We start from the raw sequence: 71,514 nt of genomic DNA, 5'->3' as shown, positions 1-71,514 counted from the left end.
TCTTGGGGAGAGACAAGCAACTCGAAAAATAAAGAAGTAAAAATGTGATATGGTATACCAGAAGGTGATAAGTGCCATAGATAAAAATATGTCAGAAAGAGCAGGGTGTTCCTCACAGAGAAGGTGACATTTGAGTGAAGACCAGAAGGGAATGACAGAGGGAGCCATGAATATATCTGGGGGAAGAGCATTCCAATAAAAGACAGAGCACATGCAAAGGTCCTGAGGCAGGAATGTGGCTGACACATTTGGGGAACAGCAGGAGGGTAGTGTGGTTAGAGAGAAGTGAGATGGGGAAGAATAGCAGAGACAGTGACAGGTGGGGAGGTTGATCATGTGGGACCTTGGCTTCCACTCCAGATGAGATGGAAACCACTGGAGGTTTTGAGCAGACACATGATATGATATGACTTGAATGTTAACAGGATCGCTGTGGTACAGTATAGAGAATAGGCCCTAGGGGAGAGAGGGGAAGGTGACGGTGCTCGGCCCGCTGCCGTGGCAGTGGAAGTGGAGGGAAGAGGTTGGGTTCTGGGTGTACTCTGAAGCTGCACTGATACACGCCAGGCATTGCCCCCGGCCCTGTGCACCATTTTCTCATAACCGTCCTATGGAGTAGGTCCTTTATCCCCATTATACAGAAAAGGAAACTGAAGTTCAGAAAGGTCACACAGCCAGTGAGTGAGATATTCAACCCAGGCTTATCCAAGCTTCTTCACATTTCACCTCAGTGCCTGCCTGGTGAGGATTCCAACAAGGAGGCCATCCAGCCACAGACTCCAAGAGAGGGGAACAAAGTTAGGACAGTGACCAGCTGAAAACTTCATGCTAATTTGGAATTGTTCATAAAATGTCATCTTAACATGCTTTCTCTTCACATTAAAGCTCAAATGATACTTATTGGTGTTAAGCGGTTTTATTTTCATTTACATAGTTTCCAACTTTGAATTAATCTTTTTGTTTTAAATTTCATCCAAAATCATCAGTGAAGGGAGAAAACTGTATGGAGAGAGGAGGCATTTGATAATTGCAAAATATGAGCTAGGGCACTTTGTTCTTACAAGAATCATCCATCGGCACTCATGTTCCAACACAGCTGTGGACCAGGCCCTGGGTTGGGAACCTGGGGCAGGCAGAGATGACTTTGACCTGGTCCCTGCCAGGTGGAATGGAAGCGACATGTACAACCAGAACATGAGAAGAACCGTATGCAGGGTGAGGCTGCCTGGGAGTGACCCAGGTAACTGAGCAGGGAGGTCCAGCCAGCGGGTCTTTGTCCAGAAGCACCAAGCGACAGCACCCGGGGACATGGGAGTCCCGGACAGTACAGCCACACAGGAAAGACCACAGGGAAGACCAGAAGCTGCTGCAGCCACGTGAAAGATTCCATCCTGCTCAGCTTGATACAGCCATGCCTGCATCCTGAAGTAACACCAACATAGGGTTTCGGGGCGGGAATTCCTGCCAGTTCTCAGGAAATTTTTTCACTTTCCCGTTCCCAAATCCTGAGATACAAACTGTTTTCTGTTCTCCACGATGAATCGTTTCCACAAAGTGACGGCCAATACTACCAACCACCTGGGTTCAAGGAGCCGAGTTTCCCGATTTCCCAACCAACTTTTCTCAGGATTCCAGAACGGAAAAGCGAAAAAAATTCCCGAGAATGGGCGGGAATGCCTGCCCGGAAACCCTACCAACACCCTCACAGGAAGACTTGCACACCCAGAAATGCACCAACATGTGAGCACAGCCCCAGAGAACTCACTGGCACACGCCCTTGGACAGACTTATAGATGTGCCTGACACACAGAGAGGCACAGAGACACTGGAAAGAACACAATGCCGTATAGTGATGTTTGTATGGATGCCAACAGACAGGTGTGGCCCCACCTCCACAAATACTGACAGAGGTGGTCAGACATGAACCGATATGAACTCGCCTGTGCAGATACTGAGAGACGTGAACCCATGGAAATCCACAGATACAGGCAGAAATGTGCAGACACATGGGTCCTGACAGATATATACATGCAAGACTTCACTTATACAAAGACGAGCAGGTACACATACATAGGTACACACTGACACACAGACACACCTTGACACACAGACGTGCACAACTACGTGGATACACCTCTTCTTGTGCTGATATGTGATGCATAGACACATATTTATAAAGACACATGTTGCCAGATGTATCCTCACATACACACACACACACAGGCACTCTCAGGGACACCGGCTGACATGTTGAGGCATGGCCTGCAGCCAGGCACATGCACAAGGCTAGGCTCTGTTCTGAGCTCAGGCCTAGGTTCTCAGCATCCCCGAGCTGCTGTTCTCAAGCCAGGTCCTCTCCTGACCCACTCCTGCCAGCTGCCTCACTTTGGCTAGCTCCCTGGTGCTCAGGCCCTCCCACCATCCCTTCATCTGCCCATTGGCCCTGGCCCAGGCCCCAGGCTCCAGGATGGCAATTGCCCCAGATGCCGAGTCAGCCAAATTTTACACCCAGAAGTGGAGCCAGGCCAGCAAGGCTTGTTGCAGCCCGCTTGGGGCATCAGCACGGGGGTGGCAGGAGAAAGCCAGGATCCTGTAGTGGCAGAGAGAAGAGCAGCCCCAGCTGCCGTGCAGGCCTGCCTGGCAAGGCTGCCAGCTTTCTCTTCTCTAAGTCATCCACCCTCTGCAGGCCTCAGGCTCCTCACCTCTGAAATGGGACAATACGCTTGCCCCACTGACATGTCAATTCAGTATACACATCATCTCCCCGATGACAGAAAGATATGGCCTAACCTTCCCTTGTTTTTTCTTTACAATAACTCTAAGACATAGGTTTTCTTTTCACTGTGTTAGACTACGTAGCTGAGCCCTGGAAAAGTAAGTCACTTACTCAAGGGAGCAGACAGGACAGGAACCCAAGCTCCAAATTCCACATCTTTCATGGTCAGTAAATATGTAGCCCATGAGCTGCCAGAATCCAGTCACTTACCCACAGCAGACATCACTAATCAATCACAGTCTCTTTCTTTGGTGAATTTCGACTTGGCTTCAGGATCCTTCTCAACACACTCCAGGCGGACATAAGTCATTGGCCAGAGTTGGCACCCAGGATGAAACTTCCTGCCATCCTGTCACTGCATCCAGTTCATCTAATTCAGAGGGTGGATATGACAATTCAATGAAATCAAGGCCAGAAAGTATTTTGGAAGAACACAAGTGCCATGCCAATCAAAGGAATTTTAGTACAGTTTCCAAAGGCGGTTCACATCTAAATCCTCCCAAGTCCCACTACACTGGGGAGAGGATCAGGGTCAGACAGTCACTATCATTGCTCCATTTCAAAGAGGAAGAGACTGAGGCCGGGCAAGTGAGTCCAGGGCCACATAGCTAAGAGACAGAAGTGAGACTGGGACTCAAGTGTCGACTCCTGTTTCAGTGCTCTTTGAAGGTCCACAGCCCCAGCCAGACAGGGCAGGCCAGAGTGTGTAGACGCAAGGGAGCAGGAGGGCCCAGACTCCTCCCAGCAGAAAGGAATCGACCCTACAACTAATTGGTTCAGAGTGCTTCTTTTGACCCTAATTAGCTATTTGTCATGTCTCCATTTGCATACCAGAAAAGATGTAAATTTGCATATTTGTAAATGAGGCCGAGCCTGGATGTGGGTTCTGGAAGAGCTTGGCAATTGCTGGCAGGCAGGGAGGCAGCTGGCTCTTGCCACTGAAGCATGGGCCGTGGAACGAGGAGATTTGGAAGACAGCTCCTTGGCTCTGGGCTGAAGGGGCTCTCCAAGGGGGTCACACAAGATGGCCTGCCTCCCTCTCCTCCCCTGGGGCTGAGTGGTGGGCATGGAGAATGGGTGAGCCTGATGCTGCTATTTTGATTAGAGGAAACAAGGAGAGGGGAGTATAAAGTAATTTCAGGACGCTCTGTGCTGGGAAGCCTTCTGTTCCCATCCTTGGATAGAATCTGTAACACTCGCCAAGGCGGGGACGTCCCCCTCCACCTCGCGAGAGAGGAAAAGGTTTGGGAGGGAAGGGAGGTCAGGGAGAACCGCACCCTAACATACACACACACACTCTGTCTCTCTCCCAGACTCTGAGGCACACATACACTTGGACACACACCTACAATTTACGTACACATACACACTCACGCACACAAGCCTCCCAGGAGCCCCCCAGAAGCACCCTCACAGCCAGCACCCCCAGGCCCCTAGAGATGCGCATGAAACTCTAACTGGAGAGGCACATTCGTACATGCAGACATTCCCAGACTCCCCGCCACAGACACATTCACGCCCTTACACATACAGACACACACTCAAACACTTGAACATAGATGTAGGCATACAGACTGCCTTAAGCTGTGCGTAAATATTTACATACACACACACACATATACACATGCCATACACAAGCACCTCCTTGCTAAGACCCAGTTCCCTGGCAAATTCTGGAAAACCTGACCTCTCTACCAGAGTTTCCGGTGCCTCTTTGGGAAGAGACAAAGGAAACTAGGTAGGCATCCTTCCTAGAAAAGGAGCAGGTGTGTCCCCAAGGCATTGATCCCAAGTAGGGGATTGGTTCCTTCTCTAGGAAAGCAATGAGTAGGGCATGCCCCGGTGCCTTCTGGGCTTTGACCTAGGGTTTGGAGCAGGGTCTGGGGGGGTCTTGACAAACAGGAGAGCAAGAGCGACAGGGGACGAGGAAGCCATGATACATAGGTGGGGCCTGGGCCATGCACTGAGCTGGAAAGCCTCAGTGCCTCAGAATCTCCACGTTGACCTCAGGGGCCAGTGTGGAATGGGGTGGCACAAGCTGCTGCACCTTCAGGCATGTAGGCAATAAGATGCCAAGCTCAAAGGGAGTCCTAGAGCCATGAGGTTTCCCGGGATGGGGGCCGGTGCTGACACTGAGGCCTGGAGGCCCAGGGTCAGGACCAAATGCTTCAACCACTATTCCTGTTGCCAGCACCTCCTCCCCAATGCCTGCATCTCAAAAGGCAAGCTAAATAGCTCCGTATTTGTAAATTAAATATAGCTGCACTCCAGCTTTCCAAAGAGCTGGGAAGGAGAGAAGAAGAGAGAAAAGGAGAGAGAGAGGAAGAGAAGAAAAGCTGCCGCCCTCAGGAAAGTCTGGCTGGTACAGATTGCCTGAGTCATGAATATTCATCTGGCGAATGAGGAGAGCGGGAGTTTGCATAACAGCTCCACCCACCCAACTGAAAGAAATGTCACCGCCTTTGCCAATAAAGTGCCAAAGGAAGCCGGTGGAGGCTGCCAGCCAGACGGTGCCAAACTGCTGACTTCCACTCCCAGGCGTGGAAAAAGCACATTGTTTCCGGCCCAGGGAGCTGCCACTTGGGGCTGGGAGAATGGAACTGGCTGCTGGGAGAGAACCAGGAGGAAAAGTTTCTCTCGCCACCCACGGGAAACCTGGTGGGCAGAACACCTGGGCCACAACCCTCCCTAAAACCCCTCCAGAGAGAGGCTCAAACCTGACTGATTGAGGGCACCCATTCTAGCCAACCACCAAGGACCCGGGTCCCAACGGCAAGAGCTCCATGCTTGGGACACCCTTAAAGAAATCTCAAGCGCGTCCTCATGAGTCCTGGGTGGTCACTAGAGACCAGGAGAGACGGGGACAAACTAGATGTCACTTTGGGACCTAGACGTCCACAGTAACCTTGACTCCATTTTGCAGAAGGGAATGCCCCCAACTGCAGGTGACTGTTTTCCTCCCTGGGTCACACTCACTTCCAAGACCCAATCCTCCTGTCTCTTATTCCAAGAAGTCCCCGACACCCTTCCCCAAGACAGACTCCATCTCTCCGTCCTCAGTAACTCCAGTCCTGAAAGTTTGCCATGATGCCAGCCCTTTTCCTGCCCCCAGCTTTTTCCTCCCTCTGGGCTGTGAGCGCTGAGGTCAAGAGCTGTGGTTGATTAATCGTTCTCAGTATCCCAGCCCAGCTTGAGAGTCAGAGAAGGCATCGTGAGCAATTTGTTGAACAGAGCCATTTTCTTCCATCCATTCCCATCCCTATGCCTGTACCTGGCCCAGGGTCCTTCCTGCTGCCCTGAATTATGCTTGCCAAGTCCCTGGCAGTTGACACATCCTGACCTGGCAGCCCAATCTGAGCCCATTAGGATTGGAACGGGCACTGAGTGGCTGGCCTCCCATCCTCAGGCCACGCGCCCCAGAGCCAAGTGGTTCCAGGTCCCCCTGGCATCCCATCGTTATGGTGGCACCCACAAACCCTCCTGCCTGCCCTCCAGTCTGCCACAGCTGGATCCTCCAGTAATTACCCAAATGAATGGAAGAAGCAGAGCTGGAGAGAGGATGTTCTCTTAGTACAGAAAAGCAATTAGGGCTGTGGGCGTCTCCAGCTGCTGCTCCTGTTATGTAAAGTTTGGGATGTGTATTTGGGACTTAATGAGGATATTTATGTGTTCGCATCTTACCTTCACAGGCTGTTCATTTCAAGCATCCCAAGTATTCTTGGGACAAGTATTCAGCAATACAAGCCAGGCAACATGCTCCAAAGGAGCGGTATCACCTCTGGGTAGACAAAGAGCTCCTTTCCCAGGACTCATGGCACCCCAGACATCAATGGCAGCCACCTAGATCCAGCCTGGCTCCCTTCTGCAGCATCCCTGTCAAGTCCAACCTCCGCTTGAGGCCTACAGGGGCAGGGATTCCTTTACTGCCTCTGTCGTGGTTAAAAGATCTGCAATTGTTGCAAAGTTCTTCCTTGAACTGTGCCAACATCTGCCGCTTTGCAACATTCCCACATCGGCACAAAAACTGCCCTCGGGACCATATGGGACATATCACTCCCTCTGCTCCATGGCAGCCATTAATCGTGCAGGAGGTAAATTGGTGTTAAATTGAAAAAGTTTCTGTGGCTGAATAAGTTTGGAAAAATTCTGCGTCAAAGTTTCTTTGCCTCAGGACTTCTCAGGGCCTTTACTGTGCTCTCATAATGTATCGCTGTGCAACAACCTCAAGTAACTAGGGTTTCAAGGAGCACATGTTAGGAAACATGGCTTCAGCAGGTTAAAAGCAAATGTCTAATTCCTTGGCTTGAGGTGCTTCAAGCCTTCCTCCTAGATTGGGCATGATGCCTGGACTTCTCCCCATCCAGGTCATTTTCTGTAGGCGAGCTCTGCCCTTGTGGCTGCATTCCCCCACTCACTGTTCCAGGCAACCTCTGGCCATTGAGAGTCCCCCAGTCTTTACCTTCTATATCTAGGACCCCATTCTCCCATTGATGGAATCAAAACACACTGGAGGAGACACAGCAGCTGAATCACACTGTCTTTCCTAAAAGTCCTCCCAACAAGTCACGATGGAACCTCAGCTCCTTATTCTGCTCTCTGGCCCTGCACCGAAACCCACAGCCAGAGCCCACTCTCTGCCAGGTGTTCCAGACAATGGGGTTCCTGCTCTGCCTTCCCTGGACAGCCAGATGGTGGGCCACAGTGAGCCTCCAAATATCTGTGCATCAACTAGTAATTCACACACAGTTGGGCTTTTTTCACAGTCTCCCAAAGCATAAATTTGTTCAAGCATCTCGTCACCTCAGACTCACAGACTCTCTAATCGTCCTGGGCTCCGGGCCCAGAAGTTTTCCCAGACCAAGGCCATCGTCCACACCTGCACTGGGTGGCCCTGGATCCACCAGACCTCCCCTCTCCTGCACCTTTAGTCAACCCCCACCCCGTACCTTCCTTCTCATCACCCTTCAAGTATGTGTTCAAGCCCAGGCATGGAAAATAGGTTCACCTCACTGGCCAAGTCCATTAGATTGCTCGTGGCTCCCTGGCCTGACTGCTGGGAGAAAGATTTTGAGATTTCCTCCGGGCCCGGCAGAATGGTTAGTGATGCCTGCTGGTGTCGGGGAGTGGGCACGGTGGCACATGTGCCAGTTATTGCCATCCCTGATCAAGGCTCAGTCCCTTTCCCTCAAACCTGCTCCCCCAAGCTGGAACCCTCCTTTCTCCCATGACAAACTCCCCCCCACTCCCACACACACCCACTTAAAGCCCCACTCTCCCACCGAAACTGCTCTCTCTGAAGTCACCAACAAACTCCTAATTGTCAAGTCTGTGCCCTCTACTTGGTCTCAGTATCTTTACAGCATTAGATATGGTTGACCTTTCTCTGGAAGTTCACCCCTGCCCCCACAGAATTCTGAGGCATTCTATGCTCCTGGCTGTCCCTCGCCTTCCTGACCACTCATCCTGTTGCTTCTCCCAGCTCCTAAATGTGGCCGTGTACCAGTCCCAAGTTTTTGGCCCTCCACTCCTGTACCTCCTCTCCTTCCCTCTGAGATCTCCTCCATAGCTTCGTCCTTGGGGAAAAGGTCCCTGTGCCTCTGTGATCAGTCTCTAATGCCCACCAGCCGCTGCCACAAGCCAACGCCTTGAAAACCCCACGCCTCTCCCTTCCTCCAGAATCAACTCCTGCTCTGGGCTTTTCACCATGCAGAGGATCAAATTCTTGACTTTCGTCTTGACTCCGTAACAGCTTGACTTCATTAAATCACCATTTGATATTTATCTAATTTCCAAAATGAAGAGAGTGTTATTATTATTCTGATTGAAAAACACGTAGCATCATTATTAAAAAAAAAATCAAACCATTATTTTAAAGTATGTAAAAGAAAGTAAAAATCACCCAAAATCCTAACTCCCAGATATAACCACTCCTAGCATTTTGGTGAACAGCCTTCCAGACATATCTCTATGCATATACACACATAGAAATCTATGTATATGATTTTATAGAGGAGAGATTGTATTATACATACTGTTCTCACTGACACCTGCTTTTCTCTCTCAACAATATGTCATAGACATCTTTCTATGTCAATAAATAGAGCTCTACAAAATTATTTTAATCACTTCATAGTACTTCATTGTATACATGTATTACACTTTAACTGGGTCTCTATTGATCATGTAGAAGGTTGTCAAGATTTCACTCTCCTAAACAATCTTGAGATAAGTAGCCATGTGCATATCTCTTTGCTCATTTTTGCAATTATCTCCTTAGAATAAAATCCTACGAATGAGATTGCTGCAATAAGGGTATGCTATTTCTAATTCTGTCACTCGCCCTTCAGAACACTTGCAACAATGGACTTCCCATCAACAGTTCTCTAGCACCTGTCTGTCCACTCCCTCGCCAGCCCTGGGTTTTCATGTGTGGCCAAATTGACAGAAGGCAAATGACACTCGTTTTTATTAGCATTGCTTAGATTATTGGTGAGAGTAAATGAATATCTTTTCCTGTGTTTCAGTCATTTGTACTTATTTTCTTTGTGAATAGCCTGTTCATGTCCTTTGCCTATTTTTTCTAATGAAATATTCATCTTTTTCTTAATGAGTTGTAACAGTTCTTTGCGATCAGATTAAACAATTGTCAATCATATATTTTTTCCTTTTTTTTTTTTACCTCTTCTTTTAACGGTCTTTCAGATACTGAAATTTTTAATTTTCATATATTCCAATCTGTCAGTCTTTTCTTTTATGATTTCTGGATATCACATCATGCTGACAAGGACCTTTCCCTCCTGAAGATGACCAAAATATTCATTCATATTTATACCTATATGGTCTTCATGGCTTGGTCTTATGGGGGTTAGGTGGGAAACCAGTTTGTTTTCTAACGGCTGGCCCATTGTCCCAACATCGTTTATAAAATAGTCCATATTTTCCCAACTCAATAGAAATGACATTTTACCGTATGTAAAATTCCCTTAAATGTTTGGATGCATCTCTGGACTCTCTATTCTGTCCCAATGATCTGTCTATTCTTACATAAGAATTTTAATTTTCATCCCTTTATAAAACATTTTAATATCTGATAGAGTAAATATTTATCATTTTTCTTTTTCAGAATTTTCCTGACTATTCTTGGTTTTTATTTTTCCAGATTAGCTTTAAAATTATTTTGTCAAATTCAAAAGAAAATAAAAAGAATCCTGTTGGGGTCTTGATTAAATCATCTTAATTTTGTACATAGATTTAAGGAGAATTGGCATCCTGATAGTATTAAATCTTTCCACCCAAGAACTAGGTATGTGTCATATTTATTCAAGTCTTTCATATCCCTCAGCAGAGTTCTCTGGTCTTCTTCATGTAAATTCTACATGTTTCTTATGAAGTTTATTTCCAAGTATTTTGTGTTATCATTCTCTTCTTGACACTGTGGCTGAGGACTTTCACTGTACCTTCCAGATAGTCACTTTACAAATGGAAATGATACTTGTTTTTGCTCGTTGTTTTCTTACTGGTCATTTTACTAAATTCTATTGTTTCCGATTGCTTTTGAGAAATTGTCTTGGGTTTTCCAGGTAAACAGTTATCTTATCTGCAAACCATGATTATTTGCCCTCATCCTCCAATATTTACCCTTTCTATTTTATCTTCCTACCTAATTGCGATATCCAGCACTTTAGGAAAAGTGTTTTCAATTGATAACAACAGCTGCCCTGGTCTAGTTTCTGACTCGAATAAGAATATATCTAGGGTTTCACCAGCTTAATGTCTCTTATCCATCATTCCCAGTCCTGTAACCACTGTTTTAGTCTGGCCCATATTATCCTCTCACCGGTGTTATCACACAGATGAGGAATAAGAGTACAGGGGTTGAAGTCCGATGAGCGATGTTCAAGTCCTGATGGCTGTTTACTAATGATGTGACTGGTCTGGATACTCCAGCTCTTTGAAACACAGTTTTAAAAGTAATAAAAAGAGGAGAGGTTGTAAGAATCAGGCGAGACAACACACACGCTGTGCCCAGTATCAGTAAATGATCATTTTTGTTAACTCTCAGCTCTGCGAGGCTCCTGCCAACCCTACCTACATCCCACAGGGAGGTTGGTCTTCCCAAAATCCCACTGTGTTCACATGGCTCTACCACTTCCCCCTCACCGCTCACAATCTTCAATTATTCCCCATTGACAATGGAATCGAGTCCAAATTCTTAAACTTGTGTCTGAGTTCTTCTATTATTCAACCCAAAACTTCCTTTAGCCTCATTTCCTGAAGCCACTTGCCACCCCGTCTATCACACACCCCTACCATACCTTTACTCCAGCCCAGATGTTCTCCTTACTACGGGCTGCCTGTTACTAGGCAGACTCCCACTCTCCAGACTGCTGTCACAGATCCATCCATCAGCCCCTTTATCGGCTTTAGTGGCAAGGAATACCAAAAGGAAATCCCAATTGCTCTAGAAAGTGGATTTATTAGCTCACTTAACTAAATAGTCCAGACACAATGGGCTTCAGGCACAGCTTGATCAGGGCTGAGATGCCATTTTTCTGTGATTTTTCCAGGCTCTTCCCACTTCCGTATGTTGACAGTAGTCTCAGATTGTCTTCCTAGTCACCAAATGCCCCCCAGGAATTAAGACCACATGCTTCCTCATTCAAATCCAGACAGAGATTGGCTGTCTTTTCCCAGGCCATCTAACAAAAGTTCTGAGCTTTAAAAAAAAAAAAAAAAAAAAAAAGTTCTGAGCCTCTGTCTGACTGGGCCAACCTAAACTAATCTCTATGACCAGGGGAATGTATGTGCTGATTGGTTTACAACCAATCAATGTGCCAAGGTGGGGGTGGGTGGATTGTCTTGACTGGCTAAACCAATCACGGTTCATCTCCAGAGCCACACACATTCACTGCTGGCGATGGATGGGGTGTTCACAACCTCAATTGCACTAAAACCTCTTTCACTCACATTTCTGGGACTTAGACTTCCTTTAATACCCAAGTCAAGCCCCAGACCTCTGATAATGTGTCCCCTACCTTTTAGCTCCCAGAGACCTTACTCTCTCTGCTCAACACATGGTAACTATAGTCATATATAATTTATTGACAAAGTCCTTTGTTCATTCATCGCAATTAGTAATCACAGAACTGATTAAAGTCTGCAAAAACACTTTATACAAAACTAGCCCTTTTGACCTTCACAACAATCCTCTGACATTCAGAGTGGTTAAGTGATTTGCTCTATGTCACACAGCCCCAGATGACATGATGACATTGCTCCAGAGTCCTCTGCAGCAATCTCTCTCTCTCTCTCTCTCTCTCTCTCTCTCTCTCTCTCTCTCTCTCTCTCTCTCTCTCTCTCTCACACACACACACACACACACACACACACACAAACACACACTTCATTCCTCCTCCACTCCCCAACTCAAGCCCGACATGAGATGCAGAAAACCCCTGGCCCCATCTCCTTTTTCCCACTTCACCTCAATTTCTAGAGCTCTGAGACTTTCTCCAAAAAGCACAAAGTTTTCTTGCCAGACAGCAGTTTCTAAGATTTGTGTGACAAGGCCGGGTAAAATTCAAATGACTCTGGGTGATTTAATCTGCTTGGGGCTGGTAAATCAGTTCAACCCAAGCTGCCACAGCCGCCCCAGAAACCCACAAGCCGAGCTGATGACAGGAGCCTATCTGCAGATCTGCAGGTGAGGACCCAGGAAGCGTGAACTGAGGCCTGGGGAGTTCCCCTCCACTGCACTCAGAATACATTTGGACGGTCCTCTAGCCTATAGCCCAGAGCCTCTCGCGGCCTACATATTCCACCAGCCAGCATCTCTCTCAAGGAGGCAGCCCCAGTTTTCCCTCCCTCCCCACCCCCCATTGTCAGCACTGGCTCCCAAGTCCACGCCGGACTTCTCAGGGGGAGGAGGCCAGCAGTGGTCAAGCTTTCACTGAAACTGCGTACTTGCTGCCAGGTCCTTGCACACCCACACACACATTACTTCATTTCATCTTCACAACAACTTAATGAGGGAGGCATGTCCATCCTCAATTTACAGGTGACTTAATTGAGGCTCCGAGTGATTAAACAACTTGCCCAGGGTTATTACGTAGCTAGCAGGAGGCAGAGCCAAGATTCAAACCTAGATTCATAAGACTCCAAAATCTTCACACTTTTGACTCCACCCCTTTGTGGAGGTCAAGGGGAATAAGAAGAAGGCAGCTTTCACTGAAACCACATCATCTGAGAAAAGAGAGGGGACCGTCCCTGGTTGAAGGGTAGGTGTTACTCTGGCTAATGAAACAATAGATTTTCCTGTACAAGGCAAATGTCAAAGGAGAAGGTTGTCACACTATGACGTACCTCCTGTGTGCCAAGCATGTGTGCATATGTGGGTGCCGTGTGCCAGGTGCTCAACACCCATCAACCTAACCATCACCCTATAAGCGGTAATGTGCTGGCAAACATTTACCAACCAGCACTCTGGAGGAAAAAGCGAGCTCTGATTTGTAGCATTTGCCAGTTTCTGTGGTATAAATATGCCCACCGTGGTCAACTTCAAGCTACCACGGGATGTCGCTGAACACAGTTGGGAAGAGCTGCCCTCGATCTGTTCGATAAGCCAGTAGGAACCCACTCCAGCACACCACTGCCTGTAAGAGAGGTTTTATTAAACCCGCTGAACAGACGAGCCCGTAAACAAAGGCGGTCAGGCTGGAATCCACTTCTTTATCATTTTCTAAAGTCTACATTCTCTCCACAGCTCTGTGTTCCCTGAACCAGAGGCGATGCCACGAGCCATATCATCTGATCTCTAATTTCTGAAGTGGGGTACACTCCTGAGAAGTCCTGATGGGCAGTAGAAGACGAGTGGGTGGAAATTCAGCAGGTCGGGATTCAGCACAAGGAAGAACGTTCTGAATGCCCTTCTAGATGGACAGCTCCAGGAAGTCAGCATCCGGCTGTGTCTGGCACATAGCAAGTGCTCAATAAATAATGAATGAATAAAGAAAGGAAAGAAAAAGCCATTACATACATGTTCCCTTGGAACCTCAGCTTCACCAGATCCATAACTGAGTTCATCATCTTTCCCAAAACACCTGTCCCTCGTCCTGTGTGTCTTGTCTCGGGGAATATTACCCAGCCAGGAACCTGGGAGTCCTTGCCCCTCCCTCCCCATCATTCACCACATCCAATCAATCACCAGGTCCTGCTTTTCTGCTTCCTTGCTTCTCCTTTCCACAGGCTGTCCTCAACATACCCACTCTGCTCCCTTCCTCAGACCATCACCATCTCTCACTAGGCTGACACCACAGCTTCCTAACGGGTCTTTCCATACTCGTTCCTGGCCTGGACCCACCCCCAGCCCCGGTCAAATCCATCAACAAAGCTGCCAAAGTGATCTTTCTAAACTGCCCCATGAATGAACACCACCGATCCCTTCAATGGCTTCTCATTCCAGAGGATGGAATAAAAGCCCCTTGTCTTCCAAGGTCTGGCTTCATCTCCCTCTCCCGTTCGGTCACTTAGTTCTTAAGACTTCCACCTATGATAGTCTTTATTTTTCAACATCACCAAACATGTTGGTGTCCCCTGCATACCTATCTTTTGCCTCCATCCATGCCTTTGATTGCGCTATACCCCCTGCCTGGAATGCCCTCCCTCTTTTCCCTTCCCTTCACCTCGAAAACTCCTACTCATCCTTTAAGATGTATAGTAAGATGTTTGTTTTAGTAGATGATTCCTTTTCGCACTAACATTTCATGATTCTAATGCCCAATCTTGATATTCAAGGTCTTCTGGATTCTATAGTCACCTTCTCTTTTCATGGGATCCTATAAGGATCCTTAGGGATTCTCTAGTCCAGTTCTACCATTTTGCAGACACAAAATCTGAGACTCGAGAGCAAAAGAGATTTGTCCAAGATCCCACAGCAAGTCAGTGACAGAGCCAAAACAAGAACCAGTCACCTGCCTCCCAGCCCAGGGCTCTTTCTTTGCATTGCACGCTCCAACCTGATCCCGCCCTCCCCCTCCAACACATATTCTCACCATAACCATCTCTGCCCCACCCTGACTTACCTCCTCACGCCCAAGCCAGGCTCTCACCTTTCCTGCCTTGGCTCATGCTGTGCAAGGCCATTGCCTGACCTCCATTCAACTTCTAGGTCCTCCACCTCCAAGAAGTCCACCTTGGTTATCCAACCAAACCCATCCACACCCCACACCCTTCCGCAAATCACCCAAATTTATCAAAACCCAGCAACTGGTTCTTAGTTCACTCACTGCAGTCAGTGTCTTGTTCCATCTCGCCAGGCAGGATGCCCACTCATCAGAGCTGGCCGATATCTCCTCATCTTCTTTCTTCTTCTCGTCCTCCTCCTCCTTTTACATCCCCAGCTTGATATGGAACTTTTCAGGGTAACAAACTATAGCAGAAAGAGGGTGGCATCTCGGGTCAGATAGATGGAGTTTCAAATTCCAGCTCTGTAGGTCCCTGACTGGTTTACCTTAATCCATCTGAGCCTATACTTTCCTTATCTATAAAATGAGTCCTGCTCCCCCAGGGTTTTTATGAGGACTGAAAGAGCTCACTCATACTACAGGCCTAGCACTTAGTAGGCTCTTGATAAATGATAGTTCCCTTAACTGCCTTTCTTGGTGAATCGCCAAGACACTTGGAGAAAAAGAGCTCTCGTGGCCTGGGCGGTGAGCAGAGTCATAAACACTTTCTCTTACGCCCATCCTCAACAGGCTATGAGCAGCCTGTGTGCAGAAACGTGGGGTGTATCCAACCCCCCTTCCCCACCCCCCACAATCTGCTTTAACCTTCTTATCAGAAATGCCTGGTTTATGTCAACATCATCCGTTTTACTTCTCTGTTCGTGTAAAAAAAAATTTACAAAAACATATCTAAGAGGAAAAGAAGAATTTAATGAGTAAAACTATCTGCAGCCCCATTTCTTTCTCAGGAAAAAGTGGCTGTGATTCTGGCATGAGAGCGGGAAGCTCAACAGCTTCACTTCACTGCAGCTGCCAGAAGAAGTACATTTCAGAGTGGAACAGAACCTCCGAATTAAACAGTACGTCTCTGAGCCAGGCGCTTCCTGTGCTGAATTCAGCTTGGCAGGTGACATCCCAGCTCAAGCACTCTGAGCAACTACAAGGCTCTCTGTTGCTACCTGCCTCCAGCATAGGAGAAGCAGCCCTGCCAGGCCCTGGCAAACCACTGACCACCAAAATAAGGGCTCTGAGGAGGGAAGGAGACAGCTGGTTGGTGGGGCAGGGGGGTGGATATAGCTGGCCAGAGGCCAAGAGGACCAGGACCTCTCCCAATTCCAGAATATTCAGGAACCAGTGCTTTCCTCTCCCTCAAATGAGGTCAATGTGGCATAAAGATCAGATCCAGGACTTGCTGCTCAAACAAAAGTTCAGAAAATCTGCAGCCTCTTTCTCTCCTTCAGAGGTGTCACTTCGGAGGGCTACTCTGGATGGAATCCAAGAGTCAAACTCCAGAAGGGCCCTGCTCCTCTAAGAACCCCCTCCCCAAAAACACAGAGTAAAAACGGGGGGAAGAAAGCACATGACCTTCAAATATGTACAATAATTACTACCCCAAGACAGAGAGCAGGCCAGGTCAGGATGGTGGTCCCCCTCCCTTGTCCCAAACCCCATACCTTTATTAATGTAGCCCACTGGCTCACACTGAACTTACTGGCCCTTAAACTCTTAAATCCCTTTCTCATGAGCTGCTGCTCCTCTCTACAATTTTTCCTGTAGTCAAGATGGGCCTCAGCATTTATCCCTATGACGTTTCATCAATATTTCGTCATGCCACATAGTCACTCCAGCCTATTGAGATCCTTCTGGATCCTGATTCTGTTATTTGACCTTTCCTCTTTCCTTATTCTGTCGTACCACCTTCTACTGTTATGGGCCTGCACCCTTTATGTCTTCTTCTGGATCCTTGGCATCTGTTGGTCAGAACAAGGTAGAAGGCAGAGCCCTACAGCAACCTCTAAAGACCTTCACAGACTGACCTGGTTCCACGTAGAAGAACATTTCATGGCTGTTGTTCAGCCAGATGGGAGCCCCCTCTGTGCCCTCACAGCCATCTATCATGTCTTCAAGAGTCATGAGAAACCCGATCCTATGTCTTAGGAGACAGTGTGCTATGGCAGAAAGGATCAGACAGATCCAGGCTTGAATCTCAGCTCCATCGGTCTTGGGCAAGCCACTTACTTTCCAGTTGCTCATCTGCAAAATGAGACTGTTGCATCTAGTGCACAAGCTTGTAAAGATTAAGTAAGACCACGTATTAAAGTATCTGGCCCACAGTAGGTGCTCATCAAACAGATTCTGCTCCACTTCACACTAGCTCATTTTCTCCATCTACCAGTCATTAAGCTGTCAAGAATCTAAAAGATTCATCTGGTTTTGGTGAATCCATGTTGGCTCCAAGGATCACCGCTTTCTTCTCTAAGTGTCACAGATTTCACCATCCATACTAGGTATTCATTCGAGATCAGCCCAAACCCTGAATCTTATTATGTGAATTTCTGTCAAGGCAGTCTTCTCTTCCTGGATCTGTGCAGTTTTTTAAATAAAATAATAACACTAGTGATAACAGCTTAATCCTTTCAATCCCACTATGAAATAAAAAGTGTTCCCATTTTACCTGTGAAGAAACTAAGGCTCAGAGAAGTTAAATAACCTTTCCAAGGTCACACAGCTGAAAAATGTAAAAGCGAAGGAGAACTCTGGCCCTGAACACCACACTCTCAGCGTTGGGCAGCATTTCCCAAATGTTGGCCTAAAGGGGGCACTTTGTCTCTGGCCCCTACTGCACTTACCTCTTGGGCCTCAGACCAAAGTTCACTCAGTTGAGCATGTTTGGAGTCCCGACTGTCATCCAGAGGGATGGTCACTCGCCTCCACCTCCCAGCAGCTCTGTGCCCACCACCTTCACATAAAAAGGGACTGGCTGAGGCACAGACCCCGTTGCTCCAGGAAGAGTGGGATCAGTGGGTTGATCTCCACATACACGTCCTAAGCTCCCCCAGCTGGGACCCTCTTCCCCAGCCCTTCATCAGGACCCAGCCACCTGCCGCCCAACTCTGATGCCTCTGAACTCTCTGCTGCGTCCTGGACCCCCAGTTGCCAGGATCCCCACCTGCCCAAGGGACATTTCAAGGCCCTACCCCTTAGCCATGTGTCCAGACTATCTGGATGCTGAGTCCAGCCACTCAGCACGGCTGTCCTCCAGCACTGACCACCAGTCTTCACCCTTCCCCTGACTCCTCCCAGCCTCGGGGTCAGACTGGGCTGCAGGTTGAAGGAATTCCCTAAACTTGGGGTAAAGAGGGAATGGACCCAGGAAGCTGCCAGGGCTTGGGCTCAGGCCCATGGCCACCAAGGGAGCAGCTTGTCAAGGAAAGGATTCCTAGCGATTCTAGAGGAAGCCGTCGGTGGGTCTGTTTGTAAACCCTTAACAATGTCCAGGCAGGGTGCCCAGAACCTGAAGCTCCTATCAGACAACTGCTCCCCTCAGGCCCAGAGAACAGAGCCTTGGAGCAAGCTCACCCTCCTTCCTAACAATCAAAACACAGCCCACGACAGTCACACCCCATGAACTCTCACCTTACAAGCCCATTCACACCAAAACAAACACTCACAAGTCCACTCTCTCCACAGATAGAGTCATCCATTGATTCATTAAGTATTGATTAAGCACCTGCTACATGCCAGGCACACTTCTAGGTATGTGGGACACATCAGGGGCCAAACCAGACAAAGTTTCCACCGCTTGTGAGGTCTTTCATTCTAATAGGGAAACCAACAGTGAAAAATAAACTTAAATTAGTAATTAGAAATTGATGAGGGCAAAAGAAAAATTAGAACAAGATAAGGGGAATTGAAGTGCTTGGGAGGGGCCAGGTAACAATTAAAATAGGGTGGTTGGGGTTTCATTAAGAAAGTGACACGTAAAATGCTCAAAAGCCACGTATGTATGGCCAGTGGCTCCGGTAGCAGACAGCACAGTTCTAGACATTTTTCCATTAACCTTAATTCCTACCTTAAGTTAGATATCGTGATTCCCCAAAAATAGGAGCTAACCAGAAAATAAGCCCTAGCATGATTTGTCAGGATGACGTCCCCTGAATATAAGCCCTAATGCGTCTTTTGGAGCAAAACTTAATATAAGACTTGGTCTTATTTTCGGGGAGACATGGTACTCCCTGGCACATACACCCAAAGACCTACGTAAGCTACCAAATGCCATGAACCTGGCACACTCCTGACAGGAAGGTTGATAAATGTCACCAAGGTAGTGGAGTAATCGTGGGACCTTCACTGCCTCTTCAGCTAATACATTTTTTCCTCTTCCTCCAAATACTGTTTAAACCCACTGTCTTTACTCCGTCTTCTCCACCTCCCTTCCTGACACTTTAAAATCTGTTCTCCCACCCTCAGAACTTCATCAAAACTGCTCCTGGAAAGAAAGATAAGCAACACTCCTTTCTTAAAATGTAACTTTTCGTTTCACCTTGTTTCCATACTTTTTCTGCACGTTGGTGATATCAACTCCTCCTGGTTCACATATGGTGCTTTACGATTAACAATATTTTCAGGAGAGGGGAAAGTGACACTTAAGGGAACTCTTGAAGAAGGTGATAAAGTTATTCATTCATTCAATAAATATTTATTGAACATCCACAATGCCACTGTGTGCCAGAGGTTGTTCTAATAATGGGGATACAGACATGAACAACACAGCTAAAATTCCTGCCCTTGTATAGTTTACATTCTGGTAAGGGAGAGGGAAACCATAAACAAACTACGGTAGTGCCCCCCTTATCCGCAGTTTCGCTTTCCACAGTTTCAGCTACCCACGGCCAATGGAGATCTAAAAACATTCAATGGAACATTCCAGAAACAAACAATGTATAAGGCTTACATTGCATGCTGTTTTGAGGAGTGTGATGAAATCTCATGAATCATCCTTTGTCCAGTGTCCCCACACTGCATGCACTACCTGCCCATTCATCACTTAGTGGCCATGTCGGTTATCACATCGACTGGTGGTATCACAGTGTTTGTGTGCAAGTAACCCTTATTTTACTTAATAATGGCCCCGAAGCCCAGGAGTAATGATGTTGGCAATTTGGATATGCCACAGAGAAGCCATAAACTGTATGTATGCATGTATGTGCAGAAAAAAACATAGTATATCTAGGGTTCAGTACTCTCTGCAGTTTCAGGCATCCACTGCGGGTCTTGGAACATACCCCCTCAGATAAGAGGGGGCTACTCAATAAATAGATAGTGTGCTCGATGGTGATCAATGTTATAGAGAAGATTAAATCCAAGGAGGAATAAAAAGAGGGGAGCGGTGCGATTTTAAGCAAGGATGGCCTCACGTCCTCACCCTCAAATTCTTTCCCAAAGCACACCCACGAATTATTTCCCAAACTCACCGTCACACATACACACACTAGACTGAACATGGACTCACAATTCAAACATAGGCACACAGGCACCCTCTCTGCTTTGCAAAGTACACTCACACAAACACACAACACGCCATGACACGAGCATGCACGCAACCATGTACTCAGCACAAAGACACACACACACATACACAAGCGCAGTTCACTCAGACCTCAGAGAAACACATCCTCCAGGTCACACAGAGAGATTTTAAAGTCAGAACTGGCGGGACCCTCAGCTGTTAGAAGGGACTGAAGACCAGAGAGGGGCACCAGCTCCCCCGAGGCCAACAGCAGGCCAGCGGCACGGTGGGCATGACTCCAGTCCCGAGTTCTTCACAATACGTCACTCTCTCCCCTCTCCACAGACTGTCAACCTCAGCACCCAACAAAGGCACCCACACTTCTGAATACCCACAGATAAACACAGACTTGGGCACAGGGACACACACACAGACACACATATTCACACAAAGACACAAACCTCATTCCTCTCTTCGAGGCAACAAGGAGGGGTGAGATTTGGAGAGCTTCTTGCAACTTCGGCCTTGCTTGTCCACTTGACCCCCCCCCACCCCACATGCCCCAGCTGTTCCAGCCACCACCACGTTTTCCTCCTGCCCTAACCTGCGGCTGTGAGGTCCCTGCATGACATGTGTATGCATACAGATGCATCATATGTGAATGTGTACACATATGGCTCGCAAATGGGGTGGACACGTTTCTGTGCAAGTAGTCGTCCATGGGGAGTTTGCAATGTGTGAGGACCTTTATGTAAGTATGCAGGTGTGTGTCTGTGCACACGTGTGCATGCTCCCAGGAAGACAGGGAGATTTATTATCTAAATCTTGCTTCTCCGGGGGATGAAAGCAAAGCGAAGTTCAGGTTTAAATCACACCGTCGCGGGCAGGAGGGGTTCCCTGGCCTTACTTACATGGTTATCTGCCGTGTGCAGCAGAAGGGGCTGGCAGGCAGGAGGCAGCCAGCAACCCGTCAGCGGGGAATCATTTGTTGTCTCCAGGCCCCTGGGACCTGCTGCGACTGTTCCAGGAGTGGGAGACCCAGAGGGCAGCAGCGACAATCACATGCCCGTCCCAGGTGCTGGGGGGAAGGAAGGGGCCAGGCATCCCACTCAGACTTCCTTGTGCTGTAGAAAAGCAGAGGGAGAAGAGGCAGGAACCATGGGCCAGAAAGAAGCCCAGGCACTTCTTGGCCTGGATGGAGAGAGAGGGTCCAGGCAAGAAGTAACCCTGGCCCCAGGGCAGACCCCACCCTGCCAACCTCTTTACTGACCAGGAAAACATCCTCAAGGCTCCAGGAAGTCAGACCTTCGGCAGCCTGAGTTGACCTGACTCTTCTCCCTGTAACAATCACCTCTTCCCCGTCTCCATCTCTCTCCCTGTCTCTTTGTTTATGTGTGTTTGCTCTTTGTCTCTCCTTATCTCTCTGTCTGGGAATCTTTTATCTCTTTGTGTCTGACTGTCTGGCCTTCTCCTTCCATGTTTCTGTCTTGCACTTTTCTTTTCAAGTTCTCTGATCAGCCCTAACCTCAAGGCTTCCCTCTGCTGACCCGTCACCTGTGGCCTTGCTTGTAACACATCACACACCTCCTGGAGCATGTTATCACCTTTGAGCCTCTCCTCATTTGCGGGGACAGGCTGGGGGAGTCAGGATTAGAAACCCCATTTTATAAATGAGGAGACAGCCCTTAGAAGCTAGGCGCCTTGCCCAAGGCCATGCAGCTAGCATGGAATTAAAAATCCAGGTGGGTTTTCATTGCATGATCAGCCTCCCATAACTTCAATATCGCCTGTTAGCAGAAGCAGTTCCCCCCAGTACCCCAAACCCTAAAGGAAAGACAATTTAAGAACCCAGTGCCACAAAACAACTCATCCCCATCCTAACCACTAAAACTGGCTCCAATTCACTAAAAGCCCTAGAAAACACAAAGGCTGAGATGGGAGACATTAGGATTCTCTGTATGTCCTCCCAAGGAAGCCGCATCCCAGCTTCACTCCCCACAAGTCTGAAGTGTATGTACATCCCATATTCCCCAGGCCCTCCTGGGATGAATGGTTTCCTGCTTCCTGAGTAGGTGTTTCTTGAGGTCTCAGTCTTTCCATCTGTACAATGGGGATGAGGAGGTTGTAATCGTCACACTGCTAAGCTAGGCCCTGCTCCTACAAACACGGCCGCTCCTCTCCCTGTCTAGGACCCTGATCCCTAAAAGACCTCTGACTTCAGCCACCAAGAACCCTTGGACACTTCTGGAAATCGCTGTGGTTCCAGGGGCCCAAACCAGCTTTGCCCGCATGGGTTGCTGGGCAGCACCCGTGAAACCCCGGGGCCCAGCGACAGAGCCCCATGCACAGCAAGGTCCGACCGCCTCCTACAGCCTCCACCGCTGCCACCAGCCCCCACCCCAGAGGCGTCAGCACCAACGACCCGCCAGGGCCTGCCCATTTTCCTTTCTTTTCATCGCTGGCTCCGCGCGCAGTTACAGAACCAGGTCTCCACAGAGTAATTTACTGGCAGAATCTCTCCCAGAATCCAGCTTGAAACCAAGCTGTAAAAACAGCTTCGAGTGTAAATAATTCATGCAGACAATATGACTTTTTTATGTAAATTCGGCGCATTAACCCTCTATTATAATGATGGACGGCAGATAGGGGCGACGTTGCCTTGGTAAGAGCTAATGGATGGCCGCCATAAATTCACTGCACATTTTATTGTGTTGCTGGAAATTGTGCCTTCAGGCAATGCTGTTTACTTTTATGTAAAACTCTAGGTTCCCTAAATATTACAAATATTTTACATCCAGCTCCTCAGCATTTGGGCTCTGCCCACAAATCAAGCTTTCTCCATGTGAGTTGTAATTAAAGGTTTGTTGTGTTTTTTTTTTTTCCTGGGACAATTATCTCCAACTATAAAGAGAAATATTTTTCCCCTTTAGATGTTCCGTCATTGACTTATTAACAAATCCTTTGAAGAAGGAGGTTGTAAGTGACTCGCTGTGGTCCTTGGCACGAGTGGGTCGGGAGGAGAAGGGATGCTGTGGGTACAAGAGCTTGGTGGCTGGCTTTTATGTCTGGCCGCCACTCTGGGTTATTTACACATATGATCTTCTGGGCCTTCCTCCCCCCTCTTCCTTTCTATAATTCATGACCACTTTAGCAGGGTAATTCCTCCAGCCACCTTTGCAAGAGATTGGCCCCTTGCAAGCCCCCTGCCCACGGTCCTCTGGGGAGGTAGCTGGCTGGGCCTTATGCCCAAGAGGGTCAGAAATGGAGTCTTCACAGCTGGCTGCCCGTACACAAGCCAATTCATCCCTCCTTGCCCCCCACGGCTCACATCCCTCCGGAGCACCGCCTCGCACAGAAACTTGGGGTTTCCTGCATTGATTCTCCTTCAATCCAAAGTGCTGGAAGTACCCTTTGGCTCAGTCCCTGCCCAGGCAGAGGTCAGGCGGATGCCACGGACGCTTGCACGAGGTCTGGGGAGAGGGAAGCCAAAAACCTTAGAAGCTTCTTCAAGAAGGGGGGCAACAACTGGAGCAGCAGTCCTCTTTAAAAACAATCCTCACACTTGTTTATTATTGTCATTAATATTAATGGACACGCTGTTAGTATTCATACAGCTGCATTAATATCACCCAGGAGCACCTGGGATCTCTAAGCACTCCTAATGGCATGTGGATTCTGCCTTCAGCCCCCCTGTCCCCCCCACCGCTGATCCCTCCCCACAGGCATGACACCCATCCTACACGGGTTCCAAACCACCCTCCTCTCTGATTGGCACCTGCCTTTGGAAACCCAGAGCCATACGGGATTTGGAGTCACTTCTAAGTCCCAGGGGCTTTGCTGAGTGAAGGGGATTGAGAGCCAGGGCCCCTGGACATTTCCTGCCTCTCCAAGAGGCACAGGAAGGTATCTGACAAAGGTGGCTTAAGAAAGATCGTTCATTTCCCCCCCTCCAAAGGCTCAATTTCCTGCAGAGTTGGGGAAAAAAAGACACATTGGTTAAAAACAAAGATGAGATATCATTTTTCACCGATTAGATTGGCAAAGATAATTATAATAATAATGGCAACAGCAGCGACCAGCTCGCTTCCTGTACGCAAGCGAGCGCGATGCTTAACCCTCTGCGCCCACTCTTACTGAATCTGCGCCACAACCCCACCACGTACCTTTTATGGGATTGTAAATTAGTAAAACCTTCGTGGAAAGCAATTTACAGCATGTGACAAAATGCAAACTCTGCTTGCCCTCTGACTCCACAGCTCCATTTTTAGGAATTTTCTGTATGTTGGTCATGGAAAAAACCACTCCAAGTGCACTCTTGCTGTTCCCTTGCACACCCACCCTGACCCTGCCTCTTGCCCATTCACCTTTCAACTTGAATGTCACCTCCTCAGAGAAGCCCTTCCTGCCCCCAAGGGTAAGTTACCTTGTCTTCTCTTCCCCTCTCATAGTCTATACATGTCCTTCCTACTCTGAGTAATTTTCCTTCATACTCTGGGTACTCCGTATCATCTGCTAATTGGATAGTGATTTGTGTAAGTGCTTAAGACATAAGCCCGTTGCAAAAAGTTGCTGTCTGCCCTGCTGACAGTGGCTGGGTGTCCTGTCTCCCCACTATATCATAAACTCTAAAAGCAAGCACTGACCGTGTTGCTTCATTCACCATTGCTATCCCCAGCCTGGCACTGGGCTCATGGTATGTAGGATAGAGTCTATAAACATTTGTGGCATGAATGAATGAATGCATGCATGCATGCATGAAGATACATGCACATAGCTGTTCATTGCAGGGATGTTTATAAGAGCAAAACAATTAGGAAAACATGTATCACCATCAGCCGGGGACTGGGTAAGTAAAGTGAGGTGTATTCACACATATAGCGCAGGCGTTAAAACTGTGAGGTGGATCTACATGTATTGACCTGGACGATATCCATGACATATTGCTGAGTTGGGGGTTGGGGGGGCAGGTGACAGAACAGGACGTGTCGACAGATCTCACTCAGGGTAGAATTGCATACGTGGAATCTATTTGTGTATATTTATGCACAGAGAGAAGTCTGGAAGGACGTTCACCAAAATGTTATGTGGTTATCTCTGGATGGTGAAATCCGAGGTGATTTTTACATTTTTCTTTGAACTTTTCCATATTGTCTGAATTTTTTGCAATGAGCATATGTATCCTTTTTTTACAAAATGATAAAGCTGCTTTCAAAAGAAAGAAAAGTATAGGTACATTGGGAAAGGGTGGGGGTGCCTTGTGAGGGGTTCAGCCTGAGGCCAGGCAAATCAGACAGAGCTGGGGCTCCAGCAGCTGCAGGGCTGTCTCCCCTCTGCGTGGGCTACAGGGGAGGGACATTTAGGGCCACGGCCCCTGCCCCATCCTTTCTCCAGGCACCGCCTGCCTGTCCAGAGTGGAGCTTCTAAATAAGGATTTCCGCATTCGATTCTTCTGACATGCTTTACCGCCTCAGAGCTGTTTTGCAAAATTCATAGCGGTTTTACAGGCTCCAAGCTTCCTGGGACCAATTCCATTTTGAACAATAGCGGAGTGTCTGCTTGCAGGCGGGGTTGGCCCACCCCAGAGCAGCCTCCCAGCCTCTGTGAGCTGGGACTATGGGGCTGAGTGTGAGGCCACGGCATGAAAATACATGAGCATGTCCTTGTGCTGTCCTCACCCTCCTGTCCACAAGAGGGAAGGAGGAAGGCTGCTGCCCACATTGCCGGGTCTCCTGTGCCCCGAGGGGACTCTTCCCCAAGGAGGTGAGGGAAGCAAAGTCCTTCCCAACGTCCCCCCCTTTCTGCGTGGATCACCTCCTGAGGGTCTTCTTACCCAACTACCACCTAAAGCCCTAGAAGCTAAGAGACGTGGCCACGCTAAGGTTACACAGCAAGATAATGGCAGGGCACAGGGTCGAATCCAGGGTTCCCGCTGCCTGCTCTGTGCATGCCTTCATTTAAAAAGGCTTGGTGTGCCCTTCCTAAGATACACCCAAGAGGTGTGGCAGCACAGTCGTTACCCCAAACTAAGCCACCAACACCCCATCGCTGGTCTCCCTGTCCTTAGCCCTGGCCTCCCTCAGTCAGGATCCAGTACTCAGTACGCAGGGTGATTTCTATAAAACACAAAACTCCTCAGCCATTCCCCTGTCAAAGCCTTCTATGGCTTCACATTGCCCACGGGGGAAACACCTAAGCCCCTTAGCCTGACGCTGTAGATCTTTTGTGATACGGCCGCTGTCCCACCTCCCTGCAGAAGGTAGAGTGATGTTTTTGCTCTGATCCTGACTCTCTCCTTCTTAAAGGCCTTCACCGGCCCCCCACTGACCCTGATATACGGGCCCTGGATGACCTACTCCAGCTGCCCGGCCCCCACTCCCACCCGCCCTTTCCTGCCACTCACTCCTAGTCTCCAGCCTCTCTGATTGGGCCGGGCAGTTGCACAGCTCATGTCTGCACTCCCTCCACTGGCTCCCTCGTCTCAGCTTCTCCCTCTGGCTAATTCCTACTCATCCTCCAAGATTCCACTCTAGAATCGCCTCCTCAGAGAAGCTGTCCCCAATTCTCCCCACCCCTATCAGCTACTCCGAGTTAAATGATGGCCCTCGAAGCACCCTGTGCCATCACCATATTAACCTGTCTGGTCACTGCTTGTTTGTGGGTGCATCTCCCCCATTGCACTGTGAGCTCCTCAACAGGGTGTCCAGTGCCCAGTGGATATTTATTATTTTTGTTATGGGAAGGGTAGGTTTCATCAGTCCCATTTTACAGAGGAGGAAACTGAGGCGCAAAGAGGTGGAGAGACTTTCCCAAGGTCGCAGAGCTACCAAAGGGTGGAGGCAGCGTTTGACCCAGATGTCATTGTTTCCAGTGGGCTATTCTTTCCGCTGCGTTACAACTCCATTCCAGAACCACTCTAGCAAGCAAGCATCTCATACACACATACACACATCTAAAGGAAGGCACACAGGTATATCCAAACACATACAGAAACACACACAGTCTTACAGACAACAGATGTACATACACAAATAGCAGACCCCACAGACGTACCTAATGACCTACATATCGGCACTTACACATGAGTGCCCCCTGATGTGCACATATGACCATGAACTTACATATTTGTGCATATATGCACATGCATGCATAACCTACACGGATGCATACCGACACGCACAGACATGTACCCAGGCACACATACATAAGTGCATAGAGACATGCACAGACACATACATTCATGCACACATACCCAGTCACAAACACAGAGACCCGCAGATATGCACATAGGCACACGGAGAAGTACACACACACAGGTTCAGCAATGTGCATATATATAACCATACTCGTATGCGTTCATGCCCAGACTAGCACACAGGCACACACAGACACAGAAACACACTCATATGAACACAGACATGCACACACAAAGACACATGCATACCCACAGACCCTCACAAGAAAAAGCATATACACTGGCCGGTGTACACAGATATGTACATGCAGACACACTCTCTGAGACATGTTAGGGAATGGTGCAGGTCAAACCGAGCTGTCTGCTAGGGGCGGGGGCCTGTCTGAGGTACCTCGGGGCGCTCACATTTTTGCAGCTCAGGAAGGCAGCTGACATACCAGCCTGGCTGTGATGGTATTTTGCATAAATGCTAATGTATTAATTACCATGTACAGTACACAGAGCTGCCATTTAAAAGAAAAAGTTAAGACTTTCTAATTCAAAAGCCCCATGCGGGGTGGGGGTGGGGGTGGGGATGTGGGTGGGGGGGTCCCTCCTCCCTGCACCCCCCTCACCCCCCCCCCCCGCCCTGCATGGTGGGTGGAAGCAGACTGGTCAGCCATGCTCATGCCCACTGGCCCTGCACTTGGGTCCCCCCTGCCACCTTTCAGCCCAGCCTGCAGGAGGCAGCCAGCCAGTCCTCTGCCTCAGGTGCCTTGCTGCTTTCTGGGGACTGTGCACATCTGCAGCCCCTGGTCTGGAAGAGGGACGAGGGATTGTGGAGATTGGGTAATGCCCCAGCTGACAGAGGGGTGGTCCTCTGGGCGGGGTGGGGGTGGAGGGAACTAGGACAGGAGTGGGAGCCATCACAATTCTTTCCTCCATTCAATCCATTCTCTGCACAGCAACCGAAGTAACCTTTTAAACCAGTGCATCGGATTATGTCATGCCCCGGCTTTAATCCTTTCAAAGGCTTCCCATTGCTCTTAGACTAAAGTTCACACTCCTTAAAAGGGCCTGCAAAGCCCTCTGAGCTGGCTTCTCCCCTACCTCTGGATGCCTGTATTACCACACTCCTCTTTCACTAGTCACCTAAGCTGGCCAAGGCGTCGCCTCAACTTCTCTAGTCTGGCTTCGTCTCAACAGCCAGACCTCAGCTTACCTGTGGCCCTCTTATGTCACTGGGGGTTTTTGTCTTCATAAGACATCTTGTTGTTCCAGTCTTCTTTGTTAATTTGTTTTACATTTTTTTTTTTTACTGTCTACAACATTTGTTTATTTATCAAGAGAAACTATCCTTTAGCCCAAATATGCATGTTTCATAGTTCAGGAACACAGGTCAGTGACAAACTTCCATGGAAGTCAAAGAAATTCTTTACACTCCGAAATCACTTTGCACTCTGAAAGATACCAGCCTTCCTCATCTCCTCAAAATCTTTCATGGAATCATAATTTCTGTAGAAATCTGCATATGCCTTCTTCCTTGGTTCAGCCACAGCAAACTTATAGAAAGCTGCAACCCCCAGAGAAACAAGGACTGCTCCAACAATATGAAATCGCAGACGCTTGGCCAAAAGGCCACGCATCTGAGGTTTCCCCAAAGCACTGGAAGACATGGCAGCTATTTTCTCCCTTAATACCAACGTCCTTCGGGATGGAGAAAATCTAATTTGTTTTACTTGATACTATCTACCACCCCCACTGAAAAGTGAGCTTTGGGGGTATTTTGCTGACCTCGTTTCATCATAAGATTGTAGCCCTCTGGACAGGATCTGTCACCTAGTAGATGTTCAATTAAATGTTTGTTAGATGAAAAATGAACTAGAATGAACAAGAGATGTCGTTTCTGGCCAGCTCCATTCCAGGTGCTAAACTCGGGCAGTAGTGCTCTTTCCACCTGCCTAGCAGAACAGCCCTGTATCTTCTTGCTCCCGTAGGGGAGCAGGAGGCCGAGGCTCAGAGCAGAAGGCATGTCCAGCATCACAGGACACCTTAGAGACTATTGTCCAGGCCTCTAGAGTCCTCCCCGTCACCTGGAAGGGAGCCTCAAATGATGCTATTAAACAACAGTAGCGAATAGCTCCTCAGCCTTTCCCTTCGCAGCCCATGTCCCCATCCATTGTCTTACACGGCCCTGCAAGAGAGGCCTCATTGCCTCAATTTCAGAAGAAATTGAGGTCCTGAGACATAGGTGATTCTCCCAAAGTCTCACCTCTTGTCAGAGAATAAATCCGTGTTTGAGACCTAATTTGGGGCTTCCTCTACTGTACCACTGATCTTCTCTCCTCCTGAACCCTCGGGGTTGCTGCTGGCATTGGGGGCACCACATCAATGGAAGACCCCAAATATGCCCCACAGGCCCACTCTCCTCCTAGAAAGCCAAGATGGTCCTGCCAGGCACGTGAAGAGGGCACCTGGGACAAATGTGGCTCACTCCCCAAACACAGGGTAAAGTCCTCAACTCCACCTTCACCCTCCACCTCATACCCACTCACCAGCCAGGTACCACCATTCTAGATGCTACATCTCTCCCAAACTCATCTTCTTTTCCCCGTGCCCACAGCCTCGCCCTAATCCAGACCGCCTCGCCATCATCTCTCACCAATACTCTTGTGACCGCCTCCAATCTAGACCCTAAGATTTGCCCTCCACCCAGCAGCCAAAATGATTTTCCCTAAACTCTATCTCCCTCCTTCCCCACTCCCCACTGCCATTTCCCCATCACTGCCTTTATAGTAGTTTGTAAATGTACATCAGTATTAAGAATGTCCACTACCTGAGTTCAAATCCTGGCTCTGCCACTTATGAGCTGTGAAGCCTTGGGCAAGTCACCTAACCTCTCTGTGCCTCAATGGCCTAATCTATAAAATGGGAATAATAACAGTGTCCCCTCATCGGGTTGTGGTAAGGATGAAATGAGTTAAAACATGTAAAGCATCAAAAAGAGTGCCTGGAATTATAAAAACACAATGTAAGAGTTTGTTGTCATTTACAGTTGTTTATTGTGATTATTTGGTTGGTGTCTTCTCCATAAAACTCTAAGTTTTTTAGAACTTAGAGGATGGGGATTAGACTGGGATGGCTGCTCAGAGGTTCCTTTGCCCCTTTCTGCCTGCAGCCTTTGTCCTATTTTCCCATTTTGGCTGGGTGTTGGCCCTAGAGGGAGAAGAAGGGCATGCCCTCAGCAGGAAATGCTGTCAGTGACAGAGTTCCAGTACTGATGAAAATGACAGGCGGCAGCCAGAGAGGACTGTTCCCCATGGAGGGCTGGGTAGGGGCTGTACCCTCCAGAGCCCCAAGTTCCCTGAGAGCCCCCACAGGGCCAAAGATCTCTTTGTCCAGAAGGTCAGGAGCAGCTGGCCAGCTGTGGGGGAGTTCCGCTGCCCTGCTCCGGCCAGCAGCCCAGATGTGCGTGTTTGCACAGCCGAGTCCGGGCTCTGAAGCAGCCTTGTTGACCATCATGAAAGGAGGCTTGTGATGAGGCAGACGGCCTCCAAGACAGCAAGCAGGAATGCAGCGCAGGAAGCTCTTCCTCCCAGGCCTGCCAAATGCCCTTCTCCTCCCTGAGAAGTCAGGGCCACTGGCATGAGCAGCTTTAACTTGCCAACTACAGGCTACATGTCCGAGTCTAAGCTCCTTCCTCAGTTTCCTCTTCTGTAAGACGGGGCGAGGCCCCAATCTCTCCTTCCTTTCAGGGATCCGGTGTGGAGTATGGGAAGCCCCCAGCCTTATGGTTAAGAGCTCTGGAGTCAGAAAGACTAGAAAAGAATTTTCACCTCCGTGAACCTCAGTTTTTTCATCGGTAAATGTGGATGATATCTACTGCCTCCTTGGGAGGAAACGACATAATGGGAAAGAAGAATCAATCACGTGTTGACACATAATAGGTGCTCAATAGCTCTGTGTTCTCCCCCTTCTCTAGTCACCAGGCTGCAAAATGAAGAGTCTGAGGTTGCCTGCATTGAGGACAGGGGTTCCCCTCCCATTGTCCCAGAAGAAGAGCTGCTGCCAGCGACCCTCACACCAGACATGGTACCATGTCAGCTGGGCAGCCCTATGCCAGGCACATGACTCTATTTCCAGGTAGAAGAGTCTCTGCCCACCCCCATAGTCCCTGGGCACAGTCTCCTGACAGCTGGTATCTGGGTACAGTGGGTCTTAGATCTCCAGATGCAGTCCATCCTTGGGTCTAGTGCAGCCCTGGGCAGGGCCAATCTCTGGGCTCAGCTGGTTTGCCAGATACAGCTATTCTTGAACATAGTTGGTCGCTGGTCTGTGCTAGTCTCTGGACACAGCTGACCCCTGAAACACTCTCAGCATAGTCAGGCTACATACAGTCAGCCCCTGGGCACAGACATTCTCTGGCATAATCAGTCCCTGGGCATGGGTAGCCCCTGGGTCCAGTCAGCCCTTGGGCCATCAGAGGAGACAAAAGTTGGGCCTGGGCACAGATTAGCCCAGACACAGTGAGTCCTCAGAAGGTCTGTAAGGGCAGTTGTTCCTGGGCTCAGTCAGCCCTTGGGCACCGTGGGTCCCTGGGCATAGTTACTCCATAGGCACAGTCACTTCCTGGACAGAGCTGGTTCCTGGGCACAGTCGGTCCCTAGGCATGGTCAGCAGTCAGTCGCTGGGCACCATCGTCTCTGGGCTCAGTTGGTCCCCCGGGCCCAGTCTTTGACCTTAGGACAAAGTGGACTACTGACACAGTCCATTCAGATGCGCCCCCCTTGATTAACACGTAAAGACCCATCACCCCCTTCCTTTGTGACTCCCATCTCTCCTGAGAGGCTCCTCTGGGGAAGTACCCTCTGGGGTCCCAAGAGCCCTGGCGTGGCTGGCATCATGGCAGGTGGAGGTGGCGGGCAGGAGAACCGTGGGGGAGAGAGCTGGAGGAAGAGTTCTCGGGACCAGAGTTTGCCTTCATTGCAGGGTAGACAGGTGCAAAACATGGTAGAAAAGCCCTGGCCTGGAGGCAAAAGACTCTCCTTCTCTCTGCCCTATTCCCTCTCCATGCACAGAATGGATCCCACAGGGCTGTGGGAGGAGCATGAACTGGCCTGCTATAGAATCTCCGCATGCCCGTGGGTAAGTGTATTAGACAACTTGCTTCTAGTTCTAAGGATACACATTCCCAACCAGGTGGCCACCCCTGTTCTCTAACCCACATACTCACAGCCGTAAGCCTGGCACAGGGAAGGGGGAGGTGGCAGGTCCTGGGGCCTGTCAGCTCCAGGAGATGGCTGGTGCCGAATTTCTGACTCTGCCTGGGTCTGACCAGTCCCGCAGCTCCATCACCACCCAATCCAGCTGGGAAGAGAGCAGCAAGCCCAGGGCAGGGGTCCAACCTGCATGGAGGCCCTGTTCCCCACGCAGGCCTGTTTGGTGCTCATTCCCTTTGGCGCACGCCATTCTCTGAAGGGGCATGGTTCCTGCAGGATGATAATGCAATGTGGCATCCGATTAGCCACTATCTGCCCTTTCTGCCCACCTTCCTCCCCCCGCCCCCACTCCCATCAATGTTTAACTGAATTGCCAGTGTGGTGGTACAAGTCACATCTGTTTCAGGGCCCGGGAATGAAGTGAGAAACACTCTTCAGTCACCCATGACAGGGGACACCACCTACACATGAGCCCTGCCGTCCTATACAAGCCCCACTGCTCAGGGACAGCTCTAGATCTGCACCTTTGGGTCCCCTGGGTTGGCACCTTCAGAAAGAAATTGAAGGCAAAGTCTACTTTTAGGACAGAAAAGCAGTGGGACAGAGCACATGGGAAGGGGATTTCATGGAGACAGAGTGGGAAGGGAAATTGAAGAGGGGGTGCTCCAGCAAAGTTGGCCAAGCCAGAGCCCACTAGCTGAGGTCTTCCAAGTGCAGACTCCCAAGGGTCCATGGGCCGGCCCCTGTAAGGTTAATAATCTACTTACACATTCTCTCTCACCTGGTGCACCAACCACAGCCATCCGACCAGGGAGTCGAAACTCTAAGTAAAGTTGAGAGTTAGGCTCTAAGTAAAGGCTGAGAGTAAAGTCAAACTGAAGAGACAAACGGACTTAAACTAGGTCAATCCAGTTCAGACTGATCCCAACTGGCTGCAACCAGATCTAACTGATTCAAGCTGGCTCGAATCAAACCAGACCTGTTGGGGCCGGCTCAAAATGTGTGGAGCTGGCCAAGACTGGATGAAGCTGAATCAAACTGGTTGTGACCTGCTCAGACCACCTGGAGCCATTGGAAGGCCAACAAGTCAACACCTACCTTTTTTGTGTTGGCCTTTGCCTAACAGCTTTATGTGTCCCTTCCTCTTAAAACTTCCCGAATCCTTTGGTTTTCAGTACGGATTTCGCAAACAGTGTGTAATCCAAGCATCACGTCACAGTTGAAGGATACGTAATACCTATGTCTTCCCTGATATTAGGGTGATTATGTGGCCAAGTGCAAGGGCTGTGCTGTCAATAACCTGCGCTCAGGTCCCCCCACACTGCAGTTTCCTGTGTGAAAAACCCCAGCTCATTATAGAACTTGCCTCATAGAGATTACATACATATATTAGCAGTGTGCTTGGCGTGTAATAACCACTCAAAACATGGAAGTTATTCCTAAATTATTAGTATTCTGTGGCTCTGACCTCATGCAGCACAGCCTCAGCTGACCAGGACTCACTCTTCAGTGTGTGAACTTGGATGGTTCACTTAACTTCTCTTAAGCCTCAATTTCCCCAGCTGAAAATAAGCATACTAACACCTATCCCGAGGGTCATTTTGAGGGTTAAATAAAATGAATCAAGCACTTAGCGCCACGCCTGGGACATCGTAGACACAGTACCCCATGCATGTTAGCTATCACTACATTCCTTACTAACACCTAAATAATGCTAAGTGCGTGCTCAGTGGCCTGAGACTGTTACCTCAGCTAATCCTCAGAACAACTCTAGCGCGTAGGTGCTATTATTATCCCTGTTTTCAGGAGGGGAAACGGGCTCAGAACATACCACAGTGCCTGCTGATTTGTCAAGGTGGAGGGCAGCGAAAGACCGAACAGAGAACAAGTCTTGGGAGGCAGGTGGTGACCAAAAAGAGGACAGGCTTTGAAGTCAAGCAAACCTGGACTCAAGTCCCCAGCTCACACATTTTCTAAGCCTCATTTGCCTTCTCTCTCAAATGGGAATAACCCTTAACTCGTGGGATTATAAGAATTAAATTAGATGTAAGTTAAAACTTGGATATATAGCTCAAAAAAATATAAGCCCCCTCTCTTCTCTTCTTCCGCAGTGACATTAGGCATACAAAATGGTGTGCATTTGCACAGCGACATTTTTCTGGGGTGACCTGCGTGTGGTACACCAACATCATCTGTCCATCTCTAATGTAGCATCTGTCCAGAGGCCACCTACCCTCCCCTGCACACTGAACACCTGCCAGCAGAGTGACATGATTCCTCACTAGCCCATCACCTTGGCCAAGTTTCTCCCGGAAGCAAACTGAATTTGTACTAGAGGAACCAACCACATACATGTAACAAGCTGCACCTTAGGCCAAACATGTCTGTCGAGTGAAAGTCCAGTGAGAAAGGAGAGGGAGGCCCGGGGGGGTGTGAGCAACCTCGAAGGAATGCTGCCACAGGGCTGGGCCAGAACGTCTGGCCCTGAGCCTGCGAGGGTCTCCTTGATCCTACATCTGTGAAATCCTCCACCTGCGAGCACCGTGACGTTGAGACCCTTCCTGAATGACCCTCTTCTCTTCTTCCCACCCGGATGGATGGGGCAAGAACTTCCCCTGACCCCACTGATGAGAACAATGATGGTGATGATGATATTTGGTCCTTATTTACAACAAAAATTATGTGCCAGGCACTTTTTATAAAATATATTCCTACCTTCTCCAATCCTGAAAGACTGAGACTACTATCTCCATTTGATAGAAATGCATAGAGCATAGGTAACTAGCCACGTGGCAAACAGCTGGTCAGTGAGGGAAGTGGAGATTTGAGTCCACACTGCCTCATTCCAAAGAGGATATTTTCTGCCTCCATCTTGATGGGCCCAGAGTATCTTTTCTTATTCTCTTCCTTCTGCCAAGATTAATGCTCTCTGCGTGGCTGACCAGACTGGGAGAGATACAAAGAATAAAACATGCTCACAAAACTGAAGGAGCTCAAAGTCGATAAATAAGAATTACTGCAAGGTCTAGTTAAAGAGGGATGGGCTTCCCCTGAGGTGTTACATAGGTAATAAGAGAGACTTCAAGCCCAATGTGAGCGAGCAGCATGATGGCCTGTTAGTCAGCTTTGGCTAGGCTATGCTACAGTAACAGCAACCACTACAGTAAAAATATCAGTGACTTAACACATGGAAGTTTATGTCTGCTCATAAAAAGTCCACAGTGGGTCCAGCACCTCTTCAGGACAGCTCCCTTCCCCGTGGTGACTCAGAGATCCAGGCCGTTTATGTCTTATAGCAATACCATCTGGAGCACACATGGCTTCCAGGTCACCACAGCAATCAAAAAGAGCTGGAATGTCACTCATTGGCTCTTAAATATTTCATTCCAGAGTATCACATATAACTTCAGTTCACAGACCACTGGCCAGATTGTTCACATGGCCTCATCTGGCCTCAAGGAAGCTGGGAAATATGAAGAGCACATGAATGCTATAAGAAGTAAATGTGTGTGCCATAGAATGAAGCTATTCATCCTAGGCAGGCTACATCATTAAAGGTCTAATACCCAACCTGAAGAAGGTGATAGTTCTGTTCAAATCTACCATTCTCAAGTCATATCTGAAGTGCTATATCCATTTTTCATGTATTTTCAGAGACTCCCAGACACACTGGATTCCCAACAAAAGAGACCAAGTTGAAGAGAGGACTTGAAATCTAGCTGTATGAGGAAGAGTCAAAAAGATGTTTGGCCTGGAAGAGGAAAGAACTCAGATAGCTAATTCCAGATTCTTGAAAGGCTGTGATAAGACAAAAAGAATAAAACTACCTTGTGGGGCTCCATGGCACAGAGCCCAAACCAGTGGGCAATTACATGGACACTGCCAAGGGGGAGCAGTCAGAGATGAGCACTTTTGAAAAGACTCCCTGTCCCAAGAATATGCAAGCGGAGTCCAGAAAGCCATTTGGTTTGGATAGTGTGGAAGAATTCAGGTATCTGAAGAAGTTGAAATAGACATCCAATACGAGCCTTTACAGTAGAATTTAGATGGCAGAGGTAAGGAACACAGCTCATTCAGACACTAAACTTGGTATCATGAGGTATCACAAAGGACCTCAACCCTCAGCACCCCTATTAGTCAGGTTAGGCTAAGCTTAGCTACAGTAACAGCAGCAAAAACAAAACACAAAATCTCCACAGTTTAACAAATACAGGTTTATTTCTCTGGGGCAGGATGGATGTCCAGAGCTGTCCTCCCTGGACTCAGCCGCCTCCCCTCTGCTCCTCTGGTAAGAAGCTCTGCTGTCTGGGTGCCTTCCACTCTCAGGGACACTTATGAAGGACACCCAACATGAAAACAAATAAAAGGAAATCACCCCATCAGAGCTATAAGTAATAATCAATAATTCAAAGCCTTGATAAAGTCTTGCTGGAGAGCGCTTCAGAGAGAAGGCACGGGCTGAGTTTCATGGTTAATTCAATGTCAATTAGCTGATTGCTAACTTCCCTCCAGCGAAATTGCATGCAGTGCAGGGGAGAGAAATCAAACGTGCTCTCGCTTTAACAAGCCTGGTGTTTCAATCATTCATCTCTGGCCGCAGGCTCAGAACCAATGCCAACAGACGTTCCTTCACAGTTTCATCAACCATTTCTGCATGTCACTGTTTTTTCAGCTGCCCTTAATTGTCCCAGGACCATCTCTGGGAACCAGGACTACTTAAAATCCAAAGTCAGGAGAGCAGTTTTCTGCTTCCTGAAAGTTGTGGGACCCACAGCTCCTGAAACTCAGTTTCCCCTTGATATGCTCTTCCTCCAAGGGTTACTATGATCAATCACTGTGACAATAAATGTAAAGTGAACAGCAGAAAACTTGGTACATAGTAGGTGCTCAATTGGGGTAGTTTTCCTCTGCCCTCACAAATCCTGAGATGAGCAGTTTGCTCACCTCCACAGGTCCAAGCCCCTATAGAGACCGTGGACGCCTTCAGCACCATGGCCAGAGTCTCTGCCCAGAGGTTGAGACGAGAGAGGAGCAGGAGGAGAATACGCTGCACGGCTCAGAGCCGGAGGGCAGGGGAAAATCAGTGTGAAGGGAACTTGGGGGCCACTGAAGCCCACTGCTTCCCTTTGCATAGGAGGAAACAGGCCCAGAGAGGGCCAGGGACTTGCCCAGAATCACAAAGACGCCAGGTCTCTGGGCTCAGCATCTCTACATCTCATGCTGTCCTCCAGATGGCAAGGTCAGGATTCTGAGTCCCCTTCTCTTTCCTGGGAACCCCTAGGGGGAGGGACGCAAGAAACAAGTTACTGATGTACAGGGAGAGCCAGGAAGGTGCGTCCTGGGGTAATAGATGCTGCGGGAGACCTGGGCTTTCCCTGGGGACTCAGCCCTTGCCCAAAATTCCTGAAAAGTGCCTTCTGCCTATCTCTTCTCCCCAGTTTTGAGCTGGGGCTCTAATCAATTATTCACATGTCTAGCACTGGGAGGGTAGGGCGAAGCTCCCTAATACATCCAGCACCTTCTTTTGGCAAGCAGACATATATCTCTCACAAGTGTGTAGCATGCTGTGATGGGTAATTTAATGTGTCAACTTGATTGGGCTGAAGGATGCCTAGATCGCTGGTAAAACATCATTTCTAGGTATGCCTCCAGGGGCATCTCCAGAAGAGATTCGCATTTGAATCGGTAGACAGTAAAGAGGATTACTGTCGCCAGTGCAGGCGGGCATCACCCAATCCACTGAGGGTCTGCATAGAACCAGATGCCCGAGGAAGGGTGACTTTGCTCTCTGCTTGAGCTGAGATATCCATCTTGTCCTGCCCTCAGACATCATGGCTCCTGGTTCTTTGGCTTCAGACTCGAACTGGGACTTATGCCATGGGCTTCTTGGTTCTCAAGCCTTGGAGTTTGGACTGGTACTACACCACCAGCTTTCCTGGGCCTCCAGGTGGCAGATGAAGATCATGGGAGTCTTCAGCCTCCATTATCACGAGCCAATTCCGTATAATAAATCTCTTTCTGTATGTACATCTATATGTACATCTATATGTACATCTATATGCATTTCTGTACATCTCTATATGTATGTCTATATGTTAGTCTGGAGAACGCTGACTAACGCACATGCCTGTACCTGGAGAACTGTGCCCCGGTGTGTAACGACTACAGCTGTTCTGTCCTGTGCAAGACTCAGAATGTTCCTCCCACGACCCACGGGTCCTCTGGATTCCTCTCCTTTCCTTGAGGGTTGAGAAAGACCACGCTTTCCAGTCTCCTCTACTACAGGCCACCCTTGGGCTGAGACTTGTCAGATGTGGCCCAGGCCAGGGCTAAAGACCTGGGAGCTGTGCCCACCAAGCTGACCTGCGGCCCCTCCTAGTTAAAGGTACGTAAGGTGTTCATTTTTAAAAGAAGAGGAAAGAACTACAATTTCTGGTCTCTGGCAGGCAGCATAGCATAACAGTGAAAACCTCCAGAGTCACGGGTTTGAATCCCAGCTCCACCATGTGCTGGCTGTGGGATCCTGAAAAAGCTGTTTAACCTCTCAGAGCCCCAGTTTCTTCATTTATAAAATGAGGGGATGATAGTACTGAATTTATACATTGCTGAGGGGATTAAATGAGATAATTCGTGCAAAGTGCCCAGCACAGAATAAATAAGCAGTTTCACAAATCTTCCTTTAGTAAAAGTGTCTTTAGGAAAAATTCCAAGCCTCAAGGGTATTCCAGGAGTCTGTCCACAGCAGAATTAGGATGCAAGTACTCAAGGGTGGGCTGGGCCCCTCTGACCTCTTGGCCCAGGTAGTATGAGGCTCCATGTGGGGCCAGTCTGAGCCTGTGCTGGGGCTAGTGTGAGGTCAGAGTTCAAGCTCAATCTGGGCCCAATCACAGCTCGACCACTGACTCAGAACGCGGCCTTGGGAAAGTCCTTCCCTGTGAGTCTCAGTTTCTTCACCCATCAAATGGAACACCGGTCCCCGCCCAGCATGCCTCCCGGAGGGGTTGGGAGGATGCCATCGAGTCGTGCATGTGAAGGCTTGTGTTAGCCTCAGAGCACAGCTTCACGTCTCAGTGTTAGTTGGACTCCCCTGGACCTCAGGCCTGCCGGTGAGAGTCTCCCCTTGTCTCCATATGCCCCTGGCGGAGGCCATTCTCCAGGATCAGAACAGAAGGCAGAGGGTGGGGGTAGGGAGAGGAGGGCGGACACCCAAGGCTCTGCTGCTCCTCCCGGAGCAGGGAACAGAAGGCTTGGAATTCGCTGTGCACATATTTGTTGACTTCTCTGCACTCTGCCAGCTTCGGGCATTCACTTCCCAGAAGTTTATTTGAGGAGACGCAGATGAGCCGGATTTGGGTTCAGCAGACCTGCCCAGGCAAACAGGCTGAGCCCTTTCTCACTCCCGCTCTCACACACACTTTCCACCTCGTGCGGTTCCTCTTTGTCTGCCTGTCTCTCCTCGATGACCTGTTCCTGTCTCTCTTTCTCCTTGTGCTGTTTATCCTCCACTTGATCCCCGGCTCCAGATTCAGCCCCTGCCCTTCTCGGTCCTGCTCTGCCTCCCGGGAGGCTGACCCCAGGAGTCTGCAGGGCCTGGGTGTCCCGAAATGGGTTCAGCTGGCAGAGATTGCCGGGAGAGAGCAGGAGGTCAGGGATCCCTTCCCCACTCCTCTCCTGGGCAGCATTTTTAGCAGTGGCTGTGTTTCTCCATGACTCACCCTGCACCAGCATCCTGTCCTCTCCAGCACCAGCCCTCGCTGGGCTGCAATAACACCGTCTCCTCCTCTTGCCCCATCAGCCTTAGAGGTGGCAAGGACTCCCAGCATTGCCAGCCTCTCGGACCACACCGTCCCTTGTTGCTTCCTAAACCCCACCCATGCCTTGTAAGTAATGGCTCCATTATAGTCTCTGATGTAAGACCCTAAGCCCTAACTCCTCAGCCTCACCCACACTCTCCTTGGAGTCCGACGTATCTCTTACCTTCTCTCCCTTACAAGTTTGCCTGAACTCAGGGTGGGAAACATTGAGATTGCTTCTGTCACATCTCTTAGTGGAGACCATCCCAGGGTGCTGAGGGTGGGGGTAGGGGTCTCTGCGGTTACACACACACACACACACACACACACACACACACACACACACAGGATCAAGAGCTCCTCTCATCTTCCGGCCAGGTCAGGGAGAGCTAGGGACAGCTTGGAACTCAGAGTCAGAAGAGCTGGGTTATAGCACCCCCTTTGCCACAAACCGGCTAAAACATTAAATAACCTCCACTTCCTCCTGCATAACGTAGAGAAATGCATAATTCTTCCCAAGCGGTTAGGGGATCCAGTGGGCTGATGGATGTGGATGTGGTTTGTAAACTGTACCCACGACAGAGGTGTGAGAAGTTATGACTGAGCTCCCACAAGAAGCCAAAAGAGTTCCTGCCTCTCTCAGGTAGGTGGAGGAAAGGCCCACAGGCCGACAGGACAGCCAACATCTGGTGACCACGCCTGCTCCCTGCCCCCCAGGTGAGGAGGAGCCACTGCTTTCCCGAGGACAGGCTGGTGACAATGGAGCTGGAGGCTGGAGCTGGAACTGCACTGAGGTCAGAAACGCCGTTGTGGCTGAAATTCAGGCTGGGATTAGATTTAAGATGGGGATGAGGCTAAAGTGGGGGGTTGAGGTTTGGTATTGAGGCTAAGGTTGGGGTCGGATCTGTGTTCAAGTTGGGGCTGAGACTGAAACTGATTTTGAGATCCAAGTAGGGTTGGGGCTAAGACTAAGGCTGTGCCATTCAGGCTGCGGTCAGCACTGGGGAAGGGGGTGAGGTTGGGGCTGAGCGCAGCGTTAGAGGTGGGCTCGGGGTGGGGGCTGGGGTTGCAGTTTCAGTTGGGTCTGGGCTAAATGTTGACGTTAGGATGGAAGCTGAGATCAGCTCTGACTTGGGGCCTGGACAGGAGGCTCCACTGCCCGTTCAGACCTTCACTTGGCTCTGGGAGTCTAATGACCTGACACTGGACGTGATGACATCTCGGCATCTCCTCCAACACCCCTCTTCATTCATTCATTATTTCATTCATCCATTCAATAAAAAAATGTGTCAGTCACCTATTGTGTACTAAATATTGTACCAGACGCTAGAAATGCACTGGTAAGCCAATGAGATGTGGCCGTGACTCTCAAGGAGCTTACATTTTAAAAGGAAAGACAATAACCCAACAATCACAGAACTGGATGCATAATTAAAAGTGTGCAAAGAGCTAGGAATGAAAGGCCCAGGAAGCCATGTGTGAGAGAGCACAGCAGATGAAGAGTCACGGAAGGCTACTGGATGTGATCAAAGCTTCCAAAGTGGTTCCAGTTCACATAGGGGGAACAGATGACAGAGGGATAGACTCTAGGTAGAAACCAAGGAATGCTTCACGGAAGGGGTGGCATTGTGCTAGGTTCCCCATGGTCTCCTCTATCCATGAAGCTGGGAGGCAGTGGATGCAGTGGATTTGGAGTCAAATAAACCTGGGCTCAAAGCCAAACTATCCAGGTACAAACCAGCCAAGCTGTTGTAGCCTTGGGCAAGTAACTTTCCCTCTCTGAGCCTCAGTCTTTAAGATGGAGACAGTAATTCCTACTTTGTAGGGTTTGTGTGAAGCTTCTAGATGTGTGTAGAGTTCCTGGCACATGTGAGGTGCTCAGTTACTATTGGCTCCATTCCCTTTTCAGGGCAAGGGGAATAGCAGGAGCTCGGGGCACGCAGCCGACACTCCACGGACAACCACTCAGGGTCCAGCTCTTCAGGCTCAAGCTGTCACCCTGACAGGCCTAGGCGTGATTTCTCCCTGGAGTTCATGCTCCCCAGAGTGCAGGCATGATTTACACAACCATCAGGACAACTCCAAATTGGACTAAAACCTAATGACTGGAAATAAGACAGGTAATGAAATTCTACGCAGAAAATTTACAGGGGAGATTTATTAGGTGTGTTTTATTTACAATGCTGAGCACTTAGGGCTCAGGGTGGGGTGCAGTATTGGACAGATAAATCCAGTCCACATCACCTACCCTGGCACTACGTCCACTCAGCCATCCTAGACTCCTGATAGGCGGAGACCCTTGCAGCAAACCCTGTGCTCACAGGACTCACAACCCCACCCCCACCCGTGGCCAGGCTCTTCCCGCCCTCACCACTTCATCCCTGTACTGCCAGCCTCTCTGGATCCTGGATTTCTCACTATCTTTGGGAAGACGACTGCCTCATTGTTGGGCAGGCTTTGCCTGGAGACTGGACCTCAGGAACATGGAGCGGAACAGCTGGAGAGCGGGAGCTTCAGGAGTGGCCAGGCTAGTGGTTGGCACCTAAATGAACCTGACCATGGAAAAAGTGTTCCTTGAGGTGCAGGGTGGCAGGCAGAGAGGGCAGCAGAAACCCAAGGAGAATGGCGCTCTTCCAGACCAGCAGTTCCCTGAGGCCAGGACCTTCTTGTGGTCAGGACAGGGGAGTAGCTGGAAGGAGTCTAGAGGAGAAACCGAGGCAATTCTATACTGCACCTGGGTATACAAGGGACCAAGGACCCAGTCAAGAGCTGCAAGACTGCTTTTAGCTACAGAGAGTGGAGCCGTCTCCTGTTCCCTCCTCTCACAGCCTGGGCACAGGGAAAGGTTGCTGGCCCTCATCACCCTCTCCGTGCCTCCTCCCCCATTACTCCCACGTGCCTCTTCTTTCCTCCACTTGCTTCTCTTGACTCCGATAACTTTTTAGCTTATTTTCCCCTCCTTTCACCTCACTCCTAGCACACTGACCCGCTTGTTGTTGCTCCAATGTGCCTAGAAAGTTCCTGCCTCAGGACCTTGGCACTGCTTCGAATGCTCTTCCCCCAACAAGCAGTACAGCTTTCTCCCTCACTTCCTTAAATGTCTTCTTCTCGGAGAAGTCTGACTGGCTCCTAATCCATCAAAATTTCAACCTCCCCCTAGACACTTCCTCCTCTCCCCCTTCCCTGCTTTAGCTTTTTTCTCCTTAGCATGAACCGCTAAATGCCTTCTTTTGGTTTTATTTCTTTATCATGTTTGTTGCATGTCTCCCCCACTAGAACATAAGCTCCAAGAGGACAAAGATTTGTGTCTGTTTTGCTTGCCAGTGTAACCGACAGCTCCTAGCACAGCGCCTGACATACAGAAAGCAGATATAAAATTTGTGGGTGGTTGAGCCTCATTTCTAATAGCCATACTGCCCTGTACGGAGCAGGGCACATACAAACATATGCAATGTTGCAGGCACTGTGCCCAAGGGCCCCTGTGATTACCTCCTGAGTGGCACATTTAGCAAGTGCCCTCAGCGCTTGCTCCCAGGTCAGGGACAGGGGGCACCAGATGAATGAGACCCAGGCACTACACTCAAAGAGCTCCCAGTTTGGGGGGGAGCAGAAAAGACTTGGGAAGAGCCGTTTTGTGCGCTCAATGCACAGCCTCTGGGAGATGACAGAGGAAGTCAGCTTAGGAGGCCTAGATGCTAGGATAGCCAGAAAGACTCCTGCAGGAGGCACCCCACAAGCAGCCCTCGCAGCCACACAAAAGTAAATAGGAGCTGGCAGCAGAGGCCATGGAGCCAGGTAGGGAGTCTCAGCTCTGCCATTTACCAGCTGTGTGACCTCAGATGTTCCTCAACCTCTCTGTGCCTCAGTTACCTCATCTGTAAAATGGAAATAATATACACTCCTCATTGGATGGCTGTGAAGATGATGTGAATTGAATTTGCAAAGCTCTTCAAACAGACCAGAACATAATAAATACACAATAAATGTTAGCCATTATTATTACTGCTTTTGTTAAACGTTAATGAAAATGGGCAAAGGAGAAAAGAATTACAGGGAATAAACTGGGCAGCGGTTAAAGGTAGAATAAGTATAGGTATGTTCAAGGTCAGAGCAGAGCCTTTCACACTGGTCTAGGGGCTGTGCTAGTAAAAGTCTAACAATGGGGTCTGGGGTGGGGAGACGGTGATGTGCATTTTGCCAATTTCTGTAGAGTCAATACTCCCAACAAGGCCAATTTCAAACTACCAAAGTGACATCACCGAACAAGAAGGTGGGAAGAGATGCACAATCGGCCCATACAGACACATACAAGTGACCTCCAGTGTGTAGGTTGGCTCAAAGGAGATGGCCTCTCTCTACCCCATGCCCTCCCCATCCCTGACAAGGCTAGTTCCATTTGTACCCTGCCCTTGGCCCTCAAATTTGGCTCTAGAAGGAGAAAAGATTAGGCGTGGGGTACGGGGCAGGGAGACACGAGCTCAAATGTGGGCTGAGATCCATGTGTGGCTGGACATTGGAGATCTCTGCCCCAGGGAATCTTGGGAGACACACACACACACACCTGAATCCACAGCACTGAGCCCGGTGGCCACCTGGATGTGGGCACATCTGCCTCTGGGGAGGCCAAGGTGATTTGAGCTGTTGGTATCCTAGATGGAATAAGAAAGGGGTACTTCCCAAAGCCACACGTTCCAACCTCCCACATGAATTTCCTTCATTCCAACCTCCCACACGAATTTCCTTCGGAGGTCCCTGGTCCCCTCCTGTGGGCTCAGATGGGGGAAGCTCCAGAAACCAACTTCAGAGACTTGGGGCTGGGCCAGCCCCCGCAGAGCTGCTCTGCTGAGGGGGGAGGGGCCCTGAAAGCTCCAGGATTTGCCACCTTGCTCCCTCCCTCCCACCCGCCCTCCCCAGCAGGTTATCAGCGTGAAAACAGGAAGGCTGGCAGTGCTATTAATAATACATGAAGCCAGCTTTGCCCCAATCAGGCGGGCAGGCAGAGGCGGGGAGCATCTCCAGCCCCCTGGGAAAGAGAGCGGCCAGGTTGCTGGGGGCCTGCCTGGCTGGGCCTTGGGGTAGGGGTGGAAGGAGACCCTCTCTTCCTTTTCCCACTTGCTTTGTGCATGTCCAACGCTCAAGGCCAGACACTGGCGCTTCCTCCATTTCATTGACTGCCATTTCCCTCCACAGCCACTGCCTGGGTCCCACAGAAGCTGCAGCCAGTATAGAAAATATAGCCTGGGATGCAGGAGACCTGGGTTCTGGGATGTGGGAGGCCACAGAGGGCAGAGGAACGGCCCAAGCTTTGTTGTCAAACAGATCTGGGTGTGAATCCTGACCCAGGCTTCAAACAAATCACTTTACCTCTCTGAACCTCTGATTCTTCATCTGCAAAATCGGTGACTACTAAGGAAATGATGGGGATAAACAAAAAGAACAGCTTTTAAATTTCTGGCATGTAGTAAGTGTTCAATAAATGGAAGCTTGGTATTACTATTACTATTTCTATGACCATGAACTTGGGTAAGTTTCTTCCTTCCCTGGGCCTCATCCTCCTAGCTATAAAATGAGGGGGTTAAACTGGGTGATCTCCAAGAGCCCTCCAGGAGGATTTCCATGACTACAGGGTGAGAAACCCCAGACCAGAGGTGAGATCTCAGAAGCCCCCAAGACACCCTGCCTCTCTGGTAGCCCCCTCTCTGGAAATGCTGTTCCTGCCCTGGAGTGTACCTACACTAAAACCCAGGGTACCTGTGTGGCTCTGGTCCACTCTGCCTCAGCTGCCCTACTTATGATGTAGGGAAAGTAATCCCATCTTTGCTCCCTGAGGAAGGGGCGAGCAGAAGGCAGGTCCTGGAGGAAAGAGGAAGGAGCCAGAGTTTTCTGGGGACAGAAAGAGCCTTGGCTCTGGATCATCAGTGGAGAATCACAATAGGCCCAGAGCTTGGGGGATCACCAATCCTTTCCACCTGCACTCATTCATTCATTCATTCATTCCACAATACTTATGGAGTCCCCTCGAGGTTTTGGTAGCAGCCCTCTGTCTTGGTTCTCCTTCTGCCTTCTGCTTGTCCCTTTGAAGGTCTTTCACTGGCTCCTTTTCCTCAAACAGCCCTTTAAATAATGGGGGTCACCAGAGTTCTATTCTTGACATTTTCCTCTTCTTATGCCACACACACCCCTGGGCCTTCCCAACTTCCACAGACTTATCTGTCTCTATGTCAACAATCCCAGACCTCCTTCCCCAGAGTGACTTTTCCCCATGCTCCAGACCCATGGATCCAACTGTCCACAGGGCATCTCCATGTTGATGCCTCATAGGCATCTCAAACTTAAAAAGATGCCCAAGCCCCCTCCACCTCCTCTGAGCCCTGCACACACCCTGTGTTCCAGTCACAGGAACAACTGGGCTCCGTCCTCCACCACCCAGTTCATCCTGGCTGTCTGCAGACTCTCCTGAATTATTGCCCACATAGAAGAGATCATTTCACCTCTTGGTCACATAAAGCAATGGAAACTCTGGCTACAGAGTCAGAAGATAAGGGTTCAAGCCCTAGCTCTGCAGTTTCATCAGTGCCACCCTGGGAGCCTCATTGAGTCTCAGTTTTCTCATTTGTAAAATGAGGATAAAACACCTTCCTCATTGTGTAGGATAATTGTAAAGATTAAATGATCTGCTTCAGGGGAAGCATTTAGCACATGCAAGAACACGTCAATAAACATCAAGTCTGATGATGATGGTGCTGATGGTGGTGGTGGTGGTGGTGGTGATGGTGGTGGTGGTGATGGTGGTGGTGATGGTGGTGGTGGTGGTGGTGGTGGTGATGGTGGTGATGATGGTGGTGGTGGTGGTGGTGGTGGTGGTGGTGGTGATGGTGATGGTGGTGGTGGTGGTGGTGGTGGTGATGGTGGTGGTGATGGTGGTGGTGGTGGTGGTGGTGGTGGTGGTGATGGTGGTGGTGATGGTGTGGTGGTGGTGGTGGTGGTGGTGGGTGATGATGGTGGTGGTGGTGGTGGTTGGTGGTGGTGGTGATGATGGTGGTGGTGGTGGTGGTGGTGGTGGTGGTGATGGTGGTGGTGATGGTGTGGTGGTGGTGGTGGTGGTGGATGGTGGTGATGATGGTGGTGGTGGTGGTGGTGGTGGTGGTGGTGGTGGTGGTGATGATGGTGGTGGTGGTGGTGGTGGTGGTGGTGGTGATGGTGGTGGTGATGGTGGTGGTGTGGTGGTGGTGGTGATGGTGGTGATGATGGTGGTGGTGATGGTGGTGGTGGTGGTGGTGATGGTGGTGGTGATGGTGGTGGTGGTGGTGGTGGTGGTGGTCGTGATGATAACGATGGTGGTGATGATGGTGGTGGTGATGGTGGTGGTGGTGGTGGTGATGGTGGTGGTGATGGTGGTGGTGGTGGTGGTGGTGGTGGTGGTGGTGGTGATGGTGGTGATGGTGGTGGTGGTGGTGGTGGTCATGGTCGTGGTGGTGGTGGTTGTGGTCGTGATGATAACGATGGTGGTGATGATGGTGGTGGTGGTAATAATGATGGTGGTGGTGAAAGTCTACTCGCTACCAAGCGTCAGGCTGGAAACACAGAAATGAATACGACAGACTTGCCCTCAAGGAGCTCACAGTCTAGTAGGAGAGGCTGTTATACAAGAAAATAACTATACACTTGTAAATGCTTATACACTTGTAAGAACAATGAACCATTTGGGTGCTCAGAGGAGGGTAGGACTGACTCCACCTGAGAGTCCAGGAGCTCTCAGGTGGATTTAGGACAAGGGAGAAGACATGTGAGCTAGGACTTGAGAGATGTGTAGGAGTTCACCAAGTAAAGAAAAGACAGCATCCAGGACTCCAGAGTCCTGCTCATTCTGAACAAGGTGCCCCTTCTAAGGAATCTCGCAGGTAGGGAATCTGATCAGAGCCCAGAGTGCTCCTGCCCCCACAGTGGTGAGCAGGTGGGTGGGTAGATGGAGCAAAAGCAAACTCAGCAAAGCCTGAGCTGCCCCCAAGTGCCAAAGCAGCAGAGAGCCTCACAGGTGGCTTGCCGGGCAGAGGGCTCTACAATCATGTCGGGTTTCCAGGGTTCCTCTCTCTCCCTTTCATTGTCTTCTCAAACCTAAGTTCTGTGAGATTTTTGTCACCTCACTCATAGACATGGTCTCCTCCCTATGCCCCACACTCAGCATTAGGCAGACAGTGTCTTTGCCTGAGCCCTGGGAAGGCCATACACCTATTCCCCTCCAGTTACCCTGTTCTTCTCCACCCCCATCCCAGTGTCCTCCTTGGGTTGGTGAGTCTGGGTGCACAGGGAAATGAAGGACCAACTAGCAGCTGGGTCCCTATGCATGGAAGTCTCCAGAACTCAGAAAATCAGAGATGCCAGAAAAACAGAGACTGTTGCCTCGTCACAGCCATGTCCGCTCTCCCCAAGGTGATACCTGTGTTTCCTGAGTGATGGGACAAAGAGGAAGGAAAAGGGCTGCAGTAGTACCTGTAATGACAGAGCGTAGGTTCTGGCCTCAGACAGTCCTGAGCTATTCCCAGCTCTGTCCCTGCCTAGCTGTGTGATCTTAGGTATAAATTCATCTTTCTGGATCTCAGTTTTGTCATCCATAAAATTTAGTCACTCAACCAGTATTTATTGACCATCTATTTTATTCCAGGCCTAGTTCCAGGTATGGGGACTATTTGGGTGAATAAGACAGACCAAGTTCTAGCTTCCTGGAGAAACAAACAATCAAAATGTAAACAATTGATAGGTAATGTAATATTACATGAGAATAAATGGTCTGCCTAAGAGGTTGAGAGGAACTGGGAGGCATCTATTTTAGAGAGGGAGACAGAAAAAGCCATCCTGAGCAGGGAACATCTGAGAAGAAATCTGAATCAAATGAGGGAGTGCGCCTGTGAAGAATTGGGGAAATCACTCCTGGCAGAGGGAACAGCAAGTGAAAAGACCCTGAGGCAGGAATGAGCTTAGCAAGTTTAAGAAATTTCAGGGTAGCTAGTGTGTGGCTGACACAAGGGAAAAAGGGACAGGAAGGAAGGAGGGAAAATCTGCAAGGAAACAAGCCATTGGATCATGCAGGGCCTTGAAAGCCATGGGAAGGGCTTGGCTTTTACCCTGGGCGAGATAGGGGCATTGAAAGGATTGTGAACAGAAGAGGGACATGATCAAACCAAGATTGTTTTTTATAGGCTCCCTCTGGCTGCGGTGAGATAACAGACTCTGGAGCAGCACTGTCCAATGGAAATACAATGTAACCCACATGTATTATTTAAAGTTTTCTAATGGCCACATCAGAAAGGTAAAGAAACAGGTGAAATATTAATAATATTTTATTTCACCCAAAATATTACCATCTCGATGTCATGTCATCTGTATTAAAAAATATTAGAGCTATTTCACATTCTCTTTTTCATACCAAGTCTTCGAAATCCAGTGTATATTTTACACTTGGGGCTCATCTCAATTTGGACCAGTCACATTTCAAGTGCCCAGCGGCTACATGTGGTTACTGACTGAATAGCACAGCTCTAGAGGGCCAGGAAGGAGAACAGGAAGATCAAGGAAGGAGGCAGTTGCCAGATGCAGAAAGAAGAGGTTTTAGAGTTAGAGGGGGGAATGAGGATTAGGTGACGGGGTGGTGGCGCTGAGCTGGACCCAGGCGGGGGCCCAATGGATGGAGTCAGGGTAATAAGTCATTCCCTGGAAACGCTGTGAGACCACGAGATTTACCTGAAGAAGGTTTATTGGTGAGTACTGGGCGGGGGCGGGGGGGACAGCAAGAGAGGGAAGCAGCATTGGGCAAAGGGAGAAACTGGTGTGCAGTGCCGTCACACCAAATGCCTCTGCCAGTCTCACTGCCTCCCAAGGAGCTCTGGAGCTGGGACGGCCCTTCAGAAGTGTCCCAATTTGAAGCAAGGGGACCTGGCCTTTGCACACCCTCCTCCAAGTGACCAGCCATTGCATGCAGGCTGCCCCCACAGAAGGCAAGCTATCCACCTCCCACTAAAGCAAAGCCTGGAGACGGACTCAGCTGTGAGCTGTCAACAGCCCATACTCCTACAGTCAGGCGGCCTGGGAACTGAAGAAAAGGGACCGAGGGATTTCCTCACTCGGGCAACTTCTTCCTCCCAAGAAGAGAAGCAGTGATGTCCTGGCGACAGGAGCATCAAGCACAGGTGTCTGTGCCCAGCTGGGAAAGTTTCAGTCGCTGGAGGAACTCAGGTCCAGCTGGGGGCTCTGTCTCGAAACCACTCACTGCCCGCCCCAACCCAGTGGGACCCATCTCACAGCCAGTCCTCAGGCGCCAGTCCCAGCTTTGCAGCACCCCTCCCCCGACTGCGCCCCAGGAAGGGGCTCATCCCTGCCCTCATCCTGCTAGGACTCCAATCCCAGTACAGCTGGGCTATTGTGAGGCTTGAATGAGCTTAAGCAAGTGGAAAGGTTTTGTTCACTGTGGGATGCCATGCACACGGGAGGGGCTGTTCTTAAGCTCCTCACTTCCTGCCTTCGGAAGAGCTTTCCCCTACCCCAGCAATTCCTTCCCTGCCCCTTCTCTACTCAGCCCCTCAATCTGCCTTCTCTCACCTGATATATTCTCCCTCCCTCCCTCCCTTCTCTCTCCGTCTCTTTCTCTCTCTCTCTGCTTCCATCTCTATATCCCTCTGCCTCTCTGTGTCTCATTCTGTCTTGATCTGGGTCTCTGTCTGTAGCCCCTCCTTCTGCGATTCACCTCCAACCAGGGCAGCTCAAAGCCACCCCCCAGCTCTAGCCTGGGCAGAGAGGAGGGCAGGGAGAGTGACCACAGCAACAGCTTGGCTCAAAGCTCACCCACCCACCCCTCTGAGCCCCCACAAGGTTTCTGCTCTTGCCAATGCAGCAGCGCCCCCCACCCCAGTTCCCAGCCTGTTTGTTTACTACAGCAGTGTGGAGAGGCTCCACAGTGACTCAATTTCACCACTCCAAAAGCTTGGTGCTGGCAAAGGGCCAGCAGCCGCTGCAGCAGTGCAGGCAGACTGCCAGGCAGCGAGGCACTGTCCCCGGACCAGCGCGGCATCTTCCAGACTGGGTCATAGTGAGGGTCACAGGCCTGGCACAGTGGGGGTGGAAGCAGCAGGCAAGATCCCCACAACCCTGGCCCCCAGGGTGCCTAAGCGGGGCAGCTGCTGACAACCAGACAGCAAAGGCTGATCCTTGGGGCTATAGAGAGGGGGGCCCACATCTCAAGAAACTTCTCTAAGAACCAGGTGGGCAGAGGAAATACATAAACAGAAGGGTCACAAAAGTGTAAACACTGACCAGCTCTCCAATATAATAAGCATAACTGAACTGGTGGCTACATTAGGCATTCAGTAAGCGGATGGATGGATGGATGGATGGATGGATGGATGATGGATGGATGGATGGAGGATGGAATGGATGGATGGATGGATGGGAAGGCAGAGTCATGGTTTCCAGGTTAGCGTAGCCCATCAGTACCAGATCTTTCTTTCCCTTCATCCCACTCAGGAAATCCCCTTTGCTGGGTTTCTTTATTCGTCTAAGGTTGATAGAAGAGCCAGACTCCTTCTTTGGCCTCTGAATATTTAGCAACTTTTCTATTTCTTCTTCTCGGTCCCTTTTCCTGCAAGAGAGCATGAGAAGCCCAGGTCATGGGCACGGGTGGGTGGTCAGGAACCAAGAAGCCCACCCTGGCTGAGGCCTGTGCACTGACATTCTTAAGGAAAGGTCAGAGGGAGCCAGACAGGATAAGCACGGCCCATGCTGCCTCCAGCAGAGTTAGCAAAGCACAGGGAGTGTTTCAAGACAGTTCCATCAAACAATAGGTATGGAACCTTCTTTTCTCCCTGTCAGGAGCCTCTGCTACGAGCTGTGACTAGACTCTCTGAGCAGAGCCCAGAGGATGGGGTTTGAGCTATGGAGGGGGCTGGAGGGGGGCCAAGAGCTAAGTGGAAGATGTGGGAAAAGACAGGGAAGATGTGGCTGGGAGCCCCCGAGAAAAGGAAGTTCTGAGGCAAGCCTGGCTGGATGGGATTAACCTGGGCACCCCACCCTCGCTAGCTTCAGTGTCCTGGGTGGCTTCCAGGAGGCTCAGGGCCTGATCCTGGGCAGGGCCCAGTGAGGACATGAAAGACTCTGGAGCTGTGATGTTCTCAGGCCCGCCCCATTATAGGGATCCTGGTCTTTCTGGGTGGCAGACACTGGGTGCTCCAAGGTGGGAAGAGTCTGCAGGAATCAAAGGGGGCCCAACTGTCCCCCAGGCTTCCCCAACTCCATGTGTTATTGTGAAGATTAAATGAAGTAGTATATACACAGTGCTTAGAAACCTAATAAGTGCTCAATGAGTGTTAGCCATCAGCACCGAGGATGGTGTCTGGACAAAGTGGACCCTGAATATTTATTGGATTAATGTATGAATGAATGAATGAATGAATGTATGAATCCTGCTCCCACTTAGTTCCTCTACTTCAAATACTGGAAGACACAAATCAATATTGTCTCTATTAAGACAATATTCCCACCCCAGGGCCTTTGAACTTGCTGTTCTCTCTGCCAGGAGTGATTTCTCTCACATCGTCATATGGTTCAGTCCTTCACTTGATTCAGATCTCTGCCGCTGGAAATGAGAAAGGGCCCTGACCACTGCCTGCTAATAAAGCACCTCCCAAAGTCATCTCTCCTTCTTTAGTCAGGGACCCACACCAACTACACACACACACACACACACACACACACACACACACACACAATCCTAACTAGATGACTTCAGTGTCCCCACCCAATCCAGGGCTAGGACTTGAGCCAACAGGTGCTCTGGCCTGGCAGGTGGTCCCCCCATATGCAGTTCACCATTAGTGTCCATGCACAACAAGGGCTCATCCAACCCACAGAGGATGCCCTGCTCTGTCCCCAACCAGCCCTTCCTCCCAATCAGCCTTGGCAAGAACCATGGTACCATGCAATCAGTAGAGTCCACTGGACCAGGATTTCAGAATCCCAGCTCCAACACTTAAGGAATAAAAAACCTTTTATTGAACACTTACTGTGTGCCAGCCACTGTGCTAAGCTCCTTACACACTTGAGCTCATTTAACCCTCACAACTAAGCAAAGTAGGTATTATCCTTATTTTACCCCTAGCCAAGGCAGAATAAACTGGCTAAATGCTCAGGTTCTAGAAAGAGAGAGAGCTGCATTCTGGGCTATTTCACTCACTTGCTGTGTGACCTTGGGCAAGTCACTGCAGCTCTCTGAGTCTGCTTCCTCCTCTGTAATGAGGAGATAAGAGAGCCACTGCCTTTGATCGTGGTGAGGATCAAAGGAGATAATGGATGAAAGTGCCGCCTGGTGCCAGGCACACAGCCTTCAATCAAGGTCGGAGCCTGCCCTTCCCTCCTTATCTCACCGACTCCCCTGCCAAGCTTTGCAGGCTGGGACTGGTCTCCCCTTGGTGCCAGGCACAGGGCTGGGCACAGCCAGCATACACAGAATATTCTTGCAATTGGCAGATTTTCCCAAGGCCTGATTGCAGAGAGCACTCTCTCTCCTGGAGCACACAAGCAAGGGATCCCTATCCTGGCGAGTACCAGGGGAAGGTTCTGGAGGAGGGCCCCTTCCTGCCTCTGAGCTTCCACCTTGTTTGGAAGCCCTCACCACCACCACATGTCCTACCCTGGACCCCAGACCCTGTCCTGGCTCCTTGGGTCTGAGTTCCTACCTAGAAAACTTGACCAGGATCCTGACTTCTCCAAGGTCATGGCCATCCATAGACCCAGTCACCACCTAGTACCTGGAGCTCTGATCTCATCCTAGCCTGTTAGCTGGATCCTGCCATATTCTGACAGATATCCCCCACTCACAACAGCTGCCCAAATCCCCCATCCAGAATCCCAGGCTCCAGTCTGCCCTGCTCAACCTTCTGGTCTCCATCCACCTACCCACAGCTGTCAGCTGCACCCAACCCAATAGTCCACACACGCACATTCAGAGTCTGCAGCCAGTCCACACTAGCCATGCCCTCTGCAGGGCCCTGAAGCCTGGCAGAAAAATCACCAAAGCTCTTCAACATTAATCAAAGACACCCATAAATGCATATCTGTAAATCACATGCAAACCAAGGTAGGAATTTACATCTTTTACTGCTGAATCAGCATCTCCAGACACCCATGGAGTGGCTGCCTGTAGCTCAGAAGGTTGGGGACAAGAGCCCCCCCCCCAATTTTGGGGCCCACTGAACAATCCCAGATGCATCATCTGAGATTCTCAAACTTCCAAGTTGGGAGTACTGTTCACCATTTATTGATTGCCTACTACATGCCAGGCATTCTCTTACCCACTAGCTCCTACAGACATTAAAGGAGATAACTTGTAAAGTGCTTTGAATGGTACCTAGCAGATAGTGAGCCCCCAATATATGTGGGTTATTATTGTTAATATGATCTCTGAGCCTCATTTTCTTCCTTTGTAAATGGAAATAATAGTTTTACCTAATTCCTAGTGTTTTGATGAGGATGCAATGTGTAAACCCAGGTAGAAGCACTTAGTACAATCCCTGCACATAGTAAGCACTCAATAAATCTTAGCTATTATTATTAGCGTATGCCCATGCAAACAAGTTTTGGAAAGATATAGCTAATAGGAATAGTTCCGAAGGGTGAGGCAGAAGGACTCAGGGAGAACTCCCACTTTCTGTTTTATATATTTATGAGGTAAAGAATTTTGACAAATAAGCTTGTGTTGCTATTATCATTAGTAAGAACAATAAAGATATTCCTATTTGGGGAATAAAAGCCACGAAAGCAGAGTCTGTCCCAGGAACATTCATTTGTCAGCTACCTCCTCCAGACCTGGCCAGGTGCCAGGGGGGCCTGACCAGGGAGAGCGGTTTGCTCTGGACACGACATTTATATTAATAACACCTACGTGACTCTCCCTTTCTGGCAGGATGAGCAAACCCAGGAACCCTGGAACGTTTCCATACAAGCTACAACAGGCTTCGATTCTCCCACCTGCTCTCAAGGAGTTGGGCTTGGACCCAGGTAAAGGTTCTCTTTCTTAGATTTAGGCCCATCCCCATAGTCCACAGAAAAGCTATTATGTCTGGATTACATGCCACCCCCTGACCTTCACCATTCTTCCCTTACTCCTGTCAGCAGCAAGTGTATCGACTCTTTGGATGCTATACACCTCCATCCTGGTCACGGACAAAGAACACTGGGCAGGACTGGCTTCAAAAGGCCCTTATCCAGGGCGCTGTGGGCCCATTGCCCAGCACCCGTTGGCTTCTGTCACCCTACCAGGTACGAATAAGAAAATACACCCTCTTCTCTGAAGCCCACTTCTTCAGAGACTGAAAGCCAGCATCTCCCCCAAGCCAATTTAAAAAAATTTTTTTAAAAAAAAGGGAAATGAGATTACAGTGGCAGGGCCATGTGGTCCATCACCAGACATTCTTTATTGGTACCACTAGAGACCAGGAATTGGGCTGGTTATTGGGAGACAGAGATGAGACGGCACCAGCTGCCCCCAAGAGCTCACAGTCCCGCAGGAGAGACAGACATACGAAGGGTAATGACAACACGGGCCCATCAATGCTAACACTGAGGTATCTGCACAACACAGGGTGAAAGCAGGGCAGAGACAGTGGCTTAGTCCAGAGAAGGAGCAAGAAGACTTCCCAGAGCAGGTGACCATAACTAGGACTTGCAGGATGTGAGGTGATGGGGGGAGAAAGGCACTCCAAGGACAGGGAACTGCACATGCAAAGGCAGGGAGTCCTGAGTGCCTGGCACGTTTGTGGGAACAGAAGCTCTGTGCTGAGGGATTCCGAGGGTAGACAGGGACAGGACCACTGGGGGCTTTGGACATGAAGATGTATACACTAGGGAGCAAAGGAAGGCTTCTCAGGAGGCAAGGGACATGTCTGAGTTGTGTCTTGGAGTAGCACTTTGACTTGACTCAACAAAGGGACTGGAAGAAGGGAGAATCGTCCTAGGCCACTCACTGGATGTTATGACCTGTCTGCCTCCCTTACACAAAACTTTGGTTTCTTGGAGCCACTAGAGTGTAAACTTTAGCTGTCCCTTGAGGTGCCCAGAGCAACCAGGCCAATGGGCCTAAACTAGAGGTAAACTGAGGCACTCTACCTAAGAGCCCTTCCCTGGTAGAAAGAAGAGCAGGGACATGAGTCTGGCATATGCTCTGTTCTGAGCCACAAACAAAAGTTGAGACTCAACGATGATTTTATCTGCAATGACAAGTCCACCCCCAGGCTCAGATAGGTATTGTTCCAGGCTCAGCAGACGTCCCCAAGTCAGACAGATGTCCAGGGCTCAAACAGACATTGCCCCAAGCCAGGAAGATGTCGCACCAGGCCTGGACAGATGCCGTGCCAGGTTCAGACACATGTCCTCAGCCCAGACAGAAGCTGTCCCGGGGCCAGAAAATGTACTGGGCTCAGCCAGGTGTCCCAGCCTCAAACAGATGTTGTCTCAGGCCCACGCAGATGCTACCCTTAGCTCAGACAGATGTCTGCCACCAGAGATACATAAAGATGCTAAGAGGTCCCTAGGAAAATATAATTCCTAAATCCTCCTTTTCCACTTCCACCCTCCACCTGCTACCTCCAAGAAAGCTGAGGAAAGCCAGCATGGAGCCCAGCCAACTCTCTCCAGACCCTCCCAACTTGTAACAGCCAAGGAGCTATATCATCCTGCCCTTCCCCGTGACTCCAGGCTACTGCACAGAGGGGAGGAAGGCACGTACAGTGGGGCAATGAATGAGGCACAGGAACAGGAGTACAGGGCACTGGTGCCATCTGTGGGGTGGTGGATAGTTATGCCCAGGCTACCCGCCTGACTCTGCAGGGGGCTAGGGGATTGGGGGGCAGAAGAGGAAGGAGTGGGTTGATGTAAGGACCAGGCACGCTAAGTCCTACCTCAAACCCTACATTCTGGGGCTGGCGGGGTAGCGAATCCTGTGATCGCCACAGTCAAATCTCTGGCCGACACCCTAAGGATGTCATTGCTGGGTCATTTGAAGGTAATTACTGCTCCAAAGCTGGGCTGCATTAAGCTCTGGAGAAAGAGGAATAAGGAGGCTGGCCCAATGGGGACACAAAGTGGGAGATAGTCCCGTTCACCAACTTGGTCCTGGCTTTTGGTTCCCAAATGCCCTTATAGTGACATCCGGACATGGAAGGAAAAAGAGCATCCCCTCACGGCCACACAGCTCCTATCAGATGCTATGCAGAAACTGGGGTTCAGGGGCCATGGGGTGCTGCTGTTCCTGGCCCATGGGTGGAAGAGGCAGCCACTAGACCCGGGATGGGGAGAGAGGTACAGTGAGAGCCTAACCTCCTCATCCACCCTAAGGGGCCTCCACTGGACTCAGTCCCTTCCCAGGGGAACTGAGAGGCAGTGGCTCATGAATATGTAAATTCACCTTGAGCCACAAACCCCCAAAGCAGGTCCAAGTAGGGACTTCCCTCTGTTTCTACTTACTTCCCCTCAAGAGCGACCTGGAGGCTGAGGAAGGTAAGATGTGGTCTTTAAAACCACTCTCAAACGATAGCACTGTCTGACAGTTACAAACACCAGCGCACACACATTAACGCAAACCAGGCACAAGCACACAAATCCTTATGGGCATCTAGAAAGTACAAACACACGAAGCCATGCAAGCATGCTAACATGTAGTCATCACACACACACGCCCACACCAAGCCCCCAGCACACTGCTGTAAACACTGTACCTGACACAAACAGGAGAACTCCCCTTTCACCCTTCCAATCCACCCAAGCTGCCCGCTCCCACTCTCAACTGGGCCACAAAGTGAACACCAGCCCAGGAAGGCACCTCACTCTTTTAAGGATGGTGACAAGAACTAAAATAATCACTCACTGCTCCCACCCCACCCTGTGGTAGTGAATTTTGCAGCCATCCAGAAAAAAAAGTGTGTTAAAAAAAAAAAAACAAACCCAAACCCAGCCCCAGCCTTTCAGAGTGATTAATCCCGCTAATGATTTACCGATTTGCAGAGAGCGTGTTCTGCATAACCGGATTGTGGGCATTCACACCAGCTCAGAGGCTGCCATTCTGCTCAAAATGAAAGTAAATTTCAAGAGTAATTGGCCACCCCTCATTTGAATATTCTACTGATGCACCGGGAGGACCCCCACCTTTACCCATAGGCCTAGGAGGTTGGGGCAGGGGGAACGCAAGGAAAGCTTCATACCTAAAAGATGAATTTCACCTTTCATCCTTCCTTCCCTTCACCAAGACTGAGATAGGACACCTTAGATGAAATCAGTGAGGCTGCTTCTTTCTCCACTGCCACAGGCAGCAGCACCCCTCGCTCCTCTATGCGAGGCTTTTGGGAACACAGGAACAATGGAAGAGGTGCAGACACCTGGAGGGGCTGAGTTTAGACAGCATAGGTAAGGGCTTGAGAGTTCAGAACAGTGATCACATCCCATGTGGGAGAGCTTTCTGGATGGTGGTCAGCACTGTGAATCTGTCTAGCTGGCACCAAATTTCACCAAGGCAGCTGATGGACAAGATGACCTGGTGCCACCCCAGGCGGGAATCTGGGACAGCCGGGACCCTGCCAGACTCTTACAGTCAAAAACACATTCCAGCCCAGAACAACAGGGTAATGGGCGTGGTCACTCCTGCCATTGCTGAGCAAGAACTGGCTGGGGGAGTGGGAGGCGCTGATTCTGCTCACACAGCCTCTTACTCACCCCAGGCAGCCCCGGGAGAAAAACCAAGCCACACTTTCCAAGTTTCCATCCGGGCAGTGATCTCACCCCATCTTCACAAGAAACCAGTAGAGACCATCCTGCCCAGCTTACAGATGAAGGTTGAGTTTCACAGAGATTAGGAGGCTGAGACTGGTCCGATGTCATCCAGCAGGCCTGAGTCTGAGCCAAGACAGAATCCAGGTCTCCTGACACTGAAAATGCAGGACGTAGGGTGTGAGGAAAAGACTGGCAAAAGGGAAAGGAAGTGGGCTATGAGTGCTGTCCCTTGTCCCAGCCTAGTCTGACTCTGGACAAAGGTTCAAAGCCCACACACACAGGAGGGCATCCTAAGGCACCAGCTCCTCCAGCAGCTGTCCTCCATGGGCTCTGATCTCCCCCTCTCTTTAGCTCTTCTCAGCATTCCTGACTTCAAGGAATCCAAGAGGAGTGTCCTGGAGCCTGTCTGCCCCCAAACTAAAAAGGCCTCGGGTCTGCAGCTGCATCTGCTCTCAGCGCTTCCTGGCCTCCAAGTCACCACTGACTGACAAGACACAGCGCAGGGGTTCAGAGTCCAGTGGGGGAAAGCAGCCAGACCCAGCTGCCCCCCCTTTCCCCCTCCCAAACCTTGCTCGGTATGCCAGGCTCGCCTGCCTAGGGTATGTGTCTGGAATATTACAGTGCGTATGTGGCCACGAGGTGCTGACGGAGAGTGCGGTTGTGCTCTAGAGGCCAAGTCTGAATCTCTCAGGAGGGAGTGTGAATGTAGCCGGCAGAGGTTTGTGTCTGTGACTCTGGGCTCTGCAGAAAGAGGACCTGGTGCTGGAGCTTGTGTCGTTGTCATTCATCCCTACAGAGCTTCCCCCTGCAGCCCCTCTGGCTCAGGGACCCCCCACAGCGAGGGCCCCATCTGCTGGAGGCTCAGTGACCTGTGTCAAATGAGCAAGCTCTCTGTCACACTCCAGAGCCTGGAGGAGGCTGGGACCCAGCCACTCTGGGAAAGCCCAGGCAGCTCCTGGCCTGGGGGTGGGCTGGAAAGGGGGCCCGATGGGGAGGGAGGTCTGGGAGCCTCTGAGGCTGGGGGCCTGGTTGGGAGCTGCCTTCCACAGACAAGAGGAGTGAAAAAATATATATATATATGTGAAAAGACAGTGCTTTCCTGCTTCCTTGGGACTAACGCTGCTGCCTAACATCATGGACCAAGCTCTGGGCTGGGCACACCCCTTCCTCTGCTTTCTGACCCGCTGTGTAGATGTGTTAGTTCCTACACGGTATGGGTATGCATGTGTGTGTCTATGTGATGTGTGGGGTAGGCCCCTTTGTATCTGTGCAATGGGGAGTGTATGTGGTGGCGCTGTAGGCTCATGTGTGTGAACACAAGTGTGTGCCTATTCGTGTGAATCGGCAAGCCAGGTGAGAGCCTCCAGGCTTGTGCCCCCAAGGGCCTGCAGGTCTTATGTATTTCTGTGTCGCTGAAGGAATGCCTACCTGAGCCTATGTGTAGGTTCTGTGTGTGCATGTTCCTGTTCACACACATGCCTGAATTTATCATTGTGTGGTTTGGGTGAGTATGAACATCCGACCTAATGGTATGAGTCCACATGTCCCTATTCAATCTGTATGCTTGTCCCTGAGCTAACATGCACGTGGGTGCGTGTGTATGCACATCTCTTCACATGCCAAAACCAGTCTGCGTCTGAGTGGGTCAGCTGAGTGTCCGACTGTCGTGTTCCAAGTTCTCCCCAGGGTCTGTGAGGGCAGGGCTCCAGGAGAGAGGGCTTGTCCTGCAGCAGGTGTCTCTGCCAATGACCATGCCACAGTCCCCAGTGTCCCACACAGAACCTCTGGAAGCAAGAGCCAAGAGGATGTGGACACTTCCTCGAGAAACAAACTCTCAAAAACAAGAAAATTTGGACTTGAGACCAAACCCATATCATTGTAGAGTGTCTAAAATTTCCAAAGCAGAGAAAGGGACGTTATCCTTTCCTATCCACACTGCCGCTCACTCCAGGGCAGTATCTAACATTAAGAGGGCATCTAAATGACATGTTTTGCTTCCGCCTTGGAGCTTCAGAGCAATCCTGAAAAGCAGGCTTTACTGTCCCCGTTTTAAGATGAAGAAACTGAGGGTCTGACTGGCAAAGCCACTAGCACAAAGTCACAGGCTGAGAATGGGAGTAATGGGATTGGTACTAAGATTTGCCGACTGACAAGCTGGTAACCTAGGAGTCTGGCTTTGCTGCAGGCACGCCTCAGTTCAGCACAGACCTGGGAACCCAGCTTAAGAGCACCAGCTGGCCCTGGCTTCCCCCTAAGAGCTACCAGACAGAGGGCTCCCTCTGCTGTGATAGCCAAAGCCACTGACTGGCAACCTTCCCCATCCCAGAGCAACGGGGAGAATGATGAGGAGGGGGACCTTCCCAGGTCCTATGCCCTCAGATGAGCCTCGGTTCCTTCAGCTATGCACTGGCAATAACAGTCTCAGTGTTCTCTCACAGGGCTGAGAGATGCAGGTACAATGGGGAATGAAAAGCGCTTGGTAAAGCATTGTGCCATCGTTCTTCAAGTCTCAGTGACAACCACAAAGACTGGACATCACAACACCCGTCCACTGTCCAGACATTGCTTTTCCTCCAACAGAAACTGAGACAGATTCATAGAATCACAGGCTATCAGAGCTAGAAGGGCCTGAGACATTAACTGGTCCAAACCTCCACAACCCTATTCTACGGAGGAGGAAACTGAGATTTTGTTACAGTGGGGGAGTAACTTGCCCATTCGCTGGGCACTAACAATAGAAACAAGCAGAGTAAAAGCCCTTTCTGGAGCTTTCACCCCCCATTGTCTAGTACCACCCTCTGACTTAACCTTAGTGAGACAGGTGGGCCACTTATGGTACTGTTATTCCCAATTTGCAGGTAGGAAAACCAAGAGCTAGAAAGACTGGACCAGAGTTCTTCTTGCCCAGAACGATAGTGGCAGGTCTGGGTTGGAAGCCAAGCTTCAGTGATATGAAGGGCTGGCATGAGACAAGGCTTCACTAGAGGATTTCCAACCTTGGTCTTACCTCCTGGGCCTAGGAGAGGCGACAGGAAGGCAAGTGAACCAGAAGGTCCGCTGCAATGATCTTATGAAGAAAAGGTGACTCAAGGTGACCACTTTCTGGGCCAGAGTCCAGGAAAGCCCAGCATCCCTAGCTGGATTCAGACACAAGGCTCCATCACAGCCCTTGCAGCCAGGGTGGTACCTAAGGAGCCTGCTCAGGACAGTGGCCACTGGCCAGACAAGAACCTTGCCCTGTCCCATTCCATCCCCTGGAGACCAGCCACGGGCTGGTCCTAGGGCGTTCAGGGCCTGGGTGAGCACAGTCTGTGCCCAGAATGACCCTTATCACTGTGGACTCTGTCCCAGCAACCCCTGGGTTCATCTCCACAGCAGCTGCCACCAGAGCCCTCATCGCTATTCTTCACACTCTGAGGCTTTATTCCACAGTCCTGACTTGCCCAATTGGGCCCTAACTGGGGCCCCAGTTCAGTCCTGTGATTTGGGACCCCAGAGCCCTGGAACCTCTGAATCCATGTAGACAAGATCAGGGAGAGAAAAGAGCTGGGCTAGCAGCTAGAAGACTGTGTGAGAGAAACCTCAGTGTGGGGAAGAGGTGGAGGCCACAGCTCACTCCACTCAACCTCGAGCCCAGTGTGGGGCTCAGAGGCACAGACCAGCTGTTGCTGAGGTCCGAGTCCACTTAGGATTCTTCAGAGTACTCAAAGGGGGTAGGGGGTGCGGGGGGAGCGAGGAGGTACCCGAATTGTATGCCTCACCTTTCCAAATAAGGCCCCCTCTATCTCAATTCCCTTTTCAACAGCCCCAGGCAACTCGGGTTAAATCCAGTTCAGGGCTCCATACAAGGCTGGACAGCTCCCGGACTGCATGACGAATTTCTGAAGTGCCAGACGTCCTTCCCCAAGTCCACGCCACTCCTCACCTACAGCAAGTTTCCCGGGTCGTGACCCCGCCATGACCCCATCAGGCAGGGAGGAAAAGGAGGGAGAAGGCGGCGGCAGTGTGGGACAGATACTGTTGAGCCCAATGTGTCCAACACCCCTGTCCGCGGCGTTTACTCCGGAGCTACAGTTGAGGTCCTCTCACTATGAAACCCCGAAACCGTGGAGCGCCGCCCGAGTACATCGCTGCCGCCGGCCGTTCCACCCCGAGCCGCCCGCGCGGTACTCACCTGGGCCACGGTGCCCCGAAGGGGAGCCCGCGCGAGGCCTAAAGCAGGGGTCGGTCCGACTCCGCCAGCGCTAGACGCGCTCTCAGGGACGCGGAGGTTGACAGAGTTGCGACGCCGTGTCTAGAGCGAGAAGAAGGGAAAGGAAACGCCCGGGGGAGATGCGCAGAGGACAGCTCTGTGCCGGCTGGAAAGCCGCGGAGGCGAGGCGGGCAAGGTGAGCAGCCGCGCCGGAACCGAGTCGGGGACCCGCGCCACCTCCCACTCGCAGCCACGAGACCCGCGGGAATCCCGGCCCTCCCGCAGCTGCACTACGGAGGGAGGAGCGCGGGGCTGAGCTGCTTATCGAAGCCCGAGCGCCTCCCGGAGCCCGCAATCCCCCGCCGCTTCTGGCCGCCTGGCCGGAGACGGGCTGGAATTCGGCTCCCGTGGAGAGGGGGACCCGCCGAGTTCCAAGCCTCCAGCGCAGGGGGAAAGCGGGCCCACGCAGCCAGGACGAGAGGGGGTGCGGTCCCGGTGCCACCCCCGCGCCACTCCCCACGTGGCGGCCGCGCCCCCGGGGCGTGAGTGTGTACGCGGACGGTGGGGGGCTGTGAATGAAGCCCCAGCGACCAATCAGCACGGCCGGCGCGCGGGACCCCAGGAGCGAGGCCCAATGGCGAACTCTGGGCGGCCCGGCCGAGAGGCAGGCGGGCGCGGGGGGCGGAGGGCCGGGGCCGGGGGGCGGGAGGCGGCTCCGCGGGCAGCCAATGGGCGGCGGGTGGGGTGGGGCTCCGGAGCGCTGAGCGGGTCGGGGCTTTAAGCCGGCGGAGCGCCGCGGCAGGCCCCGCAGACGGAGCGGAGCGGCGGCGGCGGCGGCGCGGCGCAGGGCGCGGGGCGGCATGGCCACCACCGCGCAGTACCTGCCGCGGGGCCCCGGAGGCGGAGCCGGGGGCACCGGACCGCTTATGCACCCGGACGCCGCGGCGGCAGCGGCGGCGGCGGCCGCCGCCGAGCGGCTACACGCGGGGGCCGCGTACCGCGAAGTGCAGAAGCTGATGCACCACGAGTGGCTGGGCGCGGGCGCGGGCCACCCCGTGGGCCTAGCGCACCCCCAGTGGCTACCCACGGGAGGAGGAGGCAGCAGCGACTGGGCTGGCGGCCCGCACCTGGAACACGGCAAGGCGGGCGGCGGCGGCACCGGTCGAGCCGACGACGGCGGCGGCGGCGGTTTCCACGCGCGCCTGGTGCACCAGGGGGCGGCCCACGCGGGCGCGGCATGGGCCCAGGGCGGCACGGCGCACCACTTGGGCCCCGCCATGTCGCCGTCGCCGGGGGCCGGCGGGGGTCACCAGCCCCAGCCGCTCGGGCTGTACGCGCAGGCGGCCTACCCGGGGGGCGGCGGCGGCGGCCTGGCTGGGATGCTGGCGGCAGGCGGCGGCGGCGCGGGGCCGGGCCTGCACCACGCGCTGCATGAGGATGGCCACGAGGCTCAGCTGGAGCCGTCGCCTCCACCGCACCTGGGCGCCCACGGACACGCACACGGACATGCACACGCCGGCGGCCTGCACGCGGCGGCGGCGCACCTGCACCCGGGCGCAGGCGGCGGTGGCTCGTCGGTGGGCGAGCACTCGGACGAGGACGCGCCCAGCTCGGACGACCTGGAGCAGTTCGCCAAGCAGTTCAAGCAGCGGCGCATCAAGCTCGGCTTCACGCAGGCCGACGTGGGGCTGGCGCTGGGCACGCTGTATGGTAACGTGTTCTCTCAGACCACCATCTGCCGCTTCGAGGCCCTGCAACTCAGCTTCAAGAACATGTGCAAGCTCAAGCCGCTGCTCAACAAGTGGCTGGAGGAGACCGACTCGTCCAGCGGCAGCCCCACCAACCTGGACAAGATCGCGGCGCAGGGCCGCAAGCGCAAGAAGCGCACGTCCATCGAGGTAGGGGTCAAAGGCGCGCTCGAGAGCCACTTTCTCAAGTGCCCCAAGCCCTCGGCACACGAGATCACCGGCCTGGCCGACAGCCTGCAGCTGGAGAAGGAGGTGGTGCGCGTCTGGTTCTGCAACCGGCGGCAAAAGGAGAAGCGCATGACCCCCGCAGCCGGCGCCGGCCACCCACCCATGGACGACGTTTATGCACCTGGCGAGCTGGGGCCGGGCGGGGGCGGTGCGTCGCCGCCCTCGGCGCCCCCGCCACCCCCGCCGGCTGCGCTACACCACCACCACCATCACACACTGCCGGGTTCCGTGCAGTGACCCCGCGGGCCGGGCCCCCGCCGGCGCGCGGCGAGGCGCCGCGCGGCCTGTACTCTTTTTGTTCGGTTGCTTTGGATTTTACAAAAAGCCCAGAAACTTTCGAACAAAACCAAACACCCGGACGACCATCTCCGGCGAGCGGCGAAGACGACTAGTCTGCGTCGCCCGAGTCCCGGAGGAGTGAAGGGAAGATCCGGACAGCGCCAACTCACCCCGGGCATCCAGCCCGCCGCCTACTCCCTGCCCCCATCCCCTCGACGACTCCCGCCCCTGCCCCCCGGGCTGTTCGGGGCCGGATCCCGGCAGCGGCCTCCCCACAGCGACAGGTAACGCGGTACGGGGTTAGGGATTCCCCGGGAGAGAGGACGAAGAGAGGAGGGTTCCCCGTCCCTCTCCCCGGAGCGGATGCCGGAGCCTGCGGATCGAGGGTGGGGGACTGTCACTGTTCTCTCCGCGCCTCTTCTCTCCCATAAGGATGCGCCCCATCCCTCTTACTCTCCTCCGGGCTTGGTTTTTTACGGTTTTTATTTATTCAAGGAGCCTCTCCGCTCCTGGGGTCCTTCTAACTCCGCCCGCGCCCTTAATTTAAATCGCTGTATACTGTATTTATCGGGGCCCCGGAGGGGAGGCCGCGAGAGCCGCGTCTGTGTATAAAAGCAGGAAATAGCCAAAGCTTTAATCTAGCCTAATTTATTTTTTCCCCTTACTTTCTCCTACCCTACCCCAAAAGAGCAAAACTAAAAAACAAAAACTAACAAAAAAAAATTCGAGTGTTCATTTTCGTTTCGTTTTATCCGAGTCCCAGCTCGGTTCCCGGCCACGCTGGAGGGGTCTGCGCTCCCACCACATCCGGATGGGAAGGGCCTTCTGCCTCGCTGCAGACTGACCACCGCACAACAGGGCCATGGCTCCCCGCGGGGCCCTGCCCTCCTGGCCACAAACAAACGAAACTTGGAAAAGTTGGAGGTATTTTTTAACCAGCTGTAGAAATAAGTCGTTCCCTGAGAGCCTTCAGCCTGAGTCCCTGAAGCTCCCGTCTGCTCCCTTTGCAGCCCCCTGGGATGCGGGATGCTGGGGGAGGCTGAGAGAGAAATTCCCCAAGTTTGGGGTGAGGTGGGAACCATGTAAATATGTGAGATATGTACACACTGGCGGGAGAAGAAACATTTTGTGCTTGGTTTTTATTTTTGGTTTTCCGGGTTGCCCTCCGTCCCCATCCTAAAGGATTTTGTATACTGACTAATCCGAAAAAGATATTTTAATATGATTTCCAGATTTCTGACCCATCTCTATTTATTTTCTGGATGTGTTTGGAGCTTCCCCCTTCTCCATTTCTTGTTCTGTTTGTTACAGTTTGAATTTAAATTTTGTTATTTTTATTATTTTTTGGAACAATGTTTTGGTGCATTCTCTTTGTATCTTTATTGCAAAAAAATAATGTAGACTGGGAAGTTCCCTTTATATTTATGTTATAGTAAATATTTTATTACTCACATAAACATGTACCCCAGGGCTGTGTCCTGTCCTCTTTACTACCAGGGCTGGGTTGGTTTGTGGATAAAGTGATGGGATACCCTGGCTCACCTCCCCTAAAGTCCTGGCTTCACTATTTTGGAGAAAGGTGACCACACAGACCTGCCAGGCCAATATCAGGATCGCTTGTTACTAGGGCAACAGTGGGGCCCCTGCCTCTGGTGAGTGAGTTTAGGGAAGATGAAGCTGCCTCTTGTCCCGTCCCATACACAGACTATCCTGAGACCAGACCAGGGGAAGGACAGTGAATCACAGACACCACACTGAATTTGGGTCAGCCATTCCTCAGGCATGCTTGACTGCTCTTCTCAGCCTCGACCTGGACCACCACCACCAGCCCCACATCTATGTATCCCCCACCCAACACCCCAACCCCTAACTTTGGTTTCACTTTGCATTCCACGTGTGGGATCTGGGCCAGTTTCACCATTCCCGGTGCTGGGGCAGCTGGAAGCTGGGTCAGGCCCCACCAGCCCGCCCAGACTGGCTCTCCACCCACAGGCAAATGGTGCCCAAACCTACCTGGATCCACGGAAAGTTCCTTCAGTGGTCCTGGGGAGGGAGCCCTTCCTGTTTGCTTGGGCAAAGCCTGCCCTGCTTCTCAGCAAACAAACCACCTGCTTCACCTTCTCATGTGGAAGAGTGGGGGTACAAACAACTGTCCCACCAAAAGCCTTACCATCTCCTCTCTAGAGATGGATACCCAAGGACCCCCACCCACCCAGGGAGTGATGCACATACCTATGGTAAGGTCCCATGGCTGTGCAGTCATGACCTGGGTGGGGGGAATAGACATCCTCAGACATCTCCCTCTGAAGACTTCGGCAGCAACTTAACCCCTCACCAGAGTCAGGATGGCTGAGGCAGTGCTGGGTTCCCGGGCCGAAGCCGAAGACTACTTGTGTCCTAGCCAAGATCTCTTTTCCTTTAAAACAACTCTTCTTAAAAACACTAATAAGACAGCTCTCCCTATCTCTTCTGTAGATGTGTTCTTTTCCCTTCTCAGGAGAAACCACATGCAGTTTCTCTTACTCTTCGTGGAGACAAAGCTTGAAGACAATCGCTGGACTGGGGAGAAAGTGTCTACAACGAGGGTATATATGTAGCCCACCCCCTCCAGGGAAGCTGCCCAATAGCCGGTGGCATCTAGGGCGCCCAGAGAGGTGTTCCCAGGCCCCCACGTTGGGGGTCCCTAGCCAGATCAGGGCCTCAGGATGATTGTGCCATGCTAAGAGCTCCGGTGACTCTGGGCTCTGCCCCTCAATCTTGGGGGAATTGGCTCTGCAAGTATAAAGGCCACCAGGGTTTTCAAATGCTCAGCCTCTCACTGCTTTTTTTTCTTTCCTCCCTCCTTCAGTCCAGACTCGTGAGCAATTAGCCCTGTAATTGGCACCCATGTCTCAGCCAGTACCCGTACTGGCAGACCAGTGAGCCTCCCCATGCTTCTTAAAGAGGAGGCCAGGAATTTACAAGCCAGCAGGTGACAGCGTGGCCCAGAGCCACAAGCTGCCCTACCTCAACCTCTCATTTCCTGCTCCACTAACTATGGAACTTCGAGGCAGTGCCACACTCCTTCCTTATTTCTCTTTTCCTGGATTTGTCCCAGCCTCAGGGCCCTGAAATGGAAAATGAAGTTCAGAGCTTCCTGCGGCCTGTGCCACCCTGAGCTTCAGCAGGTTTGGAAAGGGTGACTGGGAAGATGGGTCATTTTCACTGGCCTCTGCCTGCCGCTGACACCGATTGATTGATTGATTGATTTCCTAATTGTCTGCTTAATCCTGTACAGGAGGGTGGATTTATTATTTAAGCAAGTCAACTCAAAAACAGCTAAACAATGTGGCCTCCCAAGCACCAGCAGCAGCTGAGGAGTAGAACAAAAAGATGAAAGGAAAAAAAACATGGAAAAGGGGACAGAAGAAAATCTTCCACTTTGTAAGGATTTTGCTTAATGAGACACCAGCCTGGGACAGCTATCCAGTGACCAACCTTGGGTCACAGAAGGCCCCCCAGGGCTCCTTCCCCTAGTCTCCAGCCTGGAATGAGGCTAGGAACCACGGAACATTTGACCATATGAAGAGAAGCCATAGGGAGAGAAATATTTCACCCTGGCATCTTACTGGCTGGATAGAATAGAGTTTAGGAAAGCCGCAGTCAGCCCTGAGCTTGGCCGCGCCGTTTCTCCATCCGTGTGTGTGTGTGGATCGACCGGCTCTTCCCTGAGATCCTCAGACTTCCTTTCGTTCCAGAGAGGCAGAAGTTCCCAACATCAACCTCCAAGAAGCCCAAACTTTCCCTAGCAGATCTGGAATTTTCTGATCCCATCTTCCTTCCTTATCTGAACAAAATTATCTTCTATGATCATGTGGCCACAAATCCTGTTAGAGCTTCACTCTCCCCATGTGACCTCTGTGTATTAGTGTATGAATTTGTGTGTGTGCCACTGAGCTTGCTTTCAGAGGTAGAAGGGGGAAAAGACAGTTTATGCTGTACTGCTAATGTTTGAACTGGGAAAATATTTGCAGGGCAGGGGTTGGCCAACAACAGGAAGAAGGAAGGTGGCCATTGTGGTCACCTGTGGTCATCAAGGCAACCCCAGAAGGCGCCCTGCACTGTGCCTCCTGCACCAGGAAGTTGCACTCGTTTGTATGTTACCTGGCTTAGGTTCGGTGCAATTGTTCCTTGACCCCAGGACTCGACTGAGTGAACACAGGATTAGCTGACCAACCACAGCTACCCACTTAGAACTGTTTGGAATCTGGTCTCCACTGGAGAGGCTCTGGCCTGCATATGGGAGCGTCAAGCCCCCAGTGATCCACCCAGGTCCAGGCTTTCCTCAGCAGGGCTTGAGCTCCAGAAAGGAGACCCACCTGAGCAGGGGAAGGAGCAGGGGAAGGTCCAGCTGCTCCCCTGAGCTTAGCGAACAGGATTCACTGGGCCTCCAGCTTAGTGACTGAAGCCAGAGCCATCAATCTTGTCCCTGCCTGGCATATTTGAAGGCCCTGGAGTTAGTGTTTGGCCAGCCGATCAGGGCTCTCCCTGCTGCCTGGGAGGCCTCCATGTGGGAGGACTGCCCTCTATTGGTCCCTGAGCTGGGACATGGCAGCAGTCACCAGAGCCATCTCCCAGCTGAGCATCCCTCCAAAAACTCAGCTTCAAGTTACCTACTCTATGGGGGCAACAGGTAGAGCAGAGGAAACCATCACCTCCAAGGAAGCAATTCCGCTTTACATACACCCACAGGCTTGCCTGAGACACTTCTCCAACTACCGTGTTTCCCTGAAAATAAGAAAACAAGACGTTGCCGGACCATCAGCTCTAATGCGTCTTTTGGAGCAAAAATTCATATAAGATCCGGTCTTATTCCCTATAGTATAAGGGAAACACGGTACCATCCCACCCATACCCACAGACACTCAGAAATTTGCCATCACAGCTACCTCCTCTGTCTCTCTCCCACTCACATTCATCCCCATCACTCCTCCTCTCAGCCAGCTGAAACCCCAATGCACACTCTCGCCAGCTTGCTCACCCATATGCTAACACACTGTCACACCCATACCACTGCTTAGCTGTCCAGTCGGTAGCAGTTTTGTGGCCTTTGGCACTGAGCTCTCCTGAGTCACCAGGTACCTGGCACCTGTAATATTTAAGCACACAGAGCCATCCTTTGCAGCATGGACGGGGTCCCCCGCACTCAGAATTTCCAATCTCTTAACCCACACAGCGCTTTCCAAACACATCCCTCCCCATCGTTGTTCCCAGCTCCTCCCAGCTCCTCCCTGCTCTCTCCTGCTCCCTTCAGATAATTAAAGTTAGGCGGTGTGTTTGTATGTATATGTGATCTTATTTTTTAAACACACCCCCACACGTACATATGCATGTATATACACAAACACGCAGCAATTAGATCTGTCCGCTCCTGCCATCATTCCTCTCGTGCAGTAAAACCTCAGCCACACACATGTCCCCACATCACCACGCAACGAACCCAATATCACCAAGTCACGGGCTTCTGATATCACACACACACACACACACACACACACACACACAGGCACTTTCACACAGTTCCACCCCCAGCTCCCTGGTATCTTTCCGGGAGCATGACCCACCTCCCATCCACCTCCTGTGCATCTGAAAGGGCACCCCTCAGATGAGCTAAGAACCAGGAGGGCCCCCCCCCACATACACACAGTGGACATGTCTCCAGTGGAGCCTGACCAGGGTGGGTCTGGGTATTATTAGGCTACAGAGACAGCACGGAGGCATATGGTGTCGTACACAAGAAATAATGTTCATGTT

The 71,514-nt window shown here is 50.9% G+C and overlaps 2 protein-coding genes across 2 annotated transcripts; one reads left to right on the top strand and one right to left on the bottom strand.

Annotated features, from left to right (window-relative positions):
* Positions 1 to 28,772: 28,772 nt before the first annotated feature.
* On the bottom strand, positions 28,773 to 29,159 carry LOC117027440 (cytochrome c oxidase subunit 6C-like). Its single transcript, XM_033115217.1, has one exon. It carries the CDS (start codon positions 29,132 to 29,134, stop codon positions 28,907 to 28,909), a length of 228 nt encoding a protein of 75 aa, XP_032971108.1. The 5' UTR covers positions 29,135 to 29,159; the 3' UTR covers positions 28,773 to 28,906.
* Positions 29,160 to 64,279: 35,120 nt separating this feature from the next.
* POU3F1 (POU class 3 homeobox 1) lies at positions 64,280 to 67,183 on the top strand. Its single transcript, XM_033113344.1, has one exon. It carries the CDS (start codon positions 64,327 to 64,329, stop codon positions 65,677 to 65,679), a length of 1,353 nt encoding a protein of 450 aa, XP_032969235.1. The 5' UTR covers positions 64,280 to 64,326; the 3' UTR covers positions 65,680 to 67,183.
* The last annotated feature ends 4,331 nt before the right edge of the window (positions 67,184 to 71,514 follow it).

The sequence above is a fragment of the Rhinolophus ferrumequinum genome, chromosome 9, assembly GCF_004115265.2.
Source record: "Rhinolophus ferrumequinum isolate MPI-CBG mRhiFer1 chromosome 9, mRhiFer1_v1.p, whole genome shotgun sequence".
Taxonomy (NCBI): domain Eukaryota; kingdom Metazoa; phylum Chordata; class Mammalia; order Chiroptera; family Rhinolophidae; genus Rhinolophus; species Rhinolophus ferrumequinum.
This window is presented reverse-complemented; position numbering and strand designations above follow the sequence as displayed.

What these genes read in the sequence shown, in the direction of transcription:
- POU3F1 (XM_033113344.1), top strand. Translation starts at nt 64,327, where the DNA reads ATGGCCACCACCGCGCAGTACCTGCCGCGGGGCCCCGGAGGCGGAGCC.
- LOC117027440 (XM_033115217.1), bottom strand. Translation starts at nt 29,134, where the DNA reads ATGTCTTCCAGTGCTTTGGGGAAACCTCAGATGCGTGGCCTTTTGGCC.